Source organism: Pleurodeles waltl, chromosome 1_1 (assembly GCF_031143425.1).
Source record: "Pleurodeles waltl isolate 20211129_DDA chromosome 1_1, aPleWal1.hap1.20221129, whole genome shotgun sequence".
Taxonomy (NCBI): Eukaryota; Metazoa; Chordata; class Amphibia; order Caudata; family Salamandridae; genus Pleurodeles; species Pleurodeles waltl.
In genome coordinates this window covers 757,146,832-757,218,920 of record NC_090436.1, presented here as the reverse complement: position 1 = coordinate 757,218,920, position 72,089 = coordinate 757,146,832, and positions in this window count along the sequence as shown.

Here is a 72,089-nt window from a genome sequence, read left to right as displayed (position 1 = left end):
GGACTCTTCTGGTTGCGGGGATATATAAGGCTTGTAGGTTAATCAAGAACCCTAGGTACCCAGAGCCAATAAATGAGCTGCACCTTGCAGTGGGTTTTCATTCTATACCGGGTATAAAGCAATTCATTTGCTGAAATATAAGGAGTGAAAAATAGGTATGAAGAAAACCATTGTATTTCCAAAATGTACACAAAATAAGGTGTTGAGGAGCAGTGGTTATTTGCAGATCTCTGAATTCTGGGGTGCCCATACTAGCATGTGAATTACAGGGCATTTCTCAAATAGATGTCTTTTTTACACAGTCTTATATTTGGAAGGAAAAAATGTAGAGAAAGACAAGGGGCAATACCACTTGTTTTGCTATTCTATGTTCACCCAAGTCTCCCGATAAAAATGGTACCTCACTTGTGTGGGTAGGCCTAGCGCCCGTGACAGGAAATGCCCCAAAACACAACGTGGACACATCACATTTTCCCAAAGAAAACAGCGGTGTTTTTTGCAAAGTGCCTACCTGTGGATTTTCGCCTCTAGCTCAGCCGGCACCTAGGGAAACCTTCCAAACCTGTGCATTTTTTAAAACTAGAGACCTAGGGGAGTCCACGACAGGGTGACCTGTGGGGCTCTCACCAGGTTCTGTTACCCAGAATCTTTTGCAAACCTCAAAATGTGGCTAAAAAAACACTTTTTCCTCACATTTCGGTGACAGAAAGTTCTGGAATCTGAGAGAAGCCCCAAATTTCCTTCCACCCAGCGTTCCCCCAAGTCTCCCAATAAAAATGATACCTCACTTGTGTGGGTAGGCCTAGTGCCCGCAACAGGAAATGCCCCAAAACACAACGTGGACAAATCAAATTTTTCCACAGAAAACAGAGATTTTTTTTCAAAGTGCCTACGTGTGGATTTTGGCCTCTACTCAGCCAGCACCTAGGGAAACCTACCAAACCTGTGCATTTTTTAAACTAGAGACCTAGGGGAATCCAAGATGGGGGTGACTTCTGCGGTTCTCACCAGGTTCTGTTACCCAGAATCCGGTGCAAACCTCTAAATTTGGCAAAAAAAACACTTTTTCTTCACATTTCGGAGAAAGAAAATTCTGGAATCTGATAGGAGCCACAAATTCCCTTCCACCCAGCGTTCCCCCAAGTCTCCCGATAAAAATGGTACCTCACTTTTGTGGCTAGGCCTCGTGTCTGCGACGGGAAATGCCCCAAACCACAAAGTGGCCACATCACATTTTCTCAAAGAAAACAGAGGTGTTTCTTGCAAAGTGCCTACTTGTGGATTTTGGCCTCTAGCTCAGCCGGCAAGTAGGGAAACCTACCAAACCTGTGCATTTTTTAAAACTAGAGACCCAGGGGATTCCAAGATGGGGTGACTTGTGGGGCTTTCGCCAAGTTATGTTACCCAGAATCCTTTGCAAACCTCAAAATTTGGCTAAAAACACTTTTCCTCACATTTCAGTGACAGAAAGTTCTGGAATCTGAGAGGAGACACAAATTTCCTTCCACCCAGCGTTCCTCCAAGTCACCCGATAAATATGGTACCTCACTTGTGCGGGTAGGCCTAGTACCCGCGACAGGAAATGCCCCAAAACACAAAGTGGACACATCACATTTTCTCAAAGAAAACAGAGGTGTTTTTTGCAAAGTGCCTACCTGTGGATTTTGGCCTCTAGCTCAGCCGGCACCCAGGGAAACCTACCAAACCTGTGCATTTTTTAAAGCAAGAGACCTAGGGGGCTCAGGGGGGGCAGAAGTGGCCTAAAAGTAATTTAGCGCCCTGGGTGCGACCCCTGCCGAAAAGGGTCGCTCCCCAAACATAAAAAAATTAAAATAAACAAAAAATTATTCCTCTTGTCTAGTGGTTTTCTGCCCCCCGGGGACAGATCAACCTAATATTATTAGGCTGATCTGCCCCCAGGGAGTGCAGAAATGGCCTAGAAATAATTTGCCCCCAAGGAGCGTCCCTTGCCCAAACGGCCACTCCCCTTATTTGAAATAGCAACAAAAAAAAATCCCTGGTGTCTAGTAGGCATTTCTGCTGCCTGATCGCATTGCAATCGGGCAGCAGAAATGCTCAGAGAAACATGAATTAAGAGGAAAGGCCTTTCCTCTCCTTTCATGCCTCTCTGCCCCCTCCACATGATTGGAGGAGAAAGGCTTTTGAATTTCTTCTTCGATCCGTGCTGGAAGCTGAGCCTTCAGCCCCGGTGGGAAGGCCTCTGATGAGGTCAGCACGGAAAAGCGTGGTGACGTCATCAGATGCCACGGGGTCAGGGGAGGGTGGGGGTGGAAGAGGAATCGATCCCCCTTTCATCTCTGCCCAGGGGAGGGGGGTGCTCAGCCATAGCACGACGAGCTGGTCTCGTCCTCGGCACCGGTTGCGACCAGCTCATCCGGGGCACCCTAGGGGTTAAGTTGAGTGCATTATACCACTGTATATCAAAGTTTTATTTTGCCAGGTGGTCATGGCAGTTAAATACTGGACACACAGGCTCCAAGGGCAGGCCTGAGACATATTTACAAGGATTACTTAAGTGGGTAGAAAATCAGTGTTGCAGGCCCACTAGTAGTATTTAATATACATGTCCTGAGTACATGTAGTACCACTTTACCGAGGTCTTACAGGTAAATGCAATATGCCAATTGGGTTTAAGCCATTTCTACTATGTTTAAAGGGGAGAGCATAAGCACTTTAGCATTGATTAGCAGTGGTAAAGTGCACAGAGTACTAAAAGTCAACAAAACAGATTCAGAAAAAAGGGGAGTAAAAGCAAAAAGCCTTGGGAAGACCTTGTGGACAGGACCAAGCCCAACACGGAACAATCGGACAGCAGGGAAGAGCCTCATAAGAGTGTGACAGCCAAGTTGGGCTTGTGGCCATGCCCCCAACCCATATCCTAACATAAGCAATCCAGAGAATGTCTGTGCATGTAGAATTGACAAGTTACACTCATTTTATAAATGTGACACAAAATGTACCTCATTAAGAATTAATCACAAGTAAATGTCATATTTTAGCAATGATAATATGAAGAGCTGTCCACATAACTTTAGAACTTAACGCCATTGTTGATATAGAAGTCAGGTGGAAAACCAGAATAAGCCAATTGATTTACATGATTTGCTATACCACATTTCAAAATTACAGATAGATATGTGAATGTTTACTCAATTTTAAGCGTCCAAGAATCAAAACTAAATTGACCAAAACTTGTGTTGGCTGAAGATAATGACAATGATATTTTGAATAAAAAAGTGAACTAATCTTCAGGGATGTTTCTAAGATATTAATGGGCAGGATCAAAGATCTATTTTAGAGGCTGTCATTTGTCTATTTGAATATTGTGCCTTCTTCTATACCTAGAACTGCTATACCAATGTACTCTGGAAACTTCACTCCATCATATCACAACTTTCCATAATGAGTTTTTCCATAAAATAACCATCATTCAGCTACATGAAGAAGCAAAACTGCATCCCCACATTAGTGAAGCATCAGCGTTTTGGCACCCAGGCATACCTTATCTGAGCACAACCATGCTTTCTGCTGGATCATTTTCCGTGGGCTTACTGGACCTAATGAAATGTAGCATAGAAATTGTACTCCAGCTTCTGAATGACTATATTTAATTAACTGTTGTGCAGCATTGAGGTTGGAGCAACTGCTTAAAAGCTAAACTTTTCTGAAGATCGGTAACATTGGTGATACTTATGTAAAGAGACTGCTTACAAGCAACGTGAAGCCAAATGTAAAATTGAGGACAACACATAGGCCCTCATTACAACCCTGGCGGTCGGTGTTAAAGAGGCGGTATCACCGCCAACAGGCCGGTGGTAAAACAAATGGGATCATGACCACGGTGGAAACCACCAACATAGACAGCCACTTTAACACTCCGACTGCCAGGGCGGGAGCAACAAGCACCGAACGATGACTGCCAACAGACAGACTGAAGACAATGTACCGCCCACTGTTTTATGAAAGGCCAATCCTCCACCTTTTCTGGGGCGGTACCAATGACATCAAAAGCACAGCAGAAACGCTACACTGAAGGGGAACCACTCACCTTTCAACACTCAACGAAGAACCAGGACGCCATGGAGCCCGAGCTGCAGGTCCTGCCCATGCTGGTTTACCTCCTCATCTACCAGGCACATCAAAGACTGCGGCGACGATGATGGTAAGTAATGCACCTAGCACACAGGGGAGAGGGGAGGTAAAAGAGAGTGACACACACACTCAACACGCAATACCTCCACCCCGACCCTCACCCACAACACCATACACAACAACACATCCAACAACATTACAGATACACCCCGTAACCCCCTGGAAGAACGCAAGGACAAACGGAATTGAGTTCAATCTGTGATATTCTGGAACATGCACATATAGCAAATGAGTATAAAAAAATCAGTATATACAAATATTTACATTATGTACAGAAGGACATACACTGTCCCTTTTAAATGTCCATGGACAAGTGGGCCCAAAAACCATGGGCGAAGCCCACACTTGACTCCTGCCTCAAAATGGAGAGAACACTTCAAGGGCATCAGGTCAAAAACACACAGGCAGCTCAGGGGGAACGTGAGGAGGGGCACCTCAGCCAGAAGATGGTACTACGCCACTGCTCCTCGAAGGGGCAACATGCCCACAGTGATGTCCTGGGGAGCTGCAAAGCCACAGTCTCTCTGGTGGGTTGTTTGCCCACTGCTTGGTCCTTGGGAGTGCAAAACCACAGTCTCTCAAGTCGGTGGTTTGCCCACTGCTTGGTCCTGGGGAGTGCAAAGCCACAGTCTCTCTAGTGGGTGATTTGCCCACTGCTTGGTCTTTGGGAGTGCAAAGCCACAGTCTCTCTAGTGGGTGGTTTGCCCACTGCTTGGTCCTGGGGAGTGCAAAGCCACAGTCTCTCTAGTGGGTGGTTTGCCCACTGCTTGGTCCTAAGGAGTGTAAGGCTACAGTCTTCTAAGTGGATGCACTTTTCCACTGGTTCTAGAGGGGGCTTTGTGTCCAGTGTGCTTCATCCTGCCAAGGATTGGGTGAGGGGATGCCTTTCTCTACTGGTTCTGGAGGGGGCTTTGTGCCCAGTCTGCTTCATCCTGCCAAGGATTGGGTGAGTGGATGCATCTCTCCACTGGTTCTGGAGGGGGCTTTGTGCCGAGTCTGCTTCATCCTGCCAATGATTGAGTGAGTGGATGCCATTCTCCACTGGTTCTGACGGGGGCTCTGTGCCCAGTCTGCTTCATCCTGCCAAGGATTGGGTGAGTGGATGCCTTTCTCCGCTGGCTCTGAAGGGTGCTTTGTGCCCAGTCTGCTTCATCCTGCCAAGGATTGGGTGAGTGGATGCATCTGCATCCACTGGTTCTGGAGGGGGATTTGTGCCCAGTGTGCTTCATCCTGCCAAGGATTGGGTGAGTGGGGGATTTGTGCCCAGTCTGCTTCATCCTGCCAAGGATTGGGTGAGTCGATGCATCTCTCCACTGGTTCTAGAGGGGGCTTTGTGCCCAGTGATGCTGCACAAGGGGTGTGGCAGTTCCCCTTCCCTCACCTGGGTGTCTGAGGCACGAGATTTTCAGGGAACAGGTAGCATGATACTCCATGGAGGCAGAGCAACACTCCACCCTGCGGCAACTTAGGCTGCAAACTGCTGGTAGTGCCAGTGCTGGTGCCTCATGTGGTGTGTGCAGGGTCCAAGACGTCTCCTGCATCCTCGGACGGCTGACTGGGGATGCTGCTGATGTTCGATGTAGTGGCACTGGCTGAGCATGTGGCGGTGCAAATGGCGGTGCAGGTGGTGGTGATGCGGCGGTGTCTGCAGCGGAGATGCTGCCTGTGCTGCACGTGGTGCAGGTGTCTGTAGTAGTGGAGGGAGACACCAGGCCATCTCCAGCAGCCTCGGACTGCTGCCCACTGGGAATGATGCTGGTGACTGTAGTTGTGGCAGGGGTGGTGCAGGGGGCAGTGCAGATGGCAGGGCAGGTGGCGGTTTTTGCGGCGGTGCTTACCGTGGTACAGGTTGCTGGCCTGGCAGGAGAAATAGTGGTCACCAGGAGGCTCTGTGTCCTGAGGTGACTTTCCCTTGCTTTTGTGTCCATTCCCCACCTTGGTAGTCGCTGCTGGGACCTTGGCACTGTCCTCTATGGTGTTGGATGAGGCCTTGCTGGGTGGGTGGTGTGTCTTTGCCCTGCTGCATGCCGGCCCTTTCTTTACCTTGGCAGGTGGCAGAATCAGGTAGTCCTTAGTTTCCGTAGGTGGCACACTGGCAGCCCTGATGGGTGCCCCCTTCAATCCTCTCGGACTTGCAGGGACCACAGCAGACACCGATTTGGTAGCTGAGGTGCTGGCCTGGAATCTGGACATCCTGGCCCCAGGGGAAGGAGGGGGGATGTAGGGAAGAGGCCGATGTTAGCCAGTAAAAGTTTCTTTGACACACTGGGACGGGAAGATGGAGGGGGTGTGGGAGTGGAGGAAGAGGTAGTGGTTGTGGGAGGTGTACGTCTGCTGTGTTTGGGTGAACGTGCATGGGCTGGAGTCTGTTGTGAGTTGGATGGCTGTTGAGTGGCTGTGTGCCTGCATTTGTGTACTTTGGGAGGAGGGCTCACAGACACACTGGGAAAGGACACAAGGGACGTGTGCATGGTTGTGGGGGTGGTGATTGCTCATCAGCGGTGTGTTGCGATGGGTGTGCTGGTGATGGAGGCAGTGGCTGTTGATGTAGTGCATGCAGGTGAGAGTGGAGATGCTACTGGGAGGGAGGTGAACGGAGAGGAGGAGGGGGACACAGTGGAGGAAGTGGATGTTGGTATGGTGCTTGTGTGAGTGCCTGTGTGAAGATGTGTGGTGCTTATGTTTTCCTGAGCCACTTTTGTCTGTTGATGTGTGTGCATGCTGGTCTGAGTGTGTGCATGGGATAGGCTGAGGTAGAGGGGATTGGGTCTGGGTAATGGAAGTTGGAGGGGGGAGGCTGGACACCGGGACAATGGCTGCCATCAGTGATGAGGCCAGAGCCTGAAATGCTCTCTGTTGGGCCACCACGCCAGAATGAATGCCCTCCAGGTATGCATTTGTTTGTTGCAAATGCCACTCTACACCCTTGATGGCACTTAGAATGGTTGACTGCCCAACAGTGAGGGATCTCAGGAGGTCAATAGCCTCCTCACTGAGGGCAGCAGGGCTGACTAGGGCGTGGCCTGAGGTGCCTGGGCGAAGGAGATACCCACTCTCCTGGGTGAGCAGGCATGGGAAACACGCTGAGGGGCTGCTGGAAGGGCGGTGCTGGTAGGGGGAGTGGTGGCTGTACCTGTTGTTGGGGTAGGCACAGAGTTGTCCCCCACTGCCAGGGAGCTTCCATCAGGGGAGGAGTTGCTGTCACTGGTATCTCCTCCTGTCCCTGTCGTGGAGCTCCCTTTGCCCTCCGTCCCACTGGTGCTTTCACCCTCAGTGGATTCACCCTCATGGGCCATGTGGGATGCAGCTCCCTCTGTCCCCGGTGTCTCTGCTCTTCCACCAGATGATGCTAATGCACACAAGGACAGGGTGACAAAACAAGAAGGGGGGGATAGACAAAGGATACACATGGTCAATGCCAGTAACACCACTACCGTTGGCATACACAACACACACTGAGTTGCCCAATGTACTAGGCCATGCCCAACCACTCACTAAAGAAGTCACCAGCCCATGGAGTACAATGCCTAACGCCAGCACCTGCACACCTGATACCCACAGGACCCTGCCCAGTAGTAGTTGGCCACTTGCACCATTGGGGTAGGGGTGCTTCAGAGCCTGCAGACATGGGACCTATCCTGGCATGACCGCCGTGGCCTAGGGACGCCCACAGCCCACATCCCCCATCCAGCTAGTTCCTAAAGCGCACAAAGTCAGCTTTCTGAAACGGTACTCACCCCCTTGTAGCTGCTGTGATGCCCTCAAGCGCCCATCCAACTACTGATAGGCGACCGCCATGATGCAGAACATCAAGGGGGTTATGGTGCGACGGGCACCCCTGCCACGTTGGGGGGCCAGCCCCAGCGGCGCAGGTCCTCCCATCTCTTGCGGCAGTGGGTGCTCCGCCTGTGATAGACCTCAGGATCCGCACCTCCTTGGCGATTGCACGCCAAGTACCCTTCGTCTGGTGGGTGCTGACCTAGAGGGAAAATACAGTGTAAAATGTATTAACTCACCCGTCCAGAATGTCATACTCATTGCCCACCAGTTTCCACCCATGCCCTGACGCACATACACTGACCACCTCTCATGCAACATTCAGGCCAGGATGCCTCAGCACCCCACAACATGTGGCTTACATCCACACCACTGCAAACATGTATTGCCCACACATCATGCTCACATGGTATTCACCTGTTTGTCTGGAGGACCGTAGAATAACGTGTACTAGGGGAGGACCCCATCCACCAGTTTCTCCAACTCCTCCGCAATGAAGGCAGGGGCCCTTTCCCCAGACACTCAAGCCATTGTCCGTTTCCAGACTCAGGTCACAGCAGCACTTGCAGTGTAGGTCATCTCCTGTTGATAGTCAGGTATCAAGTGAGTGAATAGGTAGAAAATGGCGGTAACATCCGCAACGGTGTGTACCGTCACCGCCGGCATACATCCCCATTGGCTCCTGGAACCCATAGGGCCCAATGATAACCAATGCAGAGTTGCGCAGCGGTCTTTGACTGCCTACTGCGACGCTGCTCAACACCAGTGCAGTTACCTCATTTCCCCTTGTCCCTCCTCACAGGTCAGACAGACGCCATTTCAGGGGTGCATAAGACATGTCACCTAACTGTGTCACAGCACATATTGGCACATATACTGACTGAAGTTCCCACTCACTGCTTCTGTGACATTAATGTAAACACAGTTGTGCTATCTCTGTGGGAAATGACCTTCTGCTCACAGTTCTCTTCCATAGGCTACAACCGCAGAGGCAGATGATGAAATGGCGGCATCCTCCGGTATACAGACCCCTGGTGGACCTGTCGACAATGGAGGACAGACACATTATAGTCACATACAGACTTGACCGTGCCTCAATCCAAGAACTGTGTGCCCAATTGGAGCCAGACCTGATGTCAGCTATCCGCCACCCCACCGGAATATCCCCTCTGGTGCAGGTCCTGTCAGTCCTCCATTTCCTGGCAAGTGGCTCCTTTCAAACTACAGGGGCCATCGCATCAAGAATGTCTCAGCCAATGTTCTCCAACGTGTTGACCAGAGTGTTGTCTGCCCTGCTGAAACACATGCGCAGCTACATCGTGTTCTTCCAAGTGGAGGATTTGGCCACAGTGAAAGCTGACTTCTATGCCCTGGGACATATCCCCAACATCGTTGGTGCCATTGATAGTACACATGTGGCATTTGTCCCCCCGCAGAAACGAACATGTGTACAGGAATAGAAAAAGCTATCATTCGATGAATGTTCAAATGGTGTGTTTGGCAGACCAGTACATCTCCCATGTGAATGCCAAGTATCCAGGCTCTGTGCATGATGCCTATATCTTGAGAAATAGCAGCATCCCCTATGTGATGGCCCAACTCCAGAGGCACCATGTGTGGCTAATATGTGAGGACAAGGACCCTATACAGTGTGAATAGTTGTCTGGGTATAGGGCTGTCCCTAAGGGTTAGTGTGTGTCTAACAGTTGTCCCTCGATATTTGCAGGTGACTTTGGTTACCCCAACCTGTCATGGCTACTGACCCCAGTGAGGAATGCCAGGACAAGGGCAGAGGATCATTACAATGAGGCACATGGGCGAACAAGGAGGATCATTGAGCGGACCTTCAGCCTCCTGAAGGCCAGTTTCTGGTGCCTCCATCAGACAGGTGGATCCCTGTACTACTCACCGAAGAAGGTGTGCCAGATCATCATGGCATGCTGTATGTTGCACAACCTGGCATTGAGACACCAGGTGCCTTTCCTGCTGGAGGATGAGCCTGTTGATGGTCTTGTGGCAGCGGTGGAGCCTGTGGACAGTGAGGAAGAGGAGGCAGATGAAGATGTCGACAACAGAACAAACATTATCTAGCAGTACTTCCAATGACACACAGGTAAGATACTGTAACTCCTCTTCACATTTCAGTATACTTTAGGACATTGTACATGGCAACCTCTTAATCTCTGTGTATGGCCACTGACTGTTCCCTTTGGGTTTCTTTTTTTCAGATCTGTGTACCCCATTCTGGCTTCTGCTATGTGTACTGCTGCCCACCAACTCTCATACATTGATATGATTCAATGAACATAGACGTTGCAATGCTTTGAGAATGTTCTAAGAATAAATATTTCCAATCATTACACTCCAGTATGGTTTATATTGTATTGGTGTTTATTTTTTTTGTGCTAAATATTATGGGGGTTCGAGCAAGGGGCTGGGGTGATGGTGGAGGACAGTCCAGGTTCGAATCCAGTCTCCTGGTATCACAGGTGCATTGTCCAATGGGGCATTGGAAGGGGATTAATGGCAGTTCAAGGTGGACAGGGGAACAGAGTGGGACAGAAGAGTGACAATCAGGAGAGTCCTATTTCCTGGTGGGGGTCTTGGCAATGTTCTCTGTCTCTGCCTGGATCACAGGGACCATTTGCAGGGTGGTTCTCATTCTGCAGGAGGTGGGGTGCTGGTGGCCTGTTCGTCCTGTGGCGGGGCCTAGCGCCGGCGGAGGTGGAAGGCTGTTCTTCGGTTTGGCTAGTGTCAGGGGCCCTTTGTTATGCCACTGCTTCCCTCATGGTCTTGTCCATGTCAGCCAGCACCCCTTCTATGGTATATCAACAACAGAAAAGTCAACAATTGTGGCTGTGTAAGAATGGTGCGCACTTCCAATATGTCTGCCACAATCAATAATTGAAGTTTATGATGAAAAAGTCATTATTTGTGAAGAAGAGTGCTCCAGTGGTAACACACCCAGCCACAGGGTGTGAGGGTTGTTTCCTATGTAGGTCACAGTCCATCTATGAAATGAAGAAATCACGGCACATCTCAAGGTCAAAGTATAAGCCATTTATTCCTTGGTGCTATAACAGAAGAGTTGGTGACCTGATCCAATGAAGTACACTAGGTAAGTGATTTATAGGCCAATACAATTTTTTGTAGTTGAAATAAAACAGCTGATACGTGTTTCGTCACACTGGACTTTTTCAAGGCTGTAAACATATACAAATAGGATGTGTAAATAACAGAAATTGTCAATGGACTATTGACAGAACAAATTGTGGTGTAAACCGTAAAACAAACCATTTGTCGATAAGTGATAAAGAGAAACCAAGTGCCTGAAATGAGTGATTGATTAATAAAACTACCATAAAAGCAGAGGTAGAAGTCCCCTTCCGCTCCCCATGTGTGTGGTAAGACACTCGAAAGGTAGACCTATGATGTCCGCAGGCAGAGGTGGTGAGTATCAATAAAAGGTATAACAAGGAATGTCCCGGAAAGAGAAGCCATGCGAATATCATACAGCCAACTAAGCGATATTATACTTATTGCTCTGAAAATAAAGAAAATCACCCATGTGGTGTACAAGAAAGCAACTCATATACGTATGAAGACATGCAAAAAGAAGAAAGGAAAAAAGAGAGAAAGAATCGAGCATACCTTTAACAATATGGAGGTATTATGTATAATACGAGATTCCAGTTATCACGGATATAGAACAAGTATGCAAAGTATAGCATGAGTCAAAAGGGAGTCCAGAGACCATGATACGTCTGTAAAAGTAGAGGAAAATGATAAGCCAGCAAATCGAACAACGAGCCATAAAGGCAACGATGAACAGTAAAAGGGAAAAAGAGGATCAAATTGCAGCATGTATTTTAACAGCTGATTAATGAAAGAAAAAGACTTGGCAATTGCGCGTATTATCCAAATGGCAGTAGCCTAAATAATTACTGACATTGGTCTGCTAGCGTTACGTGTGTGCTATCGTCCTCAGCCATGTTAATGCTGGGGGTAGTGGGGAATACTGTCGAGGGAGGAAAAAAGGGGGGAGGAGGGAAGGAGGAATGTGGGCCAAAAACAGATAAAATAGAAAACCGCTGTCTCCATATTTAATTAATTCTGTACGTTAAGAAGCTAGGTATTGGTGAAATTTTAGTAAAAACTTAGTTATAGACTACTAAGTATCCAACCAGTTATTAGACATCGTGAACCGATGGAAAAAACATCAAGGGAAACTCGAACATTAATAGCGTGTCTGCCAGAAAGAGGGAGTCGTATGGGCAGCACGCGCTCGGCAATTAATTAAGTAAATATCCTGGGGAAGGACGGTGTTAGTATTGACGGTGACCGCTATTATTGCAAGCGAGTGTCACCGTCAACAAAGTTTTTTTAAATATTTCAGAAACGGAATGTCTAAGAGGCATGGGCAAAAGCCCCGTTACCTGCTGCTGGTCTCCCGTCATTTCTATTCACGGATCGCGTCGCATCTGAAGCAAGCGCCGACCCGTTGCTGGGATTTAAATCCCAAAAGTGACCGGAATTGAAAAGTAAAAATAAACAGTGGACTAGGAGCCCTAAGGTAGTAGAGTCCACCAAATTGAGAAGGACAGTTAAAGTAATAACGAGGAGAGCAAGAGAACAGTGAAAATGTATAAGGTTGCAAGTATAAGCCGTGACATGCAAATGTGTGGTTAATTACCAACAAGAGGAGAGGAGAAGGAAATAGACCAACATGGAGATTTGTGTGATTGCATGCTATACATCCATGTTAACCGATTTTTGTTGAAGAAAAAGAATAATCACATGTCAGAATATGGACATTTGAACAGAGTTAAAGAGAACATGTGGATTAACACAAAGATAATCGAATGATTACTAAGGCATCACGTCTGTGTAAACTTGTAATGAAGGGCAACAACAAGCTTCAAAATGCAATAAATCTACTGTGGTGATGTGACTTGTTAGGAATCAGTAGATTACAACAAATAAATTCAAAAAGGTACAAATAAGACCACAGTACATATTTAAAAATTGCAAATTTGGTATATTGACAAACGGTTGGTAATCTAAAGGAATACGTGTAAGTCTTTATCGGAATTAAGCCCCTCTTCCACTGTACGTAATCTCACAATCCATCTGCTCTCAAATTGTCTCAGGAGGAGAGTTTTGTTACCCCCCTCGGGCACTTGCCCAAAGTAGCGGTGCCATGAGTTTTTATGTCTGGTTTTTCATGTAAAGGGTGTGCCAGGTTATAGTGGACTGCAAAGGGGTAGTCACTGTTGTTGTTTTTGATCGCCCGGATATGTTCTTGCAGTCTTTCTCTGAGTGGTCTGATTGTGTTGCCGACATAGATCTTTTTGCATATGCAAATGATACAGTAAACAGTGAACTTGGTGTTACAATTCATGAATTTTTAATCGTGTATGTGGTTTTAGTGTTGTAGCAAACGTTTTTTGTTTTGTCCAGGGCATAACTGCATATATTACTATGGCCGCATTTGTAGAAACCCGAGGGTGGTGCGGGTAGCCAACTATCATTAGTGACCATTGGTAGATAGCTGTGACACAGTTTGTCTCTCAAAGTGCGGCCCCTGAGGTGGATCATGTTTGGCCTATTTCTGAGACCTCGTTTAAGGATTTTGTCAGATAATAATATGTGCCAGTTGTTATTTAGAATCTTGAAAACTTCTGCACTAGCACAGGTGTATGTGGTTATGAATGCTGGGGCCCTCTTTTTATCAGCCTTTTTACTTGTTTTTTTCTGAAAAAGAGATGCTCTGTTGATCTTAAGAATCCTTTCACGTGTATTGTTTAGCAGTTTACTAGGGTACCCTCTGTTAAGAAAGCGGTTCTCTAGGAATTCGAGCTGCTCAATGAATTCCGGGTCTTTCTGGCAATTGCGTCTGATCCTCACGGCTTCCCCATATGGAATGGCTTGAATTTGAGAAGGTGGATGTGCACTACTGGCATGTAAGATTGAATTCGATGCTGTTGTTTTTCTGAATAGCTTTGAGCAAATATGGTTACCATCAGTATATAATGTCAAATCTAAGAAGTCCACACTCTCTAAGCTAGCACAGCTGGTGAAGTGTATGTTGTATTGGTTAACGTTTAGGTACTTGGTAAACAATTCAAAGGAGACGTGATCCCCTGACCAGAAAAGAAGTACATCATCGATGTACCGACCCCAGTAAAGGATGTGTTTTGTAAGTTCCGGTGGACCATTGGTCCACAAGTGATGGTGTTCGTAGTACCCCATATAGAGGTTCGCGAAGGACGGCGAAAATTTCACCCCCATCGCAACTCCTTGTTTTTGTCTGTACCATGTCCCCTCGTGCAGGAAGACATTGTTATCCATGTCCACGTTCATCAAGTCTATCAGCATACTGGAATGTGTCAGAAAGGTTGCTTCTCTTTTATCAAAAAAGTACTGGATAGCGGCCATGCCTTCTTTTTTGGGTATGCATGTATACAAAGAGGTGACATCCAGTGTGGCTAAAAGGTGACCCTCCGTCCATTCAAAGTCCGCAATGAGGCTGAGAAGGTGTGTGGTGTCTTTAATTTATGACGGTAAATTACAAACAAACGGTTGTAAATAAATGTCAATGAATTCAGAAAGTTTTTCAGTGGGTGAGTTGATCCCAGATATTATAGGTCTGCCAGGGGGGAAATGTGCTGTTTTATGGACTTTGGGGAGAATGTAGATGCAAGGGAACATGGGCGTGGGATTGAAAAGATACTTATATTCTGAGTCTGTTAATAGACCTCTTTCCCTCCAGAAGTTCAGTTTGGTCTCCATGTCTCTGGTAACTGTGCCTATTGGGTTGTTGGGGAGCTTACAGTAAGCTTTTTGGTCCTGAGGTTGTCTGTCTATTTCACCAACATAGTCCTTGCGATTCATTACGACAATGTTTCCACCTTTATCCGCTTCCTTGATGACTATGGCGGTCATTCTGACCCTGGCGGTCAAAGACCGCCAGGGCGGAGGACCGCGGGAGCACCGCCGACAGGCCGGCGGTGCTCCAATGGGGATTCCGACCGCGGCGGTAAAGCCGCGGTCGGACCGGCAACACTGGCGGTCTCCCGCCAGTGTCCCGCCGCCCCATTGAATCCTCCAAGGCGGCGCAGCTTGCTGCGCCGCCAAGGGGATTCCGACCCCCCTACCGCCATCCAGATCCCGGCGGTCCGACCGCCGGGAACCGGATGGCGGTAGGGGGGGTCGCGGGGCCCCTGGGGGCCCCTGCAGTGCCCATGCCACTGGCATGGGCACTGCAGGGGCCCCCGTAAGAGGGCCCCTACAAGTATTTCACTGTCTGCTGCGCAGACAGTGAAATACGCGACGGGTGCAACTGCACCCGTCGCACAGCTTTCACTCCGCCGGCTCGATTCCGAGCCGGCTTCATCGTGGAAGCCTCCGCCGCCCGCCAAGGTCAGAATGAGGGCCTATATCTTTAATGTCATCAAAGGAGCGTAAAGCCTTCTGTTCCTGTGGGCTCAAATTATGCGTCCAGGTTTTGCGCCCTAGTGTGTATTGATTTTCAAATTTATGCAGATCTCTGGTGACTAATTTATAGAAAACATCTATTGAATTATCTGATGTGAGAATGGGTGTAAATCTGGATCGAGGTTTTAGTCCACTGGTACAAGTGGCAGAGCTGTTAATGCCCAATTCTCTTAAAATGTCATCACAGGTGGTTCCATTATTACTGTCATCTTCTCCTGCTATGGAAAGTAAGGTCTGTATGTCTCTTATATCCCCAATGGAGAAATCATATGTGTCGATGTCCTGGCCACGATTAGGGTCAGATTGCTGTTTAAGGTCAAAACATTTTAACAATTTGCATTTTCGTACAAATTTAAAAAGATCAATATGCATCTCTGTGAAGTCCGGAAAGATCTTGGCACAAACCCTAATCCCTTCTTAAGGACACTCAATTGCTGGTCGTCTAGTACTGTGTCCGATAGACTCATGACACATAGATCGTCTCTGTGGGTAGTGGGAATTGCTAGATTTTATGTTGCGCATGGCTGATCTTGTAGTCATCCCTGTCTTGTTGTTTGCTGAATCTACCCCTTTGTCTCTGCCCCCTTCTGGTTCTCTTGTGTGTGTTGCCTGAGCCAGTCTGTTGTATTTTTGGCCTTTGCGGAATCTTTCCATTTCTAATAAAAAAGTGGATTTATTGTGGGAGATGTTTCTTTGTTCCTGCATGGAACTGATAGCCTCCTCGCTTGTGACACTGGAGCAACTTGACAAATCAGTGTCGCTGGTGGTTATGCTGGAAATCGTGTGAGCGGCTAGTGTAGGTGCCCTTTCCACTCTGTTGTCACTATTAATGTTGTCAAACTTGTGAGCAAAGGTGAAGACCCTCCCTGCAGTGTAATCATTGGCATCTCGCCTTAGTTTCCGCATTTTCTTTTCTTTAATGTATTTCTGATGTTGCTGGAGTACATTTTTTAGCATATCGTAATTTCTACCAATTGCTTCTTTAAGGTTTGTGTCCTGAATTTCCTTCTCTAGTGTCTCAATGTCCAAAAGTAGTCGTTCCCTCTTTTCCCTGGCGTCTCAAATGAGTATATCCATGATACCAAAAGATGAGCTGATTAGTAGCTGTTCCCATTCTTGCAATAGTGTGGGGTTAAGATCCCCAAAGGATGGGAAGAGTACAACACTGAGTCCCCTTGGTATTTGTTTGATTTGTTTGTATCTTTCTACAATGGTGAGATCCCACCATCTAGAAAGCTCCTGTTTTTTTAAACGTTCTAATCTTATGAATTTCATTTTCAAGCCCTCTTTTTTATTGCTGACATTCTTATCTAAGGTGACCACATTTTTGTCCGTATTGAAGAGTTCCTCTAACAAGGCCTCTCGATTATCATTAAAAGTTGTCATTGTTATAATCTCGAAAGACAAACAGAAAAAGAAAAAAATATATATATTATTTGTGCATAGAATACAAATGAGAACAGTGTTAGTAGTTATTACAAAATAATAATTGCAGCTTGGAGTGCGTCTCCGTACACAAAGTATATCAACAACAGAAAAGTCAACAATTCTGGCTGTGTAAGAATGGTGCGCACTTCCAATATGTCTGCCACAATCAATAATTGACGTTTATGATGAAAAAGTCATTATTTGTGAAGAAGATTGCTCCAGTGGTAAGACACCCAGCCACAGGGTGTGAGGGTTGTTTCCTATGTAGATCACAGACCCGGAATTCATTGAGCAGCTCGAATTCCTAGAGAACCGCTTTCTTAACAGAGGGTACCCTAGTAAACTGCTAAACAATACACGTGAAAGGATTCTTAAGATCGACAGAGCATCTCTTTTTCAGAAAAAAACAAGTAAAAAGGCTGATAAAAAGAGGGCCCCAGCATTCATAACCACATACACCTGTGCTAGTGCAGAAGTTTTCAAGTTTCTAAATAACAACTGGCACATTTTATTATCTGACAAAATCCTTAAACGAGGTCTCAGAAATAGGCCAGACATGATCCACCGCAGGGGCCGCACTTTGAGAGACAAACTGTGTCACAGCTATCTACCAATGGTCACTAATGATAGTTGGCTACCCGCACCACCCTCGGGTTTCTACAAATGCGGCCATAGTAATATATGCAGTTATGCCCTGGACAAAACAAAAAACTTTTGCTACAACACTAAAACCACATACACAATTAAACAATTCATGAATTGTAACACCAAGTTCACTGTTTACTGTATCATTTGCATATGCAAAAAGATCTATGTCGGCAGCACAATCAGACCACTCAGAGAAAGACTGCAAGAACATATCCGCGTGATCAAAAACAACAACAGTGACTACCCCTTTGCAGTCCACTATAACCTGGCACACCCTTTACATGAAAAACCAGACATAAAAACTCATGGCATCGCTACTTTGGGCAAGTGTCCGAGGGGGGGTAACAAAACTCTCCTCCTGAGACAACTTGAGAGCAGATGGATTGTGAGATTACGTACAGTGGAAGAGGGGCTTAATTCCGATAAAGATTTACACGTATTCCTTTAGATTACCAACCGTTTGTCAGCATACCGAATTTGCTATTTTTAAATATGTACTGTGGTCTTATTTGTACCTTTTTGAATTTATTTGTTGTAATCTGCTGATTCCTAACATGTCACATCACCACAGTAGATTTATTGCATTTTGGAGCTTGTTGTTGCCCTTCATTACAAGTTTACACACATGTGATGCCTTAGTAATCATTTGATTATCTTTGTGTTAATCCACATGTTCTCTTTAACTCTGTTCAAATGTCCATATTCTGACATGTGATTATTCTTTTTCTTCAACAAAAATCGGTTAACGTGGATGTATAGCATGCAATCACACAAATCTCCAAGTTGGTCTATTTCCTTCTCCTCTCCTCTTGTTGGTAATTAACCACACATTTGCATGTCACGGCTTATACTTGCAAGCTTATACATTTTCACTGTTCTCTTGCTCTCCTTGTTATTACTTTAACTGTCCTTCTCAAGATGGTGGACTCTACTACCTCAGGACTCCTAGTCCACTGTTTATTTTTACTTTTCATTTCCGGTCACTTTCGGGATTTAAATCCCAGCAACGGGTCGGCGCTCGCTTCAGATGCGACGCGATCCGTGAATAGAAATGACGGGAGACCGGCAGCAGGTAACGGGGCTTTTGCCCATGCCTCTTAGACATTCCGTTTCTGAAATATTTAAAAAAACTTTGTTGACGGTGACACTCGCTTGCAATAATAGCGGTCACCGTCAATACTAACACTGTCCTTCCCCAGGATATTTACTTAATTAATTGCCGAGCGCGTGCTGCCCATACGTCTCCCTATTTCTGTCAGACGCACTATTAATGTTCGAGTTTCCCTTGATGTTTTTTCCATCGGTTCACGATGTCTAATAACTGGTTGGATACTTAGTAGTCTATAACTAAGTTTTTACTAAACTTTCACCAATACCTAGCTTCTTAACGTACAGAATTCATTAAATATGGAGACAGCGGTTTTCTATTTTATCCGTTTTTGGCCCACATTCCTCCTTCCCTCCTCACCCCTTTTTTCCTACCTCAACAGTATTCCCCACTACCCCCAGCATTAACATGGCTGAGGACGATAGCACACACGTAACGCTAGCAGACCAATGTCAGTAATTATTTAGGCTACTGCCATTTGGATAATACGCGCAATTGCCAAGTCTTTTTCTTTCATTAATCAGCTGTTAAAATACATGCTGCAATTTGATCCTCTTTTTCCCTTTTACTGTTCATCTTTGCCTTTATGGCTCATTGTTCGATTTGCTGGCTTATCATTTTCCTCTACTTTTACAGACGTATCATGGTCTCTGGACTCCCTTTTGACTCATGCTATACTTTGCATACTTGTTCTATATCCGTGATAACTGGAATCTCGTATTATACATAATACCTCCATATTGTTAAAGGTATGCTCGATTCTTTCTCTCTTTTTTCCTTTCTTCTTTTTGCATGTCTTCATACGTATATGAGTTGCTTTCTTGTACACCACATGGGTGATTTTCTTTATTTTCAGAGCAATAAGTATAATATTGCTTAGTTGGCTGTATGATATTCGCATGGCTTCTCTTTCCGGGACATTCCTTGTTATACCTTTTATTGATACTCACCACCTCTGCCTGCGGACATCATAGGTCTACCTTTCAAGTGTCTTACCACACACATGGGGAGCAGAAGGGGACTTCTACCTCTGCTTTTATGGTAGTTTTATTAATCAATCACTCATTTCTGGCACTTGGTCTCTCTTTATCACCTATCAACAAATGGTTTGTTTTACGGTTTACACCACAATTTGTTCTGTCAATAGTCCATTGACAATTTCTGTTATTTACACATCCTATTTGTATATGTTTACAGCCTTGAAAAAGTCCAGTGTGACGAAACACGTGTCGGCTGTTTTCTTTCAACTACAAAAAATTGTATTGGCCTATAAATCACTTACCTAGTGTACTTCATTGGATCAGGTCACCAACTCTCCTGTTATAGCACCAAGGAATAAATGGCTTATACTTTGACCTTGAGATGTGCCGTGGTTTACTTCACCCCTCCTATGGTGACCAGGATGGTGTAGATGTTTTACAGGACATTGCTGATCCCCAGGCACTGTCTCTCCTGCAGCCGCTGGGTCTCCTGCAACTTGGCCAGTACCATGCCCATGGTCTCCTGGGAATGGTGGTATGCTCCCATTATGTTTGAGTGCCTCATGGAGGGTCGGTTCCTGTGGCCTGTCCTCCCCCTGTCGCACAGCAGTCCCCCCAGCTTCTCTATTGTCCTGTGTCCATACATTGGTGTTGCATGCAAGGCTTGGTATTGGGATGTATGGGTTGTGATGGTGGGGCAGATGTGAGGTGATGGAGTGATGGGAGTGAGGGTAAGGGTGGAGATATGTGATGGCATGCAGGTAGGGTGGGGGATATAGTAGTATAGATTTGACTTACCAGAGTCCAGTCCTCCTGGTACTCCTGTGAGGCCCTCAGGATGCATGATCGCCAAGACTTGCTCCTTCCATGTTGTTAGTTGTGGGGGAGGAGGTGGGGGTCTACTGCCAGTCCTCTGTACAGCAATCTGGTGTCTTGAAAGCACGTAATGCACCTTCCCCCGTAGGTCATTCCACCTCTTCCTGATGTCATCCCTGGTTCTTGGATGCTGTACCACGGCGTTGACCCTGTTGACGATTCTCCGCCATAGCTCCATCTTCCTTGCAATGGACGTCTGCTGCACCTGTGATCTGAATATCTGTGGTTCTACCAGGATGATTTCCTCCACCATGACCCTTAGCTCCTACTCCGAAAAAACTTGGGGTGTCTTTGAGGTGCCATGGATGTGGTGTGAGTGATATGTGTGAAGCGATGTGTGGGGTGATGTATTGGGGTGTATACTGTGATGTGGTGCGTGGATGATGTATGGGTGATGGTGTTCTGTGCCTCTGTTGGATGTGTGCTGTTTGCTTGTCTCTCTGTGCTTGGTCTCTTTTTTTTCATTGAAAGGGTTGTGGGTAATATGGGTGTGTGCTTTATATTGGATTGGGTGTGTGGGTGTGGTGTGTCCCTCTGTGTCAGGTGTGTGTATTTTGAATTGTCCAGTGTGGTATGGTTTTGTAAGTGTGTGTCTATTTTGACCAATGGTTTACTGCGGTTGAAAGACCGCCACATTGATTCGTGGGACGTGATACTGTGGGTGTATTCCTGTTGGTGTAACGGTGTGGGTTTTGCTATCGCCGGTTTATTACTGACCTTTGATGTGGCGGACTTGTGTGAGTGTCTGTATTGTGGCGGTATTCTCTGTGTGGGTCATAATACCCGTGGCAGATTACTGCCGCGGGCACGGTATCTTGCCACCCGTTGGCACGGCAGTAAGTGGGATTTACCGCCAGTGTTGTAATGAGGGCCATCATTTTTTACGTGAAAGACTGAAAGTATTATGCTTTGATCTCACTGTGAATCAACACCCAAACATAAATGCATAATCTGTTTTGTCTTAGTGGATCACTAGTACATTTTCAACAGCAATAATGCCCACTTTTGTGCGTCTGAATCCATTAATGTAATATAGCTGCTCAGTAGCCACTGCCTGTCCAGTCCTGGGCACTTTATATCTGATGTGCATTACTGGATGTTTGGCCACAAGTGATCTCCCCACCTTCATATTTGGTCATCAGGGTGGGGGGTCGCTGTAATTTTAGGGGCGGGGTGTGGGGTTGGGGTAGTTTTAGGGGCAGGGGTGGAGGGTTGGGGTGGGTTTAGGGGCGGGGTGGGGGGGCGGTGTAATTTTAGGGGCGGGCCGGGGGTTGCATCTTGAACCATGCATGCCGTTCATGCATGTCTTTACCAGGAATGCCTTTACAACGAAAAATCATTGTTAAGGCATTCATGGTAAAGGCATTAGTGGTAACAATGCGGTCGTTGTTCTGATCGCGTTGTTCATGCATGCGTGGTTCCAGCATGCGTTGTTACGACACACATTCGAGCTGACTTCCTCTGACTTTGGAGCGATTTTTTAAATCTTACCTAACAATTATTTATTCTCCTAATACTTGGCCAAATGAAATCGGTTCAGTTGAGGAAACAGGTCCGGTCGATTGTCCTGAGCTATACTGTTTCAAAGTAAATACGCCCTACTTGATTAATCATAATTGATCTAGGTTACGTGGCTGTAGTTTATTAGAAATTTATGAACATCAATTTTGGTTTCCAGTTTAAAAGACTGGCACATACAATCTCCAAGTATGAAGGTTAACTTTAAAGAAACTAATCATTAAAAACATATCCTGAAATGGACATCAATTAAAGGTCACACAGTTTTACTTTGGACCCAAAAGAGCAAAAGAAGAGTACAACAGAGAGGCAAAGTTGCACATATTCCCATCCCAGAGGGGTAAGCTTTGATATTCCCAGTCTAGAATCCCAGTGCATTGATTTGCGCAGTGGACATACCTTAGACAAATGAAGTACTAGTGGGTTCAGGTAATCACTCAGTTGTAATGACCAAGCATTATAGGTTCTTTTATAAAAATGATTTTTAAATTAATTCTTTATTCTCTTGACGGTCTTGGCCCTTGCACTGGCTCAGCAGTCCTCAAAAATAAATGTTGATTCTAGTTCACACTACCCAAAGATTAGACAAGGATTCTTTAAGTTATTTTATTTCTCCTTGGAATACTTCTAGGAAAGTTGCTGAGGGAAGATAGCCATCACAAATCTTTTAGGTTCTGGCCACTTGAACCAATCTGCGATGAAAATTGTCTATAATTGTATTTCCTTCAAGTTCACTTTCTCACCATTTTCTGCCTGTGCCTCTATACATCCTTAGCCCACACAAACTAGACGTCCTTTCATGTTGTTATTACGGACGTTTCATTTGTCTCAGAAGTAATTATAGTGGCAATTGACACAAAACCCCAATTGACGATTGTCTTTTCATTTTAGAACGCATGTCACAAACTATCCTGAAACTACTTTTGTTTTTCATTCCACTAATAATTTTTCTACCACTGACAATATTGCCTTATGTCTTGAGTATATTCTACTCTAACAGTTTGGTGATACTATTGTGTGTGTGTAAGAAATCGGGTATTAGTTGAGGGGGTGAGATCCCTAGCAGAATTTATCAGCAAAGGCAAGGCACGTTTAATGGTTTCAAATTTCCTGGATATCATTTACATATTTTTTAAGTTTCATGTATGTAGCCATGCCCCTAAAAGCACGAATTCACTTTACACAAGATTCAATAATTGACTATGAATCCAGGATCTAGAATAAAATAATCAAGAGATTGATTTTACAATTTTTGACCCAGTACATTTCAGAGAGAATAGGATCAAGCCCAGACCAATGCAGTGTCCAGACAAAGGGCTTGTATAAAGGCTGTATTGTGATGAAAACAGAGGCCGAGCAAATTTAGTTCAAAGCATCTCACAAGAGATGGAGAAAAGCCAGAAAATGTGATGGACTTTTAAGGTTAAGGCTTTCACTGGATAAAACAGTGATCCATCACCATCATTGAGTGGATACATTACATTTTGGAATGATTTCTATGAGATTATGCAGAACTGATGGGATGAAACAGACATGGAAGAGCATGCCCAATCTATGGCGTTCAGGGGAAGAAGTTCTATCAGTGAGGTGAATATAATTTAAGGATGCAGGTTTAGTGGTGAAAGGAGTCCATACTTAATTCATACATTTTAAGCAATCAGAGAATGACCTGGGTAAAAGGAGGTCAGTGAAGAATCTGGGCAAATCCTAATGATATCCCAGTGTTAAAGTGGTTAGACCATGCGCATAACCGAAAACAGACTGTTAGGCCATCAGCATGAAGTAGCATAGGGAAAGGAGCAAGCCACTTAAACATCAGTGTAAGAGGATGTGGTGTTATTAATCAAGTCATAAGACTTAATGGGTATTTGATTGTAGAAGTGGGTAACTAGAGAAGGCAAAATGTAAGAAATTGGGTTACTGGTTAAGTGAGTTGTGAGCTCTGGTCAAGCAGAAACTACAATCCTTGTCAGGGTAAGGAACAAGCAACCCCAAATTAACCTATGCTCAACCCCCTGGTAGCTTGGCATAAAGCAGTCAAGCTTAACTTGGAGGCAATGTGTAAAGTATTTGTGAAACGCTTCAAACAGTAAAACAGAAAAACACCACACAAAAGATCCCACTTCAGGTTAGAAAAATTGAACTGGTTTTAATAAATAAAACAAGACCAAAACTCCAATTCGTAGAACTTGAATTATGACTTTTGAAAGAATGAAGTGAAAAATAACAGTTAAAAGCATAAAGTGCCAATCGTCGCTTTTTGGTCATGCTGGGCTGGGTGAAATTCAAAAGTTCAGACCGAATGCGATGGAGTGCAGGTCGGATACAGTCCTAGATTAATCTAGCTGAAGATTTACCTTCTCATGTTTTGTATCAAGATTCCTGTTTGCTTTGGAGAGGGTCGCTGGGAGCAGGGAGACCATTGCTGATGGTTGTCAGCATGGCACGAAGAGTAGGCCATGTGTCGTGGATGGGCAAGCTGATGCTTTGTGTTGATGGTTTCCAGTGGGCTGTCAATGCTGCTGTGCAAAGATAATGGTTGGTGGTGGAACGTTCTAGATTTGGGTGCTATTGGTGTGGTCTTGTTGCAAATAGGCCCATTTTCAGTCACAAAGAGCCAAAAAGCTTGATTTGAGTGCACTGAGAAATACCAAGGGTCCAGGACCTAGGAGGCACCATTTTGGAGCCAGGAAGTGGCTGTAGTTGGGTCCAGGAGTTGGTTGGGGAGCGTTTTATGTTACCGTGGCTCAGATCAGGAGGCGAGCAGACTAGCCCTTGGAGTCACTCGGCGGTATTGGGTTAAAGAGAAAGCTACAGGTCTAGTTCTTCTTCCCCAGGTAAGAAGACAGCAAGCAACAGGTCAACACAGTGGGCAGCAGTTCCTTTAGAGGAGCAGTCCAGTCGAGTGGCAGTGCAACACAGCAGTCATTTCTCCTGACAGAGTATCCACAGGTGCACAATGTGTACTGAATAGTTGGTGTGTGAGGTCCAGTATTAATACCCAGTTGTGCCTTTGAAGTGGAGGAGAAGCTTCTAGCATTCTGCCTTCTCAGCCATGGCTCCATATTAACTACAGAGGGTATGTAGTCCTTTGTGTGGAGGGAAGACATAGCCTATTCAGGTGTAAGTGGGGCTGTGCCCAGCTGCTCCCTCCCATCCTGCCAGTGAAGGCCCATCCAGGCACACCTAACCTCCCTATTGTGTGTGGCTGTCTAGGGAAATATTCAAAGCTCCTCTCTCAGCTACACCCAGTCATGTGACAAGAAACAGGCTCACGGGTAGTAAATAGCTAAGGCAAGAAAATGCCAGCATTCTAAAAGTGCCATTTTAAAACCTGCAATTTGAAATCTGACTTCACCATAATTTAGGATTTTGAATTGTGATTCCAGAGACACCAAACATGAAGTGATCACCCATTTGGAAATTAAACTTACAAAATATAAGAAAACTCTAATGTTATCCTCGGGAGAGCTAGGTTTTGCACTAGTGAAAAATGAATTTAAGAGTTGTTCACTACCAGGACATGTAAAACTTAAAAGAACATGTTGTACTTTTAAAATATATTGCACGCTGCCCTCTGTGTCTATTCAGGTATTCAGGAGCTACCCTAAAGGTGACTTGTAAGTATTAAAGAAGAAGGTTTTGGCCTGGGAATTTTTTTTTTTTGCCATATCAACATGGCACTTTAAAACCGCACACCTAGGCTCTGCAATGGCAGGCCTGAGTCATGTTTAAAAGACTACTCAAGTAGGTGGCACAAACAGTGCTATAGACCCACTAGTAGCATTTAATTTACACGCCTTGGGTACATGTTCTTCCTCTCTTTACTATGATGTTTTTAAGTAAATTAAAAATGTCAATTGGGTGTAAGCCAATATTACTATGTATAGAGGAGAGAGAACAAGCACTTAAGCACTAGTTAGCAGTGGTAACGTGCACAGAGTCCTAAGGCCAGAAAAATTGAGGTCAGTAAATATAGAGGAGGAAGCCAAAATGTTTGGGGGAAGACCACGCAGAGCCTAACAGTTCTAGCAACAAATTAAAGGGAGGAGGGTGTGGAAAATCAGGAGATAAATGTTGTGCTTAACAGAATGTAGGAAAGAGAAAAATTGGTTAAAATGTCTGCATAAAAGAGATGCACTTATAGGAAGAAATAAGGAAAGAAAAGTCTGAAAAGACTCTAGTGTTGGGGTGTGCTATGTAGATCTAGGCAGGCCGGATCAGTATCAGAATTTAAAGACAGCTACAAAAGATAAATGTGCATACTAGTGTCCCAATTGACTTTCTTCTATTCACAAAACATTCACAGAGGTACGCCTGAAATGTTAATGCTGCGCAAGGCACAGTTTACCAGGTGTACTCCTGGGAAGGTCACGCAACTTACTAATTACGTGCCTATTCCTACTGTATGGAGTTTTCAATAGCAGAGAACTCCACACAGCAGGAATAGGATCTGCAAGATAAATATATTAATCCAGGAAGAAAACCTTGCTGCAGCAACCCAAGCAAATCTAGGAGTAAATATTTTCCCTTCCTGTCCTGGAAGGGGATTTATGCCAGTCAATTGCTGAGGTAAATGTATGACCCTTTTCAGGGTGAAAAGAGGATGATTCGGAGTTTTGAAATGTACTTAAACTTGGAATGCCCACTTATCATCCCTTGAGGGAGATTTCAGGCCGCGGAGATCTCTGCACTTGTGGCAGTGATCTTTGCCCCTGTAATTGGACTTCTGCTAGCTAGGAATCCCTTTGTGAATCCTTGGCAGTCATAAAAGTGGTAAATTTGCATTTCTGAATAAACCGTTTGTATCTCAACCCAACTCATTTACATAAATAGCCTTTATTCTGAAAATCTAGCATGGATTCAGACCTTCGTTCAAGATCTTGACATAGAAAATTATTCTACTGCCTAAATGAAAAGGAGGAGGCCATGCAATTAAGCGGATGAACAATTAAATAAAAGGGAAGGACACAACTAATGAACATGCTACTGATCTAGGGTCTTTGAAGTGTATAATACCTCAATATTAAATGATATTCTGTTACCTGTCTGCATCTCTAATTCTATTATTCATAAACAGCCTTCACTACCCCTCCACAACTTTCTTCCAGCATGTTAAGTGCACGGATATTGGTTAATTTTAAACTCATGGGCCTTGTTAAGGAAAAAGGAAGACGTACGTCACTATAAGTATTGTGCAAGCACTGCTAGCGTTAATACTGTCTCTACATCAGAATGGAGTACAACCGAACCGTGGTAACAACTTACCTGTGTTCGGACGCTCTTTAGGCCGATGGATCTTTTGACTAAGTGGGAACTCTCTGTACTCTTAATCGATCCGTCGCATCAGATCAATAATCAATAACGTACATAAGCAATACCTTGATCAACATAACACTTAATGATTAATCCAGAATACATTTCGGGGAACCCTGACCTTTCAGTCAGGAATAACCACACCAGTTTATTGCAAAGTTAGTGAATTTATTTCCCTATATTAACAAAGCTAGCGCAATATAGATGTGTCTCAACACCAAATGATAAACATAAATGAACATTAATAGCTGTCCATAACGTCGAAACAAGTGCAATCTATGTAGCATTTGAATCACAAGGCATTCGATAATAGCAATGCAAAGTACTAATACGATAATCTGTAATGAACTAATTGCGTACATTTAGTCAGCATAACAAGATCTCAAATTGCATCGTGCAACATATGGAATCCTCATCTAACCTCAAATTAGCATCAGCATGTGGGACGTCATGCAAAACAATTTAGCAACATTAATTTAGAAAAACTCCTAGCTGGGGCTCTTATCAAAATCAGCAGTTGGTTACCTAAAAGAAACACAATGCAATTTTACAATTTCCTTTCATAATTACCAATTACGATCAGCAATCAATGAAGACTTCGTCTCACAGGTATCGTTTCTCGGTCAGCATGGGACGGGACAAAGGGGCAGGGGTGATCGGGACAATTGCCTCACGGCGGCAAGTTAAGACTACTACTTCATGCAAAGGGACAAATCAAAGTTAAAGTCTCTAGGGCAAGAATCATTAAAGTCTCTTTCTCTCGACTAGAGAAAGCATCAAAGTCTCTCAAAATGGCGTCGCAGCAAAGTGGGCCATAATAGCTACGAAGTCTACAAAATGGCGGAGTGTCCGGGTAATGGCCGATAAAAAGCTTTGTTCTCCTCGTGCACCTGGGTTTTATAGACAACAGTTCGAATCCAGTAGGGTCTCCATTGGAGGGTTCATAGGTTAGCTTCAAATTGTCCAATCAAAAACGACAGTTCTCAAGCTTTTACTTAAGCATACATTATCCTTGGAGATGGGTACGCAAATCGCAACATTGTCTACCAATTAGCTCACTTTCAGAGCCTCCATTGTCCGCACCTGCAAGTCGACCTTGAATTAAAGAGAAAATATGCCATGCTGGCACGAAACTTTAAGATAAGCATGTGAACAGTTTCTGTGGAAAAGTACAGCTTCAAGCAGAAATACACGTTTAATAGCACATTGGAAAAATACGAACATCTAAACCGTGAGACCAGGCCACTAGGCCAAAGCCTCCGCTAAAGTAATGCTAAGCTAAAGCATTTCAAACAAGCAAATCGTAGCACACGTTTATGATTATGTTGGATTAGTGCAATTCTAATACACCACGTTATATAAAGCACGCTTATAAATGTTGGCAAACTACTCTAGGGGCACATTTTGTCCCCGTACAATCTTTATTAGTTCGGTTAATGTCACACATGATTATTTCACACTACGTTTATGCGTTAATAAATCAAAACCTTCATTTTCTGCTTCATCAATCCCTCCTCTGATGACTACTTGTCATCACACAAATTATGCCCACAAATTTTATTCCATTAAAATTCTGTCAGTTCCCTTTTCCTTTTAGTTCCCCTAGTTTGCGCTTTGTATTCTTCTGCCATTCTTTTCATAATTTTCTCCTCCTTTCTTCTTTTAATTATTTCCATAATCATTATTATTCCCCTTTTTATTCCCCAAATTCCAAATATACAAATTATCACTATTAAAATTCCCTCTATTATTTTTAGCAATATTCCATTCCAAATTCCCCCAATCCAATGTCCCACTGAAGCAAGTCCTTTTCCAACCTTCTCCCACACTCCTGGTTCTTTCAGTTCCTTCAAATCTGCACTTTCTTTTGTTAGATTAGCAAGCATAGTTTTAATTTTCACACTATTGTCAGGTATATAGGTACAACAGTGTCTTGCACCAAGCATTTTGCAAACACCTCCATCCTTTGCTAAAAGAATGTCTAAAGCAAGCCTATTTTGAAGAGTCATAGCTCTTTCCGCTGCAAGTTCAGCATCTATCAGGATTATAGCACCTGAAAACTTTGTCAACATGTTATCCACTATAGTAGACAACTTTCTTATTTTGATGGAATTCAGCACAACTCCCAATGAAGGAATCATTGCTCCAAATATATCACCTACCACAGCAACTGCGGTCTCTCTTTTCTGGATACAATGGGATCCAGATGTCTTTTGAATCATCGATAGGTCATCCAGTTGATAAACCTTTGGGAACACTATACCCAAATAACATCTTCCCCACCATCCCTTTGGAAGACGATAATAGGCGTTATACCCACAAATGTAATATACCCCTGGAATGACAGGGTCAAGTCCGTCCATCATGAATGTCCATATGGCCTTAAAGATAAACGTGTGTTTACATTCACTCGCCCCTACAAAAATGTTGTCATAATAAGATTCACCTCGATATATACAAAACTTCCCTACATGCCAAGCATCTAAAGCAATCTTCCCTTGTGTCTTTATTGCAGCAAAATCATAATTATCTACTGAAGTCCTCTTATGTAACTCCTTTTCTAATTTCGCCTTCATTTGAGCCCTTCTATCATCTGTGCGATCTAAAAAGCTTATTTCTACTGCAGAGAGTGAGCAGGTAAGATTTTCCCTATGAGCGTGAGCCGTTTCAAAAGGTTGCATTGGCTCGAAAAATTCCCTCATAATTTTAGCATCCCAATCTTTTGCAGTCTGGTTTAGCTGCGGTATTATAGGAACATTAGCAAAGGTAACATCATAATTTGAGTAAAAATACTGTATGTTAGTTTGACCATAAAACCTAGACATTACTATACTACATGTAATCTCGTATGTAAGAGGCATGTGGTGATATGTCACCCCTTCCTTTACTGATGTCGGTATCTGGGTACACACATAACAATCTTTCGCATCCATTGTCTCAACATATTCTGTTAGTAAGCGATAGAAAACATTATACGAAAGCTCTTTCCTTTCATGCAAGAGTCTCTCATCCAGTGCTAGCCTTTTCAATGCGGTTAGTTCAGTGACAGTAACAGGAGCAAAAGTAGAAGCAGCAATAGTCTCATTTTCACCCTTTCCATGTATTCCAAGAACAATCGCCATTATTATTAGTACACATGTAACTACCAAGCCTATACACACATATTTACAATATTTCTTTCTATTGTTTTGCGTCATGATCTGTATAGAATCAGAGAGTTAGAAGCACTTATAAATGAAACTTATTTAGCAATTCAGTTACAAAGCTGAGCGAGCACAATGTTCACACCGTCTTCTTCAAGAGGCCAGTCACTTATCGGTTAGCAGCATTTGTCTCAATTCGGCAATAACTCAGTCTTTATCGGTTTAGCAAATGTCTCATCCGGTTTAGCAATATCTCAGCTGGTTGTTTATTTCACGTTATATTGTAGCAAGCAATGTCATTTATCACCCTTTCAATCAACACTGTCCATAAAACTTTTCTTTTCTATTGGTATCTCTTCCTCTTCTTCGTTCTCGATGCTTAGAGATACAAACTCGTCAGTCCAATCGTCATTGACCGCATATGCCCATTCAGGTCCAGAATACCTTCTGTTCGGTATCCTTTTCCTTTTCAATTTTGCTTCTCTTTTCGATTCTGCCTCGCTGGTACTTTCCTCTTTTGTCAAGTCTTTTTCTTCACTCGAGGTTGGTATCACGACAGACACTTCTTTTCTTTTCTCTTTTACTTTTGGCCTTTCTCCGTCGTTCAAACCTTCTCCAGACTTTTGTTTTACTGGTGATATACTTAGTCTCCTCTTTGCACCATGTCCATTTGATGGACTTGCGACCTTTTCTGTAGAGGTTTGAACTTTTTCGTCCTGCTCTGCCTTGTCCCCTCCTTCAGGGGAATCGATCACGTTCTCCTTTTCTTTTTCTGTATCGTCTGTTTCTGGGAAAGCCCTCCTCTGATCAGGCTCTCCTGCTTTTTCACCTTTTTCGAGCCCTTCGTCACCGTTACTTTCGTCAGGCTCTGTATCACTTTCAGCTGCTTCAGGTTCTTTGTCACCTTCAGCTGCTTCAGGCTTTTTGCTACCCTCAGCTGCTTCAGGCTCCTTGTCACCTGCAGCTTCTTCGTCGCTGTCTGAACTTTCTCCTTGGCCTTCCCCAAGTGAGTCAGACTCTTCGCCCTCCAATAATATCTCTTTCTCTCCTGCTTCTGCCTGTTCGCTTTCAGTTCGCTTTTGTTCTGTCTCAGCACTCGGCGCCGTTTTATCAGGCACTGGCAATTTCAGCGCTTCAACTTCCTCATCTGTGGGACACAACACCTTCTTTGTGTGACTGGCGTGAATCCAGTTGGGAACCCCCGCACACTTCACAGCGGTAGTTGTCACCAGGATCACTTGGAAAGGGCCTTTCCAACGGGGTTCCAGGCACGACTTCCTCACGTGCTTCTTCACCACGACCCAGTCACCTGCTTTCAGTGCGTGTCCTGGACCTTGCATCGGTGGCAAGGTGGTCGCTTCCACCTGGTGAGAGAAAGAGCGAACCACGTCAGCCAGTCCTTTGCAGTAGTCTAACACCATATCATCTGTAATATTCAAAAGCTCGTTTGCGGGAACTGCAGGAAGTCTCATAGCCCTGCCCATGAGAATTTCGTGCGGAGACAATCCAGTTTTTCTATCAGGAATGTTTCTCATTGACATTAGCACTAAGGGCAATGCGTCAGGCCATTTCAAATTTGTTGATGCACATATTTTCGCCATTCTTGATTTCAGTGTACCATTCATCTGCTCCACCAGTCCTGATGCTTCAGGGCGATAGCTACAATGCAGTTTTTGCTCAATGTTCAGTGCTTCGCAGAGTAACTTTATCACCTCGTTATTGAAGTGACTTCCCCTATCTGATTCTAAAGAGATCGGGAATCCGAAACGTGGTATTAACTCCCTCAACAATAGCTTGGCAACTGTAAGGCTGTCATTTCTACGTGTTGGGTATGCCTCAATCCAGTGACTAAAAATGCACACAATCACCAACACATATTTCAGACCTCCATGCACAGGCATCTCAATGAAGTCCATCTGCATACGACTAAAAGGCCCGCTTGCCCTACCAATGTGACTCGCGTTCACAACTGTTCCCTTCCCTGGGTTCATCTGCTGGCAAGTGACACATCGATGGCAAACTGCTTCTGCAGCTTGACGAAATCTGGGGTTAAACCAATCAGTTTTGAACAATCTTATCATGGCATCTCTCCCTAGGTGAGCTTGCCCATGATAGAACCGCGCAAGCTGTGATAAGAGACTATTTGGCAAAACAAATTTTCCCTCATGTGAAACCCATAACTCGTCTTGTCTCTTTATACATTGTGATTAAATCCAGGAATCTCTTTCATCCTCCCTGACATTATTCTGTAGTGCTTTTAGTTCCTCTATCGTATCTACGACCTTCAAGGCAAATGCTTCAGCTGGTTCGAGTTCTGGCTCACTTATTGAGTTCCATTCATCTCTCAGTAATATACAGTTCAAGGCACAAAATCTTGCGACTTGATCCGCATATGCATTTCCCAGAGAAACATAGTCCTGTCCTTTCGTGTGAGCACTGCACTTTACCACTGCAACTTCGGCTGGCACTTGAATGGCATGTAACAATTCCCTTATTCTCTCCCCGTTTTTCACTGGGGATCCTGAAGAAGTCAGGAAACCTCTCTGTGACCATAGTTGTCCAAAGTCATGCACAATCCCAAACCCGTATTGGCTATCAGTGTAAATAGTGACTTTCATCAATGCAGACAGTTGACATGCTCTGGTAAGGGCTACAAGTTCTGCTACTTGTGCAGAATAGACTCCTTGAAGCCATCCCGCTTCCACGACCCCTGTTACAGTGCATACAGCGTATCCTGCTTTCAAAATCCCCATCCCGTCTCTTAGACATGATCCATCAACAAAAAGAATTTGGTCATTTTCATCAAGCTTAGTATCCTTGATGTCCGATCGAGGTTTTGTGCAAAATTCAGTCACCTGAAGGCAGTCATGCTCGACGTCTTCAGCGTTCTCAATTTCAGCATTTTCTCCAGGAAGCAAGGTAGCTGGATTCAACGTAGTGCACCTTTTCAGCTGCACATTCGGTGAGCCCAGAATTATAGTTTCATACCTTGTGAGTCTAGCTCCTGTCATGTGCTGTGTTCGGGAGCGGGTCAAAAGTATCTCAACTGAGTGAGGGACCATGACTGTTACTGGGTGTCCCATCACTATTCCTTCACTCTGAGTGAGGCTGATACCAACTGCTGCTACGGCGCGCAAACACCCTGGGAGTGCTGCTGCGACCGGATCCAAAGTAGCTGAAAAATACGCTACTGGTCTATTTACGCCACCATGGGCTTGAGTCAAGACAGACAAAGAACATGCATCACGTTCATGGCAAAACAGTGTGAAAGGCTTTGTGTAATCAGGCATACCTAAAGCTGGAGCCCTACACATGCATTCTTTCAATTCAACAAAGGCATCCATCTCATCTCCTTTCAGCTCAATTTGATCCAAAGCATCCTTCTGGGTCAGTTTCAGTAAAGGCTTCGCTAGAGTCGAGAAGTTGGGAATCCACTGGCGACAGTAGCCCACCATTCCCAAGAACTTCCTCACCTCCTTTCTCGTCTTAGGCGGACTCATTTGAAGTACACTTGTAATCCTTTCCTTCATTATTCTCCGTGATCCTTTCTCTATCTGGTGACCCAAGTATTTCACTTTCTTCTGACAGAACTGCAATTTGGAAGGAGACACCTTGTGTCCGTTTCTTCCCAAATGGTTCAACAGGGCAATGGTATCGGCTGTGCAGCCACTTTCTGTCTTTGATGCAACCAGTAAGTCGTCAATATACTGTACTAGGGTTGACTCGAAGGGCAACTCTAACTCTTCCAAGTCTTTCTTTAGAACCTGATTGAATATCGACGGTGACTCAGAAAACCCTTGAGGAATTCAACACCAACTGTACACTCTGTCTAGGAATTTGAAACAAAAGAGAAATTGGCTGTCCTCATGAAGAGGCACAGAAAAGAATGCTTGTGACAAATCGATGACTGAGAACCACTCAGCATCGCAAGGGATCTGAAACATTATCACAGCTGGATTCGGTACAACAGGGCAGCATTTGACTATGATGTCATTTATTTTCCTCAAGTCCTGCACGAGTCGGACCTTTCCACTTGGCTTTATTAGTCCCATTATCGGTGAATTACAGGGACTGCTTAACACTTCTTTCAGTACCCCCTGTTTCACAAATTCGTCAATGAGTTGGGCAACTTTCATGAGGGTATCTTGTGGCATGTGGTATTGTGGGGTCTGGGGAAAGATCGCATTGGGCTTTACAGTCACTTTCACTGGTTCCACTCCTTTCATCAATCCCACCTCTTTCCCTGTCATGTCCCACACTTCCTTTCCGACTGTTTCCCGTAATTCAGCTGGAATATCTTCTTCAGTTATCATCGGGAAAAGACAAATCAGAGGATACTCTTCATCGACCGTTTCCATTTCATCCCCCTCTACACTGTCCTCTTCTTCCCCATCACTGCTCGTCTGTATCGTTATTCCTTCGTTCGAACACATGATCGAACAACCCAATTTGCATAATAGGTCTCTCCCTAACAGTGCTATTGGGCTTGAGTCACATATCACAAACTGATGTACCCCTTGATAGTTACCGATGCTGACTGGTACCGGATCTGTAATTGGGTTCGTCAGATGTCTGTTTGCTACTCCCACCACTTGAACTGTCCTCCCTGAGAGTGGCAAATTTGGTACTTCACTACTCTTAACAGTTGAACGTGTGGCTCCCGTGTCCACCAACAATGAAACACGATGACCCATTACTCTTCCCTCTACGTACGGACCCTTTTGATCAACTTCTAAGGATGCTGCAAGCACACAATCTCCTTCCTCTTCTGAGCTCTCACTCTCCCATACATTGTTTATTCCACTCTCACTGTGTAATGGGAACTGTTGTACGGTGCCATTTGTACTCATTACCTGACCCGAGACCTGTGGAGGAACCATCACTTGCTGCTGACTCATTGGTGCCAAAGGTATTTGCATTTGCTGATTAGGTACCATGGGTAACTGATGTTGCATCGGCTGCATTTGCGTCATCTGCATACAAGGCATCTGCATCTGCTGCGGCTGCATAGGTTGTAATCCCTGCAATTGATTTATGGTCTGAAAATTTGGGTTTGGACCTCTCATTTTCGGTCCTCTCATTGTCTGAAATGCATTGACATCATTGTTTTGCTGACCAACACCTGCACCTGCACCTTCCTGCACCACCATCGGGCACTCGCGTTTCCAATGACCGACAATCCCGCACACGTGACACGGCATCACCTTCTTCATTGCCTGCACACCCGTCACAACAGTGTTTAAATCCGGACCGTTATTCACAAAACCTCCTCTGCCTCTGCCTCTGGCCTGTGGCTGAAACGACATGTTTCCCTGCAACTGCGGCTGCGGTTGTGGTACCTGCTGTTGGAACCCTTGCATCCCTTGCAAACCTTGCAGACCTTGCAAACCTGTCTGAGCTGCTTTAAGTTGCATCATCATCACCTTCTCTTTCAGCTTTTTCTGTTTCACTTCAATTTCGTCGCTACAGTATTTCGCATAAGTCAAGACCTCATCAATCGGTTTCGACTGCCAGCAAATCAAATGCGACTTTATCATCTGACTTATCTCTGGTCTCAACCCTTCCACAAATCTAAACACAAAATGAAGCATATCCTTTGCCTCAATTGTTTCCGTGCCACTGTAATTCTTGAACGCCTTCAACAACCTCTCATAGTAACTATGAATCGATTCTTTAGCCTCTTGGGCAGTTCGATCAATCTTCTGCCAATCCACATTTTTCACGGCCACCTTCGTCTTCAAATGCTCAATCACCTTATAGTACAAGCTCATCACCATAGGTGATGGTGCACCCGTCTCCCTGTCTCTTTCTGGTTCACTTGTCGGCCAACCTACAGCTCTTTTGCAATCCTCCCACAAATCTGCCGGAACCACAATCTCAAATAGAGTATTCAGGTCTTCCCAGAGACATTTTGCAAGCTTGACAAACCTATCAGTCTGTTGATACCATTCAATCGGCTTCTCTCTCAGTTTGGGAAAATCATCCGTAAATGACTGAATGTCGCTTCTGTGCCATGGTACATGTATTAATTTTCCCCCTGCTGTCTCCCTCATTGGTAACATGGTTACTGTCTCGCTGCTCTGCGGTCTTTTCTCGTTGTGCTCTGTAGCACTGTCCCTCCTCTTATCCTTCCTCTTTACCCACCTGCTTTCCCACTTGTCTAAGCACCTCCACACTTGGGCACTCTGCAACAATTCTCTAAGGTGTGCCTTCATGCCTGCTGACCTCATGTGTTCAAAATCTGTGGTCCCAAAATCTAACCTGTAGCTCCTGCTCAAGTGTTTCGTCTTGCCTATGTCAATCCCGTTTCTGTCCGCTACTTCCTGCAAACTTTTATGTACCTTGTTCACTTCTTTCGTGATCTTTGGACATAGATACCTCAGCTCCTCTTCCGTGTAGGATTCTAACCTATTCACACCCATATTCCCTTCCACCAATTCTTGTGCTTCCATGTTCAGCCTCATCCTATTCAAGTAATCTTCTCCTTTCCCACTGTCTGAACTTTGTGTGGAATTCAAGCTGTTGAACCACTGTGTCAGCTGTTGCGCATTTACCCCCATCAGTGTAGCATTCACATCAACTGCCATTGATGGTTGCGGCAACTTTTCAGTATTCGATGTTAAAGGTATTATCAGTGGGGGGCTCGACCTCACCAGTGTAGACTGAGCACATGTGGGACTAAACTCCATCAAGGATCCGGATCCATTTGGCTGAGCCGCTATAGGAGTTATCCCTGGAGTGTTCTCTATGCACCTCCTTTCTGTCCCCTTCTGCAGTATTGATCCCCGACCGCTCATACCTAAGTTAGGCTGACTATACAGAGGTACCGGTGGACCTACAGTAATGGGTAGTGATATCGCGTCTGGGTTCTGTCCATTTCCCATGTTCTGAGGCATGTTCATCCCCATACTATGGGTCATCATTGCCGGCATGCCCATCTGACTCCCCGTCATCTGAGCATGTGCGTTTCCTCCCTGCATCTGCTTTTGAGGCATCATAAACTGAGTTGATCCGGCCTGTATCATTGTTGGGTTGTGACCATTCTGTACTCCCCTTACTGTTTGTTCTAGAACCATTCCTCCACTATTGTCACTGCTGTAGTACCCTGGCATCTGCGGTTGATAATTTTCTACTGGTTTCATTATGGGCACATCTGGATATATTCTCCTAACCTGCGGTATCTGCGGGGTAAACAGTAAACTCGGGTCCTTAGATCCCGATGACGCTCCTGAACTCTGGGTTTCACTGTTCTGTACCGATGCCGGAGGGGCAGAACTGGTACTTGGACCTTGTCCATTCTCCGCATAAGGTGGTGGACGGTCGTTCAGCAATTGCATTATTAACTCCTCATCCTCTAACTCCTCTTCTCTTCTCAATTTTTCCTCGTCCTCTCTATCCTTGGAACACTTCCTGTCTGTCTTACAGGTAGCTTTCTTACCTGTCTCCTCTTCTTCCTTAGTAATTGCGGGAAACAATTTTATCCCCTGCAATACATCTGACCTCCACACCTTCTGCGCATTATCCCACCTAGCATCCGCTAGTGTCTTTTCTACCTTCCTCATCCTTGTTTCAAACTTATTCTTTTGTTGCTGTCTAGCCATTAATTCCCAGATTGCTAGAGCCTCAAACTGTGCTGGCCTTGGAGGCACCTTCATGTCATACATCGTGAATCTCAAATTCTCTAGGATCCTTATATTGAATGTCCCATGTATCGGGAACGCTACGCTCCCATGTTTCTCTGTCAGTTTGTGCCATTGCTTTAGCCAAAGACACGGAGCTACCCCTTTTTCCTCCATTACAATGTAAGCTGGAGTACCTTCGGGCGGCGTCTCCTCTCCTACGCTCGCTTTAATGTAAGACTCCCCCTTCATCGCACTCCTAAATGCTTTAAGGAATTTCATTTTCTCGTCTTTTATTTCACAAAGTTTATAATCAATAGGTCACTTTTATTCCACAAAATTTGTAATCAATAGGTGACTTTAATTCCCGGAATACTCTTCACTTGCCTTTCCCTTTCCAATCGAGCCCCACGGACTGCGTCCAATCCATGCGCGACCCTTCTCTCCAACCAACCTATCCCAGCGCGGCTCCTAGTGACGTCACACTCACACACACTGCGGCTGACAAAGCCTCGAGGCTAGTCCTCCTTCACTCAGCTCCTCTCGTAACAACTTCTTGCATGTATCGCGAGCTACCAAAAACTAAAACAGATCTGTCGGTTTACTACAGGAAGGGTAACACAATCGCTTCAGGACCTTAGGGACCTTTCACTAGCCTCGGCCGCTATTCCGTCTTTCTCAGTCCCCACATTCGCAAGCAAATCTGACCTGCAGACCTACTCTCAACTTGTCAATGATCTATTCTAGTGCACTTAGAATCTTGTCAGAGCCCGAAGTCGAAGTTTCTTTCACTCCCTAACACACGTACCGACTTGTTGACCACGCCCGATCAACCTACTAAACCGCCCAGACCACAACATGGATCAACATACTCCGGAGTCTCTTGACCTCGCAGGGCCCGTCTCAACAACAACAACCACGTGGACCTTTTTATGCACAAAGCGCCACACGCACATGAAGTTCGACGACTTCCCTACTCTCACACTCGGAGCCGCACCTCCGCTATTTCTATGAAGTTCGACGACTTCTCTACTTCTACACCCGGAGTCGCACCTCCGCTATCCTTTAAAAAGAAAAAATCCTCGCAACCTTTTCACACACCCTGCGGCAATAAGCTGTGCAAGCGCAGAACCCTAACATCACTCATACCATCACTAGTACCGCCAACGCTGTTTCCACACCTCCGTTCTCTCCATCCGCAAGCTCCGAGATCCCGGGAAAGTCGCGGTGGACCTAGCCCATCATCATTCTTTCAATCTATTTTATCCAAGAAAAATCTAATTCAACTTCTCGAATGAGGCCTCATAATGCGTAACCGTTAATTCAACACCATGTATTTTAATAGTACAGGGTCCCAAAAGACGAAACCGTCCTCTGCTACCATCTACTGATAGAGCGAACCGTGGTAACAACTTACCTGTGTTCGGACGCTCTTTAGGCCGATGGATCTTTTGACTAAGTGGGAACTCTCTGTACTCTTAATCGATCCGTCGCATCAGATCAATAATCAATAACGTACATAAGCAATACCTTGATCAACATAACACTTAATGATTAATCCAGAATACATTTCGGCGAACCCTGACCTTTCAGTCAGGAATAACCACACCAGTTTATTGCAAAGTTAGTGAATTTATTTCCCTATATTAACAAAGCTAGCACAATATAGATGTGTCTCAACACCAAATGATAAACATAAATGAACATTAATAGCTGTCCATAACGTCGAAACAAGTGTAATCTATGTAGCATTTGAATCACAAGGCATTCGATAATAGCAATGCAAAGCACTAATACGATAATCTGTAATGAACTAATTGCGTACATTTAGTCAGCATAACAAGATCTCAAATTGCATCGTGCAACATATGGAATCCTCATCTAACCTCAAATTAGCATCAGCATGTGGGACGTCATGCAAAACAATTTAGCAACATTAATTTAGAAAAACTCCTAGCTGGGGCTCTTATCAAAATCAGCAGTTGGTTACCTAAAAGAAACACAATGCAATTTTACAATTTCCTTTCATAATTACCAATTACGATCAGCAATCAATGAAGACTTCGTCTCACAGGTATCGTTTCTCGGTCAGCATGGGACGGGACAAAGGGGCAGGGGTGAACGGGACAATTGCCTCACGGCGGCAAGTTAAGACTACTACTTCATGCAAAGGGACAAATCAAAGTTAAAGTCTCTAGGGCAAGAATCATTAAAGTCTCTTTCTCTCGACTAGAGAAAGCATCAAAGTCTCTCAAAATGGCGTCGCAGCAAAGTGGGCCATAATAGCTACGAAGTCTACAAAATGGCGGAGTGTCCGGGTAATGGCCGATAAAAAGCTTTGTTCTCCTCGTGCACCTGGGTTTTATAGACAACAGTTCGAATCCAGTAGGGTCTCCATTGGAGGGTTCATAGGTTAGCTTCAAATTGTCCAATCAAAAACGACAGTTCTCAAGCTTTTACTTAAGCATACATTATCCTTGGAGATGGGTACGCAAATCGCAACATTGTCTACCAATTAGCTCACTTTCAGAGCCTCCATTGTCCGCACCTGCAAGTCGACCTTGAATTAAAGAGAAAATATGCCATGCTGGCACGAAACTTTAAGATAAGCATGTGAACAGTTTCTGTGGAAAAGTACAGCTTCAAGCAGAAATACACGTTTAATAGCACATTGGAAAAATACGAACATCTAAACCGTGAGACCAGGCCACTAGGCCAAAGCCTCCGCTAAAGTAATGCTAAGCTAAAGCATTTCAAACAAGCAAATCGTAGCACACGTTTATGATTATGTCGGATTAGTGCAATTCTAATACACTACGTTATACAAAGCACGCTTATAAATGTTGGCAAACTACTCTAGGGGCACATTTTGTCCCCGTACAATCTTTATTAGTTCGGTTAATGTCACACATGATTATTTCACACTACGTTTATGCGTTAATAAATCAAAACCTTCATTTTCTGCTTCATCACAACTCAGCGGTAAAATTCACTTCTGCTTGATCTCAGGGTGACATTATTCCTAGTGGTAAATATCCTACCAATGGCAATTTCTATTACACCAAAAAATACACATGAATAGTCTGCATTGTGCCTCTTTGGCACAGTACTCACTAACGCTCTGGCCGTGTGCATGAGTATGTGATTCTGCCTTAACTCTTGCAAACTGATTGCAATATCATGTTTTCTATTGGTACGTTTACCACCGCTAGTAACCTCTACTTCCAATCGCACGTTTGCTGATAAATGGACAGAATTTTTTTCCACTAGCTGTATTTTAGTGTCTCATGGGAGTGACTCCAGTGGTACTCAGACCCAGTGTTTTCATAACTCTAGCACAAACACGTAATTGCGAGGGGATTGGGGTAATCAGAGCAAAGCACCAATCGCTCCAGGGCTGCAGGTCACTCTCAAGTGTATTTTTTCTTTCAGAGTCGCTACCTACCTTTTTCACATATTTTGTGGGAATATCCACCCGAGGAGAGAAAATATATTTAATTAAATATAGGATATTTGATTATGACGTGAAACAATCAAAATATGTTCAAAGAGAGTAAAATCCCTTTGGGCGTATGTGATTGCCAATAAACTTATATTAAAATCAAGCAGTGCAAGTAGACAAAATGCTGTTGCAGGTAACGGGGTCATTTCGTGCCTCCCATGAAAATGCCAAATGAAAAAAGTAACATCTGAAACATCATGCTGCTTCCAGCGTAGACATACAGCACCAAAAGTGTTGATTGTTATCACACTGTGCCACAACGACTTCTAAAATAAAGAGCAAGAAAGGCACTTTGCAAACGTGGTAGGCTTTTTCACATCTACAATCTTTCGATATATCTTTGAATTCAAGTAAATAAAAAACAGTTTAAAAATGTCATATTCAAGACGTAAGGGCAAATCAAGCAAACTACACATTTCAGTAAAGAGTGCTTAAGACAAATTGACATATGTTTATCTATTATTTTTTTTATTATTTTTTATTTGTGTTTCTTTTTTCTCAAATGTACCCATTTCCTTGGGGCTATAAGGCATCCTGCAGAGACTGATATAACCTCTCTAAAACACCGGAGAAGACAGCTTTTCAATTAGCAGCCACTTGAGCGTGCAATAATGTTTTAACGCTTTCAAAAGAGAAGGAAAAATATTGTTTACTAAGATAACTTTCCCCAGGAACGTGTTACTTTTGTGAATATACCTGTCAGAATTAAACTCGTGAGAAGAAGGAAAATTATTGTACACATTCAAAAACTGCTAAAGCAATTTGGGTGCAGGGTAAGATTATTAGGTAAAACGTTTTAAGCTATTTTAAAACGGCTGGAATGTTAAAAAAGTTAATACGGGCCTGAGTCTCACACTGTTTGTGTGTACGAGTGAAACTAATTTGTTGGCGAACGACCCCTCATTCTCATTCACCGTTTTGTATGAGCAAGGTCAGTTGACATTTCTGCGTGTATACTGGACTAAAACATATTGACGTCAGTCCAAACTGTATAGACAGTGGAGAGAAAGCGGGCCTTTTTTAACATTGTTATACGAACTAGAGTAAAGTCCCACGTAGTATTCAGAGTATACAAGAACATTCAGTAATAGCCAAATTCACAAAACAATTCCCAACTCTACAATCTGTGAAAATCATTTCCCATTTCACATACATCTCTGCAGAAAAAAATACACACGGGGCTCTATTCAAGTTCTACAATTCCAGACATTCCCCTTTTCTACCATATATAATAGATTGAATTGATTATTAGGCACAGAAGCACATTTTCTAATTTAGGGCTTGATTTATACATTTTTACCGCCTCATTTGCGTCATTTTTTGACGCAAAAGCGGCGCAATGACAACATTCAATTATATTTTGTACGTTTGTGCCACTTTGTGGAAAGAAATGACATACATGCATCGCTAAAAAGTATAAATCAGGCCCTTAGTTTTCCCAATGGAGAACACTCATCCTTTGTGAATCACATCCAACAAAGTTTAACAGGATACAATAATCATTTAAATAATTAAACAATTGTGAGGAGGTTTAAAAAGTGGTATTTATTGAATGCAATTTTGATAATGGTATCTAAAAGTTGAAATTGTTGATACAGTTCTTAAACACTGTACCAGGAGCTCAAAAAGATTGGCATTTATAGTACATAGTACAGATTTAAAACTGTTCATGAATTTATCATTTTCCTATGTGTCGTTAATCCAAATAGTAAACCAGTTCTGAGTTTTTTTTTAAATTGAGGACCTGCCTTTTTATAATGCAAATCTCTACACATACAACCCCTCATAAATGGCTTAGTAGGTAGTATGAACAAAACATCTATAACAAGTTAACATGGCTAAAAGCAAAGTAGTGTTTCAATATTGGTACATTTCGAAAAATAGTAACATTCCACTGAAAATAAAATGATATTGCAAAAGCCAAATAGTATAGAATATATATATATATATACACACACCCACACATACCCAAGATTGGTGAATACAAGTAGAGGTATTTCAGGTGTACAATTGTATTGAATTCCTGATGTTAAACTGAACCGTGTAGCACAGGATGTTAACGCCCCTGAAGGCTTGTTCCTTGGGACCTACAAACAAAATCACCTGGTGATGACGCATACTCAGCTTAAAAAAGCACAGAGCCATCCGGAGAAATGGCAGACATAGCCACAGAAACGTTAAAGTCTGAGGGAGTAATCAACAAGACCAGAATTGCATTTCTTGTAAAAAAAAAGCCTCTTTTAAATCTTAAAGGTATTAGTCATTCCAGTTGAATAATAGGATGAGCAGAGCAATCAAGGAAACTGTTTTAGTCTTCTATCCACCCATATCTAAGAGCCAAAAAACAGAGGATGATTGTAGGACTAGACCTCTTCCTCGCTACGAGCACAAGTTGTTGGGGATTGATTCCTGCATACGAAAAGAATGTTACCTTTCTGGCTCCTGTTTTATTTCATTATATACTACCACCGAGGGCCTAAAATCGTTAAGGTTTCCATCTGGGCTTGGATTTCTGAAGCCATTCATGTTCATAGGAAATTTTTTCTTGAACCTGAGGGATACACCTAAAGCCACTGCAGAGCTGGTATCTTGCTCACCTCTGTATATGTATGTCTGGAAGTTTATAAAAAGAACATAGATTCTTTGGCGTTATGACTATCTGTAAATGTATGCACATAAGACCAAGATGTGAAAGATCCTAGCCACTCCACAGTTATCTGAACTGAATTTTCCGTCTTGATGCACCGCCTACCATAATGCTTGCTTACTTCTTTCACAGCTTTTCCTAAGTATACTTTTGAAACAAATACATAGCAAGCCTCATGCCAGTGGACACGTTTATAGGAATTACATTTATTTTAATGCAACAGTTCGAAGACATAGAGGAATACAAGAACTTGGCCTTGTGAATCTCTTCCTTCAAGGCGACTGTCAGGGTTATCCCTGGTGAAAAGTTTAAAAGAAAGGGGCCAATGGTGAATTTCACCCAGAATAAAAGAGGTTCTGAAGAGACACATATGACATTTTCCAGTTCTTCCATGGCGTATCATCTAAGCTCTACTTTAAGATTTGGGCGCATATTTATACTTTTCAAGTCCCGCATTTGCGCTGCTTTTGACGCAAAAGTGGGGCGAACTTACAAAATACAATTGCATTTTGTAAGTTTGGCCCGCTTTTGCGGCAAACAATGACGCAATGTGGCGCTAAAAAAGTATAAATATGTACCTTGGTGTCTGGGTTTCATCCTCCCTAGGAAAACGTAACAACATGCGGTATTTGTCTAAAACTGAAGACAGAACAGTAGGTATTACCAACAGTTAAAAAACATCTGTTCATAAACGTTGACATGGTTTATCCTTTCCCGAATTATAAGTAACATCCTTACTTACTTCCTTCTATAGTCACTTTCATTTTCTTCCAGACACTTTCGCAGTGGAATTCCCATAATATATTAATGTCTGAGAATTGTGAGTGGAGTTGAAAAAGACAGGGTGAAAATAAAATAAAAAAATAAACACAACTTCAAGAAACAAACTGCAGCAGGGATAACATTGATTAAATCTTAATCCATGTAGATGAAAAAAATGATATACACACATAAAGCGATCCATAGCAGATGGTCTACGTTTGCCTCTAGGTAATTTTAAGTCTCTTCTTCTCGGTCCCAATGTCTATCTTGTGCATCCCAGCATATAAAATTAAAAACTATCCCCATCAAGAGCTCCTAGGTAAAGCATCCCATCCAAACTACAAGCAATTGAGTCTGGAAGCGCATTTGTTTGGATCCGAGGAGGAGGAGGGGCAGGAGCCTCTCGTGTGCAGCTAGCGCTCCCGCTCTGCAGGACGCGTGCCGTGTTTTTTCATCGCCCCAAGGAGGAGGGGCAGGAGCCCTTCTAAGCCCCTTCGCGCTCCCGCCTCGCGGGAAACGCGTTTGTTTGGATCCGAGGAGGAGGAGGGGCAGAAGCCTCTCGTGTGCAGCTAGCGCTCCCGCTCTGCGGAACGCGCGCTGTGTTTTTTCACCGCCCCAAGGAGGAGGGGCAGGAGCCCTTCTAAGCCCCTTCACGCTCCCGCCTCGTGGGAAGCGCGTTTGTTTGGATCCGAGGAGGAGGAGGGGCAGGAGCCTCTCGTGTGCAGCTAGCGCTCCCGCACTGCGGGACGCGCGCGTGTTTTTTCATCGCCACAAGGAGGAGGGGCAGGAGCCCTTCTAAGCCCCTTCGCGCTCCCGCCTTGCGGGACGCAAGCGGGCGGCGCCCAGGCAAAGCCCGGGCCAAGGGCGGGCCCGTCCTTCGCCCGTCATCGCCAGGAAGAGGCAGGGCAGGGCCCCCCCCTAACATCCCTCCAAAGACTGTAGGATTAGGCGGCACACAGGCGCATGTCTGCCTGGAGGTACTGCTTTGGTGATTGTTTACTTGTTTATTTGTCACCTTGCATCTAGATTCAACTTTCAGTATAATTAAAGCAATATTCCAACATTAGCACTTAGTTATTGCATCCAGGCCAGGTAGAATATCCATTCACTGTTGAGGCGCTCATATTCTTTTCCTTAACCCCTTTTTCCTGTGTGACAATTAACTAGAGGAAACTATTAACACCATAGCAGGATGGGGAAGAGGAAAGTCAGAGGTAACTCCACTGACCAGGGAGGGGCAAAGAAAGTTCCTCGACACGTTGCCGGAAAACTGTACTCTGACTCAAATTGACAAACGTCACTAAGCCCTCTAAATCCCACAAGAAAGATGTGACCGCCACTACTAATGATATAAAATCTTTCTTTGCCCCTGTGAGTAGAGAATCACACTTACCTACATTACAGGGATCTGATTTAGAACTGAACAGGCTAGAAAATTCAAATAATCTGTTAGAGAGCCCTAAACTGAGCCAGCCAAGCCCCCAGGGTGGTGTGTTTTCACTTACAAATTGTAATAACCGTTTTTCTCCACTCGCCCTATCGACGTCATCTGAATTAGAGAAGAGTACGCAAAGGGAGATAGAGGAGCCACTAACTTCCTTAGGCAGACAGAGGGAAGAACCCGCTGAGCCACAGTTAGCACAGATAAGAGCTGAAATTCTGAGCCTCAGAGAGTACCTCATGTCCTTTAGCCATATGATATATAAGAAACTGGATGGCATATCTGCTGTAATTGGGGATATAAGGAAACTATCACCCAAACCTGAACTTAACGCCCTGGCCAAGCAAACCCAACTGGCCGGAACATCTACGATAGGAACGTGTAGGGGCAAAAGGACTGAAGTGGTAAAGCAGAATTCTCACAGGGGCAAAGGCCAATCTCCTGTTGCGGGTGCCTCTAATAAATGTGATACACTGCGCAAGAGAGGGCCGAACTGTGAGGTGTATAGAAATGAATTTTTAAACAAAAGGTCTATAGGCCCTTTGAGAAACGCCTCCCCTAGTCAGGTCAGACATAGCGATCATGACATATATATGATAAATGTACCTAAGCTAAGCAATGGTCAAAAGGAACAAGGAGATTCTCTCATGAACAAAGTAATCCATTGGATAAGGGGGACGAAGAAATGCAGCTCTATTATAAGGGACGGTATAGTAACCGCTCAGAGATACACAGGAGCAGGTCCAACAACAGACTTCATAGGGCTTACACTGAGTAGCCAGAGTCTAGTAAAGGGTCTTCTGGCACTTGATTTGAGAGTGAGACCTGGTACTTCATCACAAGTGTCACTTGCCCAAAAAATCCCTCAATCCTCAGCAAATTTGTTTCTCCAAGAGAGATATAATACCCCAATGACCTTGCATACACGTGCTCTTAGAAGGGACCAAAAGAGTAGCCCAACCTCAGCTATAGATTGACGTGAAGACCCCAAGGTGAAGGTTGAGAGAGACGGTATACCCAATTCAGCCACTGTTAAGCCAAGTAATCAGATATTGTACATCGGGGAAGCAGAGCCTGAAGCACATTGTAGTGATCCATTAGAGGAGCTGGATAATGGAGCATTGCCTTGTTTCAATGAGGCTAGAGAGAATCCATTAGATATTGGGAATGGTCGCAATCCTCCAATTAGGTTCCTATCTTGGAATGTGGCAGGGCTGCTTCAGAAATCAGCTAACCCTGACTGGTGTAGCTTTATAGATCAACACCATATTATTTTACTGCAGGAGACATGGGTATCATCAGCGATCAACAGAGAAGGATACTGGACCTTCCAGAAAACTGTGCTTCCTTCACCATCTGGCAGGGCGTCAGGGGGTTTGATAATCTGGTTAAAACACGATCTGTTCCCAAAGGTTAAGGAGTTAACAACTCCCATAAGGGATCTATTAGCCGTTGAGGTGGAACTAAGGGGGTCATTACGACCCTGGCGGTCATGGACCGCCAGGGCCGGGGACCGCGGATGCACCGCCAACAGGCTGGCGGTGCATCCAGGCCAATTCTGACCGCGGCGGTAAAGCCGCGGTCAGAAAAGGGAAACCGGCGGTTTCCCGCTGGTTTTCCCCTGGCCTGAGGAATCCTCCATGGCGGCGCTGCAGGCAGCGCCGCCATGGGGATTCCGACCCCCTTACCGCCAGCCTGGTTCTGGCGGTTTTGACCGCCAGAACCTGGTTGGCGGTAACGGGTGTCGTGCGGCCCCTGCATAGCAGACACTGAAAATCGCGACGGGTGCAACTGCACCCGTCGCACCCTTTCCACTCCGCCGGCTCCATTCGGAGCCGGCATCCTCGTGGAAGGGGGTTTCCCGCTGAGCTGGCGGGCGGCCTTCTGGCGGTCGCCCGCCAGCCCAGCGAGAAACTCAGAATTACCGCGGCGGTCTTTTGACCGCGCAGCGGTATTCTGACGGCGGTACTTTGGCGGGCGGCCTCCGCCGCCCGCCAAAGTCAGAATGAGGCCCTAAGTACTGCCAGGGGACCTGTCAGCATAGTAATTATAAACATATATGTTAGACCCGGCACTCAAAGGATGCAGATTGCTCTGATGGGTATGCTAACAGATTTCCTCAACTGTCTACCGGGAGGCCAGGGCTTAATCGCCGCAGGAGATTTCAATATGAAACTGAATGCCAGAGATGTTAATCAGCAAAAAGAAATTCAGTTTGCAGAGCCATGGGATAGATCTGGGCTGGTTCGAGCTATGACCAAGAAAGGAGGGGGAGCACTAAACCTACTAGAAGATCTAATAACATCTAAGGGGCTAAGAATAGTAAACGGGAATACCAGGTCAGATACCCCGGCCGTGACCACATATAGGAGAGGCTCATACGTTAGTCATCTCGATTACATTTTAGTAGATGACGTTCTCTGGAAATCGCTTATTGACATGGTTGTTCTACCTCGAAATGATAGCGACCATCAAGCCCTGAGTACCGTCTTTTCTACAACCTTATTTAGTTGTAAAACATTAGCAACATGGGCCAAGGGCAATGCCATAGCCATGACGGACGATCTCAAAAATGTAAAATGGGAATGGGTGGAAGATGATATTAACTTCCAGCTATCTATTTATAGAATAGTTGTAACAACGCTCCTCCCATTGAAGCATACATATATTTTATCGGTGGATCTGATCAGCTTGCATAGTATTTTGACCAATCGACTAAAACCACATTTCCAGGTGGCAAGGAGGCGCACAGAGATTGGGCCTAGAATGGCAAGCTGGTTTTCCAACTCCTGTCGTCAGGCCAAAATACAGTTATTGGGAGCATTAAAGGCAGGGAGCTACCGAGAGATAAGAGAATCCAGGGCTGCGTACAAAGTTGCACTTAAAGACGCAAAAAAAGAGTGGGAAATTAAATATTGGAATGGGCTGGTAGATGTTCTTCATGAGAAGGATTTCAAATTATTTTGGAAATTAGTGGCAGACAAAGGCAGCTCTCAAGAAATGGAGACTTACCCCGTAATCCAGCCAGGAACCTGGATGACACATTTTAATAAGGTATATAGGAAACCTCAAATTAACAGTATTATCATCCTTCTATTCAAATCTAATGAACTCGTTGTTAATACATCACCTGCTGGGAGAGCTATACCTCCTAAATTTGCTCTGGGTTTTTTCTCTTTCAAAGAAACAACTTTGGCTCTCCAATCGGTATGGAAAGGGAAGGCCCCTGGGTTGGATGGTATCCCAGGAGATTTATATTTGTCCCGACCGACAACTTGGTCTTTGTATTTAAATGCGCTCAGCAATGAGATACTGAGGGGGGGAGGACTTCCCCCCACGTGGCAAGGAGCAATTATAGTCCCTATTTACAAGAAAGAGCCAAGGGAAGAACCTTCAAACTATAGACCAATCAGCCTACTCGATGTCAGCCAAAAAATATTTAGTTAGCAGGTACTGAATAGACTACAGGTATGGATAGAGGACTCTCATATTCTTTCCAACTTTCAGGCAGGTTTTAGGAAAGGAATGAGCACAATTGACCAGGTATTCAGGTTTAACCTCCTTTGCTGGAAATATCTGTCATTGGATAAAAGTCATTTGTATGTAGCTTTTATCGACTTAAAAGCTGCCTTTGACATGGTTCCACGAGATTTACTGTGGAACGGTTTGGAGAGTTACCAACTTGATGGAGAACTATTAAAATTGATTAGCTATCTCCATGAAGGGACGTACACCCAAGTACGATGGTCCCAAAGTGGCGATTTAACAGAAGCTATATCTGTCAACAGGGGGGGTCAGGCAGGGGTGTATTCTGGCCCCAACCTTGTTTAACCTCTACATTAATGGCGCGGCGGACCAATTGTTGCACTGCAATCATGACGCCCCAAAGCTTGCTGGAGTCTCTGTCCCCATTTTAATGTTTGCTGACGATACTCTATTAATCTCGAGAACACCCATGGGCTTGCAAAATGAACCGGATGCATTTTATAAGTTCTGTTCTAATAGAGGTCTCGAAATAAATCCATCAAAATCTAAGTTTATGGCTCTTAACCCGCACAAATGGTTTAGAGGGGAAATGACTATAGCAGGCCAACCAGTGGAGAGAGTCAACCAATTTGATTACCTGGGGATTAGGCTAAGCGATGACCAAAAATGGACAGTGCAGATTGGGAAGAGTCTGACAGTTTTAAGGCAGAGGTCATCAGTGATAGGGAGGAAAATTGCTAACATTGCGCAAGGGGAGATATCACCTGCTATTACTGTATATAAAGCAGCGTCAGTAGCAGCTTCTACCTATGGTGCTGAGCTTTGGGGACATACCAACTCCAGGTGCTTGACTACGGTAGAAAACCGTTTCCTACGGAACTTCTTGCGACTGCCGATGAGCACCCCTTTCACTCCGCTTAGATTTGATCTAGCCTTAAATGAGATCCACAATGAAATTGCACTAAGTATTGGGTGCGTCTTTGGACTTCTGAGTATTTGCCCACCCTCCAGACAGTATTAAAGGAGTTTCTTGCAGGTGATCGTGTATCAAAGATCCCTTGGCTGAGTCACATCAGAGACATGTGTAAACTACTTAAAATGGAAGAGGTGTGGAGTGCTCCTCACAACCTGACCAAGGAAGTAAATGAACGTATAAATAGGTGTTACTGGGAGAATATTTTGGCGCAAATTTGGGCAAAAAATCAAGGTAGTCGGACGCTACAGTTCCTGGATCATAAATGCAGTCCCAAATTTGAGGCCTATATGGACAATGTAAATCCTCCCTATACCAAACCACTTTTTATTAAGCTTAGGTTAGGGATTCTCCCGCTAAAGACATTTACTGCACAATGGAGAGTGGAGGATTGTAATTCAATATTTTGTCATCATTGCCAAAAGTCAACAGAGTCACTCGAGCACTTTATGTTTTTCTGTCCTAGATACTTGGTGCCTAGGAAGAAGTGGATTGCTCCGCTATATAGGTTAATGGGGATAAGGGAATGGATCATAGCTTTACGTATCCTGACAACTGATACAAATGACAAAATAGTTTTTTCAGTTGCGAGATATTTGCAAAGTGCATGGGCTATAAGATCTAGAGAATTACTATAATTGTTTGCTTTAACATATTGGTTTTAGATTTTATCTATTTAATATATCAAGTCATTAATCGATAGGAATTAAGATATAATAGTCCATCATATTTTATATCTAATATCTTTGACTACTAAGATTTTAGATTTTATCTATTTAATATATCAAGTCGTTAATTGATTGGAACTAAGATGTAATAGTCCATCATATCATATACCTAATATCTTTGAATATCAAGATCTTAAGAACAATGGCTGTGATGCATTGGTTTTACAAAAAGTGATTTTATAATTTAATCAGGGTTTTAAATGTATAATGTGGTATTTCTTGTTGATTCTTATTTATAACTGATACGTTGCTCAATTATGATATGATATCTTATTGCTTACTTTTATGGCTTCTAGCCGAAATAAAGTATAATTTGAATTTGAATTTGAGTCTGGATGTGCAGGAACACAACAGTGAAAGATGACGCCATATGTGGGTGAGGGTTCATGTCCCTTTAAATAGCCATACTTCCGGTGGTTCAGGTTGTTTTTTTTCTATTTCCATACAAGTCTGTCAGAGTCTGAAGGGTTACTTTGTTTTTTTTAGTATTTTGAGAGAGGAAAATCCTGAGACAGCCTGGTCTTCTCGTTTTCCCTTTCATTTTTATGCTTAATTTGATGGTTGGTTTTGCTTTTCAGTGAAGAACATTATTCTATACGACCAAGTGTTCACATGTTTACATTTCTGCAAGGACAAGTGTGTTCTTTGAAAAGAACTACGATAATTGTGGCCCTGTTCACAACGGTAATTATGAAAGGTGTACATATAGTATGATGAGGTTGTGCGACCTCACCATGTAACAGTGGCACAAATATGTATAAGATAAGAGGTCCAGTTAGGTTTGTAAACCTTTAGGTCAATCCTGGGTAGATGGGTTCAGATCAGTTAGGCTTTATCAAATGAACAAGTACAAAGTATTAAGAAGTGACAAAACAGAACAATAATAAGAAAAGATGACACCATGAAAACTGACTCCAATTTATAAAAGAAGCTTGTATTTTTATCTTGAAATAGACAGCTCAACCTCGAAAAAACAGAATATTCCGCAGTTGTGAATTTTTTAAGAAACAATAAATTACTGTTTATCAGTTGACGCAACAAATCTTTGTAATGTGCTGCAATCGAGGTTTAGGGTTTGTTGGAAATGATCCTTTCTGAAGGGTTATCCCAAAACATTTTGCCTTTCTTCTCCTATTTTTTGACCCCCTTTTTGTTGGCTTTAGGACTCTGAGCACTTTACCACTGCTAATTAGTGCTAAAGTGCATGTGCTCTCTCCCCTAGAACTTGGTATAACTGGCCTACCCCTGTTTGGCATATTTAATTACAATCTGATTACACTTCAAGATGTTGAAACAAAATATTTTGCTAATTTATTGTTAGAACTACTTGGGTGGGCAGTTGATAATAAAATTGTGCAATTAAATCAAATGGAGTTCACAAAGGGGTTGGAACTGAGGCCAATTTATTGACCCTGTTATTGTTAATGGATAGGCAAATTAGTAAGAAGCAACCATTGTATCTTTCTTATGTTGATTTTAAGTCAGCTTTTGATTCTATGAATTGGATTTGCTTTGGAAAAAGCTTTTATTATTGGGTATCTTCCTGGTCTTCTTAAAGTAATCCAGATTCTTTATACAGATACCTGGGTTAGGATATGAGTTGGAGATAGAACTGTTTTATCTAGAAAAACGTTTACTTATCAGGGTTTAAAACAAGGTTGTGTTTGGTACCCTATTTATTTCATTTGTTTTAGGAGATGTATCTATCAAACTAAATGCAGTTACTTCAAATGCACCCAGGTTAGAGGCCATGTTTATTTATAATGTGCTTTATGCAGATGATGCTACCCTTGTTAGCCAAACAATGATAGGACTACAAAGACTCATGGGAAAGTTAGCAGATTTTTCTCAGAAAAATAGGCTGATAGTTGATTTAAATAAGATGAAGGTAATGGAATGTAGCCGTAGGATTAATACAAATTATAAATGGTATTTAAATGGAGAGCAACTTAATCAAGTTCATTTTTACAGATATCTGGGACTCCTGTTCGATGATCGTGGATGCTTTATCCACCATAAGAAAGAGCTAAAGAGAAAAAAGTATCCACTGGGTGTAGTGTTTTCCTCCTTAAAAAGATGTAGTGACATCTATTATGCAAATAAATTGCTTTGTCAGATATGCATGTGTTAATTCTGTGTTGGATTTGGACAACTGCAGTTTATACAATAGCAAAGTGCTGGTGATAAAGGGTTTAATACTCTTAATCAATGTGACACAATGTGGCGAGAAATCAGTAATGTCGTATGGGTAAAATTAAGAATGCCTTTCTATTTAGTTGGCCAGGTCTATAATAGTACAATACAGTAAGAGAACGAATTGACTGGCGAGATTTGTCCATGCATAAGTTTGTTTTAGAATTTCACAATTGAGAATTTAGAATATCTTTCCAGTTAGTTGGTCCAGTCTATAATAGTTCAAAATTAGTAAGAAAATGAATTGATTTGTTTTTTTCCACACCGCACAATTGCACTTTGAACAAATGCCAATTCATGTACAAAAAGGGTTCAATTATTGATTGGTAACTATAAAAATGTGATATCCAATGAAAGGATTTTAGAGAGGATAGAGTTTTTTTTTTTAAAGGTTTTTGTTTCTGTTTGTAATGTTGCATTTTGAAGATGATTTTATGAATGATGTTCTTTTATGAAACCTGAAATTAATGTTTTCTTTTTGTGGTAAACACATGTTTTTTTTTTTTAAATGGTTTTAATTAACTGTGCAATAAATAATAATCAATAATCACTTTTGGAACTGGGACAGATCGTCTGTCAGAAGGACTGCTGGACTGCACAAAGGACTCATCTGCACTGCTCTTCTACTTTTTGCCTGCCACCTGCTGCTACTGGTTGGCATAAAGAACTTTCTCTGGATTGCTCTTCTGCATGTTGCCCTGCTGCCAGCTGTACCCAGATATTTGACTGCCAAAGCACTGTGGTGCTATCAGGAGAGATCTCCATTGGAGCTGCTGGTCTGCCTCACCACCTCTGCCTGCTTTGTGCCCCCTACAAGTTTAATCCCAGGGGCCCTGCATATTAGGGGAAGGTTATGTTCTAGCCCTAGATTCTCCTCTTTAGTGCAGGAAAAGCTCTACCATCTCCTCCTGGCTTTGGACCAAGTTAGCATGTGGCCAGTGCTTCCCCAGGCTCTGGAGATAAAGTGCGTTTTGATGCCTACCTTTGTTTTCTCCTAGAATTTTGCCATTGCTGTTTGGGGAGAACACCATCCTTCCAAGCCCCTGCACTACCTGTGTGAAACGCGGACCACAGGGGCTTTCTAAAAGATGAGAGAACAGCCCAGAATGGTCTGCCTGCCTTCTGACCTGAATCCAGTAGACTGAGCTCTGCACTACCCGAAATTGCCATGTTTTAGGGGCAACTGCTTGGAAGAATCAGTGACTGCTGTGGGATCTGTCTGCTCCAGCAGGCACTGAAATGCTGAGGAAAGTCCCAGAGGAGTGAGCCTGGAGTTGCCAAGGTGAACCTGGGCCTGTCACATGATCTAAGGCCCAACAGAGGCCAGCCGGGACATGCTCTCTTCATCATCCAGCACACGGAGTGCCAGGAGCTTCCTCAGGCACTGTGGGCACTCCTAGGCCACAACAACCACAATTTGCATTACCAGGAAGCCAGCACCTCTCATTATCAGCAGACAGAGGGACCAAGTGTAGGACGCTGGCTTGGTGTGTGGTGGGTACCCAAGGTACGTACACCTTATACCAGGTCAATGTATCCCCTCTTAGTGAAGTGTAGGCAATGTCTAGAAGCCAGGTTCTCTAGAAGTAGCTGTGGATGAGCAGCCAAGGCTTATCTAGGAGACATGCAAAGCTCATGCAATACCACTGTAGTCACACAACACTTACACACATGAAAGAAAACACTCAGTTGTACAAAAATAAATGTACTTATTTTTTGGAACACAATAGCACAAAATACTAGAAGGGCAACCCTCTAATAGGAGGTAAGCAACACCCTAAATATATGCATGGGTGATCAGAAATAGGCATAGAAAAGGTAAGAAAACAGTGCAAATAGCAATAACCAATAATGACCATAGGTATACTAAATAAATGGAATGCGAACACATGACCCCCACTGAGGTAAGTGGAATGTGTAGAGAGGAGTTGGGAGTCCTAGAAAAACACAGAGGTAAGTAACACAGTTCCCCTCTGCGACCAGGAAAGCAGAAGTAAATCACTGGAATTTCCCCAAACCACCTAAAAGGAGGAGAAAGAAGAAAATAAGACACCCAGGCAAGATTGCAAGAAACCAGCAGTGGATTCCTGAAGAGGAAGACCTGTGGAAAGAGGGGACCAAGTCCAAGAGTCATGGTGGAGTCCAAGAGGAGTAGGAGCTACTACCCACCCAATTGTACGTGCAGGAGTTGGTCGACCTTGATGAAGAATAGGTCAGCACTGAAGCCCTGGAGTTGGAGAAGGGTTCCTGATAGATGCAGAAGATGTCCCACACTGGAGCAAAGATTGCAGATGGGTGTCGGTGCAGGAATTCTACCAACAAGCCTTGGCTAAGGTAAACTCATGGTTAGTAGAACAGTGGTGCTGCAGGGGACCAGCAAGGCCCAGGAGGAATGCACCCAGGAGGGGGAGTCATAGGAGACACTCAGTGTGGCAGAGAGTCCACAGGAGCAGAGGCAGCACCCACAGGAGTCCCACAGAACGGGGACACAGAAGTTGTAGAAGGAGTCAATGCAGCACTACAGGAAGGGGTGCCACGCCACAGGAGAACCACACAAAGAGTTGTGTGTGCCAGGAAGGAGTGATGGGGACTGAAGCTACATGCAACCAGAAGATCCCTTGGAAGAGATGCAAACAAGCCTTGGCAGCTGCAAGAGATGCAGTACACTGGGGTACTGTCCTGCATGGGAAGACAAGGGCTTACCTCCACCAAAGTTAGATAGCCTGGCAGAGAGGACCAAGAGGACTACTCCGTGACCACCACCGGTGGTATAAGATCAATCGTAGCTCAGGGTAAGAGGAGATCCATGCAGCCTGTTGTTGTTGGAGCAGGTGCCTGCGGATGCAAGGGAATTACTCCTATACTCCAAGGGAGATTCCTTCTTCTTATTGTGAAGGCTGAAGAGTCGCTCTCTTCTGAGGATGCACAGCCGGGGAAATATTGCAAAGCTGGAAGGCGCTGTGGAAACAAAGTTCCAGAAGAATCTTCTTCGTTGATTGCAGCGTTGTCTGTTCCTCGAGGGTCCAGTTGCGGTTCCAGTGGTCAGAAGTGGAAGTGGAAGCTGCAGAGGAAGCCTGCTGGAGCCTTGCAAGCCAAATCTCAGGACCCACCCAAGAGAGAGACCCTAAATAGCCCTGAAAGGGGGATTGGTCACCTAGCAAGGTAAGCACCTATCAGAAGAGGGCTCTGACGTCACCTGCCTGGCCTGGCCACTCAGAGGGTCCCAGAGTTTCCTGCCAACCTTGGAAACAAGATGGCAGAACACAGGGACCCTCTGGAGGAGCTCTGAGCATCACCCACCGGGTGGTGAAGACCAGGGGAGTGATCACTTCCCTTTCCATTGTCCAGTTTCACAGCAGAGCAGAGGCTGGGGTCCCTGAACGGCTGTGGACTGGTTTATGCTTGCTAGTCACACCTAGTTCCAAAGGGAGAGGATGTTACCTCCCTCTCCTAAGGTAAATCCTTTGTTTGCCTTCTTAGGCTTGTTTAAATCAAGCAGCAGGAGGGCAGAAACCTGTCTGAGGGGTGGCAGCAGCTTGGGCTGCCTGGAAAGCCCTTTAAGACAAAGATTCTACATTGTACATTATATCTCACCCATGACAGTGTTCATGATAGCTTTGCTGGCGAGGAGCTATCAATTTTTGTTACTAGCATCTTTTCATCATGGTGTGCCCTAAGACTAGGAAGGGGATCACATGCCAGTCTTTACCATACATCCTGCCAAAAGCCAGAGTGAAGGGATCCCTGGCCTTCAAATTCTAAAATCATGAGCTTCTCTGATTAAACTACTGCAACCCAGCACCAACATAAATATTTCCATTTAGTTAAGGCAAAACTGTACGATCCCAGGGTCCCACCTATGCTCCTATACATGCCAAGCCTGAAATTAATGGTTGATGGTCAAGCACTGTACATTACCAACATCAAAGAGCTCTGGCTTGAACTCAGAGGGGGCCATTAGGGGTTTCAGGCCCTCTGCATCTACCCCACCAAAATATCCATGTAGAGGCTGCACACACCAATGCTTGAGGATGCATTATTCGGAGGTACACTTCAGGGGAACATTAATTATTTTTTTGAGGGAAATTTGGGGTCTGTTCCCAATCCCTTAATATTATGGGACACCTTGAAGGCAAACATCAGGAAAATATGCCTGAAGTCTAAAATAGGAGTGTGCAGCATTTTAAATTGACAGTTTCAGAACAGGAACAGACCATGGCAGCAACTGAGCGAGAGGTTCCCATCCATTTTCCCTTAAACTCACGCAGCAGAAGCTTACCAGAAGAGAGCTGTGTGAGCGGCTGTGTCTTTACAACTATATGAAATACATGGCCCATTGTCACTCCAAAGGGGACCAAACAGAACACCTTCCGGATGCTCCTGGTCCAAAACGCTTCCCCGTATGCAGCTAACTCAGCTATCAGGTAGAACAATGGACAGATAGTCCACACCACAACCACAAGAGACATCCCTTAATCAATTAACTGCCAAGCAGTGGCCTGACCTGGAATTACCCTTATTGGCTGACAAGACTGCACTGGCCCTGTCTCTCCTCCATGCCAGTAAGACCCAGGGTAGTGAGGAATCCCCCAGTAATTTTACAAAATGTTACAAGGACAGCTGATTCCACAGCTCAGGCAGCTCTATTGTGATCCACTCATTGGAGCTCAGCTGCTGGTGTCTGCCAACGAGATGGTGATCGTGGTGCTGCCCAAGGCCAGCTGAGACGCACTCAAGATTGGCTCATATCACCCCCTATCACTCCTTATCTTGGACAGTAAGATCCTAGGGAAGATAGTAGCCAACAGGATGGTAGGGGTGCTACCACTTTGTGTACATCTGGATCAATCTGGGTTAGTGCCAAGTTGTAGTGCTGTCCCCAATATCAGGAGGTAGTTCCTTGTTTTCAGAATTGTTGGCCCTAAATCCATCAGAATGGCCACAGCCTCCATAGACATGGAGGAAGCTTTTAATACTGTGTGGTGCAGTTTTCTTTGGGAGGTCCAGTGGAGAATGGGATTTGTGTGTATCAATAATAAATGGATACAGCTTCTCTACGTGACCAATGGGGCCAGGGTCCAGAAGGGTGACATGATCTCTGATGCTTGGTCTGTGCAGTGCAGAAGGCAGCAGGTGTATCCCCTGCCACCTTTTTCTGTTTACACTAGCCATGGAGTCTTTGGTGTGCCATGTCCAGGCTGCCAGGGGTGAGAAAGGAGTTCCTCTTATTCAACACATGCATACTATCTCCTTATATGCAGGCAGCAGATTATTTTGCATGCAGGACCATGCAGTGGGTTTGCCACTTCTTTCAGTGGAGCTGCACACTTTTGTGATCCATTCTGGCATTCATGTGAGTGCATCCACGTTTTGTCTCTTCCAGCTGATGGAGAGTGTTAAGGCTGTATTAGGTCTGTTGATGATATGCATCCTTCCTGCTGAAGATGCTACATTTAAATACTTAAGAGTGAGGGTGTGCAGGCACCAGTAGGATTACATTTCGAGGTAACAGTGGACTGGCGCTGATGTCAGCCAGGTACTTTGTAGGCTTCTGATGTAGGCTGACATTGTCGGTCATGGCCCGCATGGATCTTTCCAAGGTGGTGCAGTAGCTTAGACTTTTAAATTTGTTACCAACATTCCACTGCAACTCCATCGTACCTATTTCCTAAACCTATCCTCACTGCTGTCAAATTGCTGCGGGGTGCAAATAGGAGAAAAGTGGCTTTTGACACCCAGTACCTCCCTAGCAAGAGTGGCAGACTCGGAGTCCCCGACTTTGAGGTATATTATTTGGCAGCACAGCCCCAGAGTGTGGCAAGATGGTTTAATTCTGACACTTCCTTTGGGCTCACATAAATTGAAAGAGAGTTGACCTCAATGGATGTCTGTGGATACATCTTCAATAGCAGGTGTGGGGCCATGGTTGTGTTTTGTCTGCAGAGGGCTGCTCACTACATTTGGCACTAATACCTGTGCTGGCAGCTGGATGCACTGCAATACACCCTGGAGATCTCCCTTTGGGTGCTTCCCTCAAATAGCCAGGAGAATAGATAGATCCTCCTGGACCCCTGCAGGGCTACAAACACTTAGCGATTTATCTAGTCATTTCACTCCTATGTCCTACAGACATAGGTCCTTGCCCTTGGGCAATTTTTGACCCATGCAGCACTGGGGAGAGCCAAAGCAAAAACATAGGAGGGTGATGGAATGGAACCATAGACAGACCTGTGGGAGATGGGCAATGGCAGGCACCTCATCACTAATGCTTACAGAGCTATACGCATAACTAGGCCCAAGCCCCTGAGTGTGCTGCAGGATAAGTGGGAGAGTGATCTAGGTGAGAATCTCATTGACTCTGAATGGACCCATGTTTTGCAATAGGTACAACAAATTTCAATTAATTCTCACCTTAAACGTATTCAATGCAAATATGTCTACAGTATGTATTTAACACCTACACACCTGCAGGTTATATACCCAGACACCCCATTGGTGTGCCCCAGGTGCAGTCACACACGAGCTATGTTTTATCATATGGTATTACTTTGCTGAACTATAGTCCACTGGTGGGCAGCGGTCACTGGTTGCATAACTGAGTGAACAGAAAAGAGATGTTTACTCTCACTACCGGTCTGTATATTAGGGCTTCTTCCCAGATCCAAGAACCAAGACAAAACTCATCAATTTCTGAATCCTGAACTCGACTTGACTAAATACAATATAGTTATGCATTGGAGATCGCCTCAATTCCCTGAGCCCTAACATCGATATGCAAGGGTCAAACTGGATGCATATCCTGCACTGGTGGGCTACCTACACAGATCCAGAAGAACATTGATATTAGAACTGTTCCTGATGGCTATGGTTCTGTAGTCAGATGATAGGCCATGTTAGGGGGACATACTGCACCAGTCATGTTATACTCTATTTGTTGATGCAAAGGCAATGTGTATATATATATATGTACCCAACTTCTACCTCACTAGGCTTCAGCAAGTTTGTTCTACATAGTCACATATCTCAATACTCACAAACACTTCTTTGTTTGTACTAGATGTCATTGCATATGCCAGATGGAGTTTTGCTTTGTGGGTTGGACTGGGTGGGTGATTTGGGTGAGTTGTTTTAGATGGTCTGCTATGTGATAAATGATGGACTTGCAAAGCATGTTGGTGCACACCCAGAAACCATCCCTGGGATTGAATATGATTAATGGCAACAACTGTTAATCTTGGTCAAATTGTCAAGCCATCCACAGATCCTGCCTATGTGCAGTTATCTAATGCCTAGTGAAATATGAAAATGGTAATAAAGAAGTATTTTGAAAAAAAGTAACTATAAGTCCTAAAATGTCTGTATAGAACAAGGCAAAGTTCAAATGGAAAAAAATAAGGACGCTAATCTCTCAGGAAATGAAAACAATGCAAGATATACATGATGTCATTAACATTGTAAAATATACCCAACTTGCTTGTTGGAAATCACCAACAATGTACTTTGGCCCGTATTTATACTTTTTGACGCTAAACTGCGCTAACGCAGTTTAGCGTCAAAAAGTTTAGCGCCGGCTAACGCCATTCTGAAGCGCCATGCGGGTGCCGTATTTATTGAATGGCGTTAGCCGGCGCTAGCAGACCGGCGCTGCCTGGTGTGCGTGGAAAAAAACCACGTACACCAGGCAGCGCCGGCGTTGGGGAAAATGGCGTTAAGGCGTCTTAAAATGGTGCAAGTCAGGTTGACGCAAAAAAATCGCCTCCACCCGATTTGCCCCATTTTTAACGACGCCCAGACGCCATTTACATGACTCCTGTCTTAGTAAAGACAGAAGTCATGCCCCCTTGCCCAATGGCCATGCCCAGGGGACTTATGTCCCCTGGGCATGGTCATTGGGCATTGAGGCATGTAGGGGGGCACAAATCAGGCCCCCCTATGCCAAAAAAAATAAATAAAAAAAATAATTATACTTACCTGAATGTCCCTGGGATGGGTCCCTCCATCCTTGGGTGTCCTCCTGAGGTGGGCAAGGTTGGCCCCTGGGGGCATGGGAGGGCAGCTGTGGGCTCATTTTGAGCCCACAGGTCCCTTAACGCCTGCCCTGACCTGACCCAGGCGTTAAAAAGAGGCGCAAATGCGGGGTTTTTTGCCCCGCCCACTCCCGGGCGTGAGTTTTGCCCGGGAGTATAAATACGACGCATTTGTGTCGCAGTCATTTTTTTGGACGGGAACGCCTACCTTGCATCTCATTAACGCAAGGAAGGCATTCACGCAAAAGAATGACGCTCTTTCCTCATACTTTGGCGCTAGACGCGTCTAACGCCAAAGTATAAATATGGCGTTAGTTTTGCGCCGAATTTGCGTCGAAAAAAACGACGCAAATTTGGCGCAAACGGAGTATAAATATGCCCCTTTGTTTGGACTGGTCTTTGAAAGTGAGGGTCACATTTTTCAAACCTTTGCACCAGTGTAAAGTCCCTGAAATGTATGCACGCTGTGTAAAGCACTGATTTGTGAAGTGGATGGTATACGGGCATTCCATGCAGCTAGCCATGGATTTTGAGACAAATCCCTATCTACCAACATCTGTAGACTGGGATTTGCAACAAAAAAATTCACCTCTAGATGTAGGCTAAAGATGGAGAAAAGTCTTCTTATCTTCAAACGTTTTTAACTTTACTTGTGTGCTGTATGATACATCATAAATAAAAAGTAGGAAAAGATAAAAAAATAAATTCTAGCATGGTAATTTTTATTGGAGGTGCTATCTTCTAGTAAAAAAATCTATACTAGAGTCACGCAGGCACCTTTGCACTATGTTGCAAAGCTGTGTGCATGGCAGTAAGCTGCCAGAAAGTGCATCATTGCTTCAGAGGAGACCAGCATCACAATTTCTTTGTAGCTATGTTACTGTTCTGCTTAGCAGTGCAGGAACTTTAGTTGACATGCTTTGTTGTGTAGAAAAACAGTAAATTTGTCCCTAAATGGCCAGCCCTGGCCATATCTTCCTGCCCATCCCTGGCCAGCACTTACCTCATTCTCACATTCACCTTATCCTACTAAAAGGACCCTCCCGGCTTTTTCCCCTTGCGAACTTCATATTACACTCTGTTTATCACATTGCTACCTCTACAATAGCTTTTTGAAAAAAAACACACCGTGCACTTATGTGACTACCACATTATCTGACTGCCACATTCACTATATTTTACTGAAAACATCCTAGTAACTCTAATGCCACTGTCACATCCACAATGCTTTCCTGAAAACATCATGTTAGGTCCCTAGTTGGCAGACGTATGCACCCAGTCCAAGTAGGGACCACACCCTTGTCAGGGTAAGTCAGTTACACAACCTAAAGTAACCTGTGCTCAATAATGGTAGCTTGGCACAGAGCAGTTAGGCTTAACTTAAGAGGCAATGTGTAAAGTATTTGTGCATCACACACAAAGTAACACAAAGTAAACACGACAAAAAATAATAGAGCATATTTATCTTAGTAAAACAAGTCCAAAATGGCAAAAACCCAATCATTGAAGCCAAGATGTTCATTTTAAAAGATTAAGGGGGTTATTACAACTTTGGAGGAGGTGTTAATCCGTCTCAAAAGTGACGGTAAAGTGACGGATATACCACCAGCCGTATTACGAGTCCATTATATCCTATGGAACTCGTAATACGGCTGGTGGTATATCCGTCACATTTGGAACGGATTAACACCTCCTCCAAAGTTGTAATAACCCCTTAAATGTGAAATAGTGCTTAGAAGTCAGTAGTGGTCAAAAGGTTATCTGAGATCCCGAGGGACCAATGTAAATCAAAAGATCAGGCTGACCGTGATGGAGGGTAGGTTGACTATAGAACCCATGCATGGTCCACTGAAACAGTACCCATGAGGGAGCAAAATGTCAACATCGTGGACTCGATGGACCTGTATTGACCACCCAGTCGGGTCACTGTGTGTGGCTCCACTGAAGTGAGTGCAACGCATTGTCGTCGAGCCTTGCAGAACGTCATAATCAGGCCACACATGTTGTGAATCTGCTATCATCGAACAACCATTGCATTGAGGGAGCGATGCATTGGAATTTCTCCAAGACTTGAGGCGGTGCATCGGTTTTTGCAGAATTCAGTTGCAAAACCCACTTCTGAGGCCCATGAATGGTGGGGGGATCTCAGGCAAGGATAGGACTCACAGATGGCAGAGTCCAGCAGCACCGGGAGAGTTTCAGGAGTCTTTGATGTCCCTGAAACTGCAGAAGAACAGAGGGCAAGCCAGCAAGCCCTTGGAGTCACTCTGGGTTCAGCAAGATTGGTCAAGTACTTGCCCTCAGCAGGCCAGAGATCCACAGGCTGCAGGGCTGATCACCAGCAAAGCAGGGAGACAGGTCCTTGGAACAGTCAGTCCTTACAGCACAGCAGTCTTTATTCTAGCAGAGGTCTTACCAAGTCCATAAGGTTACCAAGCTGCTATGGTCAGAACCCAAGTAATTATACCAAAAAAGTGCCTTTGAGTAGGGGTGATTTCAGAGCAGTTCCTTGATGTGCCCAGGCCCCACTTTCATCACAGCCCTAGCTCCAGACTATCAGTAGGGGGTAATCAGCGCTTTGTGTGTGGACAGGCACTTCCCTGTTGAAGTGTGTGGGGTCCCCTCCACTCTTCAAGCCCAGGAAGACCCATCAGCATTCAGAAAAGTGCAGTTGAGTCCTTTGTCACACCCACCCTTTGTGGGTTTGTGGCAGTCTGGGGAGAATGCACAAAGTATGGCTGTCACCTAGCCCAGATGTGTATTAGAGATAGGCGGCACTGCACAAAGAGCAGTAAAAGAAAAGAAATACCCACTTTCTAAAAGTGGCATTTCTAACCTAATAATGCTATATCCAACTTTACCATGACATAGGAGTTATCATTACCATTGCAATGATATGAAACATGATATAGCTACTCAATTCTGATCAGGAATTGCAGCTTAAAAGTACATTAAGGAATTCCTAATGCTAGCCTATGAGAGGAGTAGGCCTCACAGTAAAGGAAAACAACTTTGGGAGTTTTTTCATTTCCAGGACATATCAAACTTAAAAGTACATGCCCTGCCTTTTACCTACATAGCACCTTGCCCTATGGGCTATCAATGCTTACCTTAGGTGTGACTAATATGTATAAAAATGGTGTTTAAGGCTCAGCAAGAAGTTTGAAATGCCAGGTTGAAGTGGCAGTGAAACTGCACACACTGGCTCTGCATTGGCAGGCCTGAGACTTGTTTACAAGGTTACTTGAGAGGGTGGCACAATCGGTGTTGCAGGCCCACTAGTAGCATTTATTTTACAGGCCCTTTTATATGGTATACCACTTTACACAGGACTCACAAATAAATTAAATATGTCAATTGTGAATACACCAATGTTACCATGTTTAGGGGAGAAGCATATGCACTTTAGCATTGGTAAGCAGTGGTGAAGAGTTCAATGTCCTATGGACAACAGAAACAAGGTCAGACAAAGCGGAGGAGGAAGGCAAAAAGTTTTGAGGTAATCCTCCCAGAAGTACCATTTCAACACTTACTCTATATAGAATTCAGTTTTTTGTATTGCATCTACATATTTGAAATTGTCATACCATAGCCTCAGGCAAAATGTGCGGCATAAGCAGCATAAGTACGTTAAAAAAACAGGGGTGTATCATTGGCCCCTGCAGCACAGAGGGGCTCCAACATTTTCGGGACCCGCCATTCAGTCCAAGTACAATGAATATTTGTGAGATATGGGAGACTCACAGGCCCTATGGCTTTGCATTAGGCCACTGTTAAAAACATTTAAGCACAGATGGTGCTGAGAATGAAAATATGACCACTATGTTCATTAAATCACTTCACAAAATAATCTGTTAACATCTTTCATTTCCGCAAACAACATTTGGCCTAAGTAATCATACATACATGCATATGTATTAAAATAAGATACATTTATGACTGATGTGATTTTTATGAGAACACAGTTTGCCATTGCCAAAGAGAAGGCTGCAAATAAAGGGTTAAGCTTTGTGATTTCATACATTATCTGTACAAAATTGAAAAAAATATAATTTAATGCATTTCTATCATTTGTAAGATATATTGTAGCCTCCGTCTAGAACATTGTGCCTTTTCAATGTTTTATTCCTCACAGTATCTTAAATATGGTGCTACAATTTTCATATATTTTTTCTGCTAATGCTTTGTCCTTGAAAAACTGGATACTTCACATGTATTTACTGAATTTGCATTTACTGCATTTACTGAAAAGCTTCAAATCATTTCTATGTTTTTGAAATGAGAGGTGTTCAAGCAGCGAACAAGGAGCCCACTGGGGGCTATAGCCTACAGGTCCCAGCCACATCTGCTTTGCAATCACTCTGTCATCGGGAGTAACCACCCATTGTCTTTCTCACCTGTGGGAGCCTAGATAAATACTGCCCCTTGCTCCCGCAGCATGGGAAGATTTTCAAGGAGTGAACAAGGAGCTCAAGGGGAGCTGCAGCCTACAGGTCCCAGATGCACCTGCTTTGCACTCAGCCTGTAATGGGGAGTGCTCACCCATTCCCTTTAATCACCTTGAGGCGCCTGGATAAATACTGCTCTACACTCCTGCAGTGTGGGATACGCACAAGTCACACCTGGGTGCGTACCCGGATGATGACCGGTCTGAGAACGGGCCCTTCTGCGCCTGTCCAAAGCTGGCAAGGCTTGGCTGGGCCACCCCTCTAAATTTTTTGTTGATTGTGAGTGTTGATCTTTCTTTTTAAGGTTGCAATACCGTATTGTAGCATTTTAGAAGCAGTTTTTCCAGACGCGGGGATCATTCATCGGTCTGGTTACTTGTCCCTGTTCAAATTGTGAGATAGGAAAGTGAAAGCAAGAAGTGGGCTTCATGGTGGATAAAAGACCAAGGACTCAAAATACCATTTTAAATTTCCTTGATAATTGTACGGGTGTTGTTGGAGGTAAGCATTCAGGTGGAGGACCAGCTGGCCGCATTTGCTTCAAACACCATGCTGAGGGAGAACATGCAGATGCTCCTAATGTGCTTTCATCTGTTGAATCTCTACCTCTGCCCAGTGATGCCTCTAGGTCCTGGGTGGTATCACATTTGGTGGGTCTTGATTCCTCAGCTCTCTCAGCTGGCATGCTACCTGTAGAGCTTCTGGGTCCATTGCAATCAAAGAAAGGAATTCCTACAGCTTCCATCCAAGCCACAGGTGCTAAATCCTCAGGAAAGAAACTGAATTAGTCAGCCCCTGTGAAGTCCGTTGTGGCCCTTATGGCAGGCCTTTTGTGCCCCCCCCCCATACTTCACCTGCATTATAGCTGATGTTGTGTCTGCTGCTTTGACTCCTTTTGTTAATTACCTGACTAGACTGAAAGACAGAATGGAAAAACTGGAAAATATGCCAGTCAGTGTAGTCAAAATGCTGGAAGAAAAACTCCAGCAAGTTGTGGAGGGCTTAGCTGACATAGTAAAATATTTGGAAATGATTGATGCTAGATTAAACTAGGGTACGCTGCGTTTAACTAGTAACCGCTCTATCTCATCACAGGCTCCCATCTCCTTAGCCACCCTTCCATAACCAATTGTATCTTAGCAGCCACTATTACCAATGCTTTGGACAAAGCCATCTGCACTATGCCCTCCCTATCTCCATCTTTTGAGGCCCCCTGTGGTTCTGAATTGCTACCAAATTATATCTCTAATGCAACGGCCAATGCTGCTAGACCCTCCACTATTCAGGAGCAGACCACAGGAGCTGGGTCAGCATATCATCCTCGCATTACTCAACGTCAGTATAATGTCCCCAGCATGTTGCCCCCCAATAGATGCCACTCCATCTAAAACAATCATGTAGTTGGCCCCTGCTGCAATGCCTTGTGTATGCATGTTGGTCAATGTTCCCTCATTTAAAACAGGTTAGATAGAAAGCTTCAGCAAGATCAAAAATTAAGTAGCTCGGTAATCATTTAGATCTCTTTAGCTATTTGCTGTTTAATGAGGTGATCATAGTGTGCAGTGTTGGCTGAATTGGGGACACTAAAATATTAGGGCCTCATTTACAAGAAAATGTCAGAGTGTGGAGCTGCACCAAATTTGCCTGCACCAGGCTCCGACATTTTAAAAACACAGGAATGCTCCATCTTTACCAAAAAACGGTGTACCCATGTGTGTTCCCTAGCACTGGTGCTAAAATTTGCTGCCTAGCTCCAATGCAGGCACCCTTGCACCATTGTTCAAGGGTAACTGCATTGCAGGGAATGATTACTTATGTGCAGGAAGGTGTCCCTTCCTGCACATAAACAATCAATAATGGCGATTTGTTAATTCAATGTGTGCTGCAGAATGCATCACACATAGTAGTAGCAAATCATCATTATTTAATGATTGTTTATGTGCAGGAAGGGGCAACATCCTGCACATAAACAATCATTAATGGTGTTTTGCTTTTTTCACACATAGGAAAAGCAAAAACAAGGAGAAATAAAAGTATTTCTCTGTGTTGTTTTACTCCAAACCTGAGGCAGAGTTTTTGGCTCTGCCTCAGGTTTACAATTTCTCGTAAATCTGGGGCAGTGTCGTAAGTAATGGGTGTTGTGTGGAATGCCCACAGAAACACACATCTGCTGAAGAAAACTGGGTCGGGGGCCATGTTTACAAGGCGGCATTAAGCCAAGCAAAGTGGCTTAGTGCCGCCTTGCAACTATGGAAAAGGTCACAGCGCCACTGGAGCATCATTGAAGTGACGCTCCAGTGGCTCTAGGGGCTTGTAAATAAGCCCTTTAGGGACTGAGGATTGCATTGTTATTAACTTTAGGAACCCTTAGTGGGTGGAGCAGATTTTGCCCAATTTTATGTGCGATCCCTTATTGAGGTCTGACATTGAAATCTGCCCATTATGTTTTTTGACCATGCCCCAATTGATCATTACCCAAAGGTTCAGCTCAATAATAGATTTGCCCCTTAGCCTCACTTGAGGAGCAGGCTTGACTTTTGAATAAAAGAGGTTGTAAGAAAGACGTTGGTAGTGGGACAGAGGGCCCTGTTAGGCCTTGTAATACACTTAGGGTAATAAGTTGGAATGTAGCCAGTGTGAGTTCTTTGCTAACAGACAATCAGGAGATTAGTATGTTAACAGCAGATGGACCTGAGACGTTACAGGGTCTGCTATTTTAGATGGATTTGCTATCTTTGATTCCCATGTCATGCCTGTGATACATGGTAGAGCAAAGGGGGGGTAGGCACTCTTTGTGAGTTTAAGCTTGGGTTGTGATATTTAGCAAATTCCCTCCCATTTGTCCAATGTCTTAGATGTTCTCTTAACATTTTCTCATGCAACAAGGATTTTAATTATTAATGTTTACAATTCTCCCTCTTCTGTTGAGCCATTGGAGACCAATCTAAAAGGTTTCTTGGAAGGCTTTTTTCAGGTGTGGTCTTTTTCCCCTCCAATATTGTTAGTAGGGGGTTTTAATATACATCCATGCTCACATTGTGGTCCTGACAGGCTGAAGAAAGTTTTCATGAGGAATGAGTTTCTCATTCCAAACAAGAGGATATTTTAATTTTTGGGCTGTCAGAATATTATCTTTTTAACCTCCTGACTAAATCAGTTATAACTTCCTGGATTTACTACCAACATTTGATGGAAGAGATCTTAATTCTAGTATTTACTTTATTTTTGTTTTGGCCTCCTTATTGCTTCTTCTGAAATGACCACAGTGACCAGAATCCATTAAAGGCGAATTTAGATGGCTAAAGCCTGGGGAGAAAAAGTCTAACCTGTATAAGGATCCCCTCACACCAAAATAGAGGGGTCGTAGAATTAGATGAGGCAAGTTCGTCCCAGAAGATTTTTTAAAGGGGATTTAGTAGGGTCATGTAGAAGAGATTTTGATGAATGTTTTCAGGTTGATCTTTCTGACCTTGTCGTTTTAGCCTCATTTTCCAACATTTGTAAAGAAGTACATAATGCCCTTATGAGAAAGAAGAATAGGACGGGTAGTGCTGGCCCTGAGAGGTTTGACAAAATTGTTCTTCAGCCCATAAAGATCTAATGAAACCAAGAGATAAGAGGGCAGTAATGGAGACTAAAAGACACTACAAGGTGACCTGCAGAAATTGAAGGAAAGTATTAAAATACAGCGCTTGGGAAAAGCTAGTGTCCTCCTGTGAGGTCAGAGACAATTTTGCTTTTTGGAAAATTGTGAACCAGACTCTTTTTAATGAGTCATTAGTGCCAGACATAGTTCAAACTCTCCCAGCTCAAGACTGAGCAACCCACTTCAAATCCATCAATTTAAGAGTATGCCCCTTTTTCTCTGACACAACTGCACCTTTTAGAGAAGGAGTGTTACAATTTGAAGTGGCAGGAGTTGCAGAAGTGTAGGATCCTGGCCCTCTATGTAGTGTGCAAAGCTCGGCACACTGTGCAGGACGTCCAGGCAACCATACATTGTTTTACAGAGGGAAAAACTAGATCACCTAATGCTCTAATGTTCATGGTAGCTTGGTCGAGCAGTTAGGCCAATCTTGGAGAAGTGCAAAGCATTTGTTGTACTCACAGTATCACTCATGCAACTCACACATTCGAATGAATAACTCAGAAACAGTTTATAAGAATTCTTCAGATTTTGATATAATTGTTAAGACCAAGATTATCAAAATTGGTTAAGTACTTTTGGAGAGATGGATTTTTGAAGTTGAATAAAAATAGTATTTTTTGTGCATGATTACGCACCATAGGAATCAATGGAATGTCACCTTTAAAAATACATATAAAATCACACAGTTGCTTTATCAAATTCTTCTTTTGCAGGCTGTTCAAGGTCATTGGTGGGCACACTATGCCAGCGGGAGAAGTTCAGACGACTCCAAGTTCTTGCGGGAGCAGCAGTGAAAATCTCTTGAGCTGGTGCAGGGACACTTCAGGGGCCAACTTGGAAAAGGTCTGTGCAGGTAACTTCAGAGGTGGTTTCTTGGGGTCCCCTTGGAGTGTGTTGAGGTTGCAAGGGGTGAGGGATCCTGAGGGTATAGCAGGTTCTTCTTTTCAGAACACAGGGTGGCCAGTTGCAAAGCGAATTGGTGAGCCAGGAGCAATGTGCAAAGATGCCCTTTGGATCTGGAGGTAAGTCACTTCGAGGTACACTTGAAAGAAAATGGTGGAAATCTGACAAGAGGTCCAGGGTGTTCCTGAAGTCCCTTGACTGGGGCTTCCTCCTGGTCCTGTTTCAGCCCTGAGCAGGCTAGTTTTCTTGGTGTCCAGCATCAGCTGAACAGTTCGCATGGTATTAATACGGTTTGGCTAATGGAGAGTGCAGTGCCACCAAACATGGCAGACATGTAGGGTTTGTCCTGATGGTTTTTGGTGTTGTCGGGTCCAGCTGCAACATCTGGTTTCGGAGATAGCGGCCAGTCAGTGAAGTGACCCTCACTGGGTTGTTGGTTTCTTCTTTGTTGCAGAGTGGTCATTCCACTATGGAGCGAGTTCTTGGGTGATTGGCAAAGCCTGAAGGTCCTCTGTGGTTCTTGAGGTAGGTCCAGTTGTCCAGCAGGTCCACAGCAGCAATTGCTGGGTCCTGGGTGCAACTGGCAGGGTTTGGTGCCTTTTCTTTGTGCAGCAGGTCCACACTTCTCATGCCTTGGATCTTCTTTGCACTGGCCTTCTTTGTGTCTTTATAACTGTTTCAGTGGTCTAGGGATACCCATTAAATACAGAATTTAGTCGCAGTTTTAGAGGGGACCTGGTCGTGTCAAAAGGGACACTTACCTTTGGGTGGCTGCACCCACTATAGTGATCATTTCCTGTGGGAAGGGTCCCTTCCTTAATATATGGCTATTTTCCTTCAATCTGGGATGGAAGAAAATTAAATGGAGTGTCCACCTCACAGGAAACACCTTACGGGTGGTGCATGTCAGATGGGGCCACTCCCCCTATTCTTTGTGTGGTTTTCTGCCTTAGCTCCAACTAAAAGTCAGGGTTTGCAAAGGGATGGCCATCTGCTGCTAGTAGCAGGCCAGGGGGTTGAGTTTCAAAGGCAGTAAGCCCTTAGAAGCTCAACGTCAGGGCAGTGCACATTCCACAGATACAATGGTCTCCCCCAATGTTTATAGTTTTTGTGTCTGGAGGTGGCAGGCTTGGTAGATCCAGGAAGCAACCATGCAAGGGTAGTTAGCTTTTGCAAGGGGCACCTCTAACGTGATCCCTGGGTACATTTAGGGATAAATCCAATACTGGTACATTTAGATGTATCAA